Source organism: Lygodium microphyllum, chromosome 26 (genome assembly GCF_053477565.2).
Source record: "Lygodium microphyllum isolate KBCC chromosome 26, Lygodium_microphyllum_v1.1.10, whole genome shotgun sequence".
In the NCBI taxonomy this organism is placed as follows: domain Eukaryota; kingdom Viridiplantae; phylum Streptophyta; class Polypodiopsida; order Schizaeales; family Lygodiaceae; genus Lygodium; species Lygodium microphyllum.
The window spans coordinates 22,253,458-22,325,546 of record NC_141160.1 but is presented as its reverse complement, the minus strand read 5'-3'; the positions used below and the strand labels follow the sequence as shown (position 1 = coordinate 22,325,546).

Genomic DNA, 72,089 nt, shown 5'->3' with positions numbered 1-72,089 from the left:
TCGTCAAAAGGTTTTATTTTTAAAAATATCAAGTTAAATCAAAATAATATCACTTTTCAAAACTCTCATCACTAGTATTAAAAACAAAAAAGATGAGGTGAAAAATATCACATCAAGTATAAAGCCACTAGTTTTGGGAGGAGTGCCTCAAAAGGGCTTATAAGTTTAGAGGCTTTTTGTCACCTTTTGGTATATGTAAATAAAGATTGGAAAAATTAGTAGAGTGTCAAAAGTTACATTTAACCACACATGCATTGTCCTGTTCAGTCTATTCACTAATCTTGTCATTAGGGCAAGTTCATCAAAGGGTCTATTTTGAGTTATTTTTTGCCCTAATGCTATGTTTTTGAGCAAGATTGGCCAAATTAGTAGAGTGTCAAAAGTTACATTTAACCACACATGCATTGTCCTGTTGAGTCTATTCACTAATCTTGTCATTAGGGCAAGTTCATCAAAGGGTCTATTTTGAGTTATTTTTTGCCCTAATGCTATGTTTTTGAGCAAGGGAATGGGACCACATGACATTCATTGCTCACAATAGATCTCATGAGGATCCTATGTGCTTATATCAATGCTAATAACATTTCCTAGAACTGTTTATTAAGACTTCCTGCATTTCTATAAACATCATTGGATGGATGGTTGCATATAAGTTCAAGTGTATGATTTGCATAGCCCATGTGGAAAGTGACCAAGTGATGCAGTCTTGACTAATAAAGCTCTAATAATGTTGTGCATATCAATTTCTCATTATCTTTTCTTTCTTGATCAAGTTGTTGGCAATGATAGTAGATGATTGATCTCCAAGATGTCAATAATAAGGTTGGCATCAATGGTCAATCTAGTGACTTGCATTTGGAGAAGTGGAACTAGTGTCCTATGCAACAATTATATGTGCTTTGACTCCATGTGACATGTCAATTATTGGACTACCATGGTAGCACACATGTATGATCTAAGGTAATCATACGATATTCCTATCACATTCAATGAAGCATACATCATAACATTAGGGATGCTATAATATCTAAGACTTGATGGTTGTGACAATTTTTGAGATTAAGGAAGAAGGCACATGCATAAATCTTATTCTAATAAAACCTTAGCAAGTGATGGAGTATGGGCACCCCAAACTTGATTTTCGAGGGTTTATGGCATACAAGGTAGGGCCGATTGGAGGATTGTCAACATTATAATCGCTAATGGAGTACAGCATGTCATGGAGGGTAGGGAAAGGTCTTCCTTACTTTGTTGGAAGCAAAGCTTACATATAGACACCTCCCAATGTATGCATAGGAACTTCCATGAAGAGCAAAAGTGTGTATGCCAAGTATGGAGGTGCGCATCAATTGAAGATGATGTAATAAATTAGTATAAGTTCATTTGGACATGGTGATGGTGGGCAATAGGAAAGATTATAGATTGTAACATCCTTGCAGTGAATTGCTAGCTTAATTGGTGATATGTTTGATATCCGCTTGTGCAAAAATAATTTTTCGGGGTGATTTCTATTTTATCCCTAATGTGTTTGTGTATCATTTTACTTGTGTCAACCTAAGACATGTTTTCCTTGCTTTTCCATAGGTGATATAAGACATATCCCATATGCCAACTATAAGGTTGATAGAGTGAGTGTATGCTAGTTGGCCAGTACTTGAAGGCTTTAGAGGCATCATTAGTTTATACTAAGCGCTCTGCAGATTCATGGGAGGTTGATATGAGGAACATAATCTAAACTTCAAAAGCTTTGGAAACTTAGACTAATACAATGTTGAATGCACAAAAATGCAATATATAGGGATGTGACACTCACTAATGTATATGGAACGAATGACCAATATTAATGGGATCAAGCCTAAACTATATCTCTAATGAAACCCTATGACATTTCTCAAAGTTTCTTAAAGACAAATACATTTAATAATGATCTCTATTCACATTGAGCCTATCATGGCATGCATATTATCCTCACACACTAAACCAATAACATCACATAATTGTGACATCCATAAACTATATTGATAATTAATTCCTCTTCTTCATGTTTCACACACACACACACACTCTCTCTCTCTCTCTCTCTCTCTCTCTCTCTCTCTCTCTCTCTCTCTCTCTCGCTCTCTCTCTCTCTCTCTCTCTCTCTCTCTCTCTCTCTCTCTCTCTCTCTCTCTCTCTCTCTCTCTCTCTCTCTCTCTCTCTCTCTCTCTCTCTCTCTCATAATTAATAATTAATAATATATGTATATAATTATATATGTATAATATGTTAATTAAAATACATATATACATATTTTCTTGATCATTAATTATTAATATCCAATCAATTACATAAAATTATCAATAATTATAGTACATATATTAATATTTTTACATATTACTTATTACTTAAAAAATAATGATATTTGAAGTCTTATTATAAATTATAATTTTACATTAACATATGTACATAACATATTTATTAATGTATATATACAATAATATTATACATATTTTCTTAATAATTAAGTAATATATCAATACATAAATAAGTAATTATATAAATATAATAAGTATTATAGTTAATACCTATATTATTTAACCAATGCATAATTATATCACATGTATCATTATTATTACTATTTATTATTATACAAATTAAATATAATAATACATATAATCATAATTATATGTACATATATTAATTCTTATATACCTAAATATAATAATAATAATAATAATAATAATATTGATTATATATAAAAATTATTATAATTATACTTAATTTAGAAAATAAAATAATAGTAATTAAACATAATAATTAATTATTAATAAGTAATATAAACATAAATTATACTACATATGCATTGATTCTAAGTTAAGTATAATTTACATAATAATAGCTAATAGTTCATTATTAATATGAAATCAATGTGTGTGTGCATGGATGTGGATGTGTGTATGAATCTCTCTCACACACACACACACACACACATTTCTTTTTACCTATTCTTATTGTTCCTATTCTTTGTATGTGTGCGTGCGTACACACCACATGTGTGTGTGCGTGCGTACACACCACATGTGTGTGTGCGTGTACAAACATATGTATATGTGTGGTCTCATTAATGTGTACACCATTTTTATTTTCTCTCCTTTCTTTTTCTTCCTATTGTATCTCATCTTACTTCACCTCCTATGTGTGCATGTGTACATGTGTATATATGCGTATGTACATGTCTATATATATTGAATGTATATGTATATGTATGTGTATATACAATTGTGTGTGGATGTGTGTGTCTGCATATGTATGTGTGTGAATATTTGTAAGTGTGTTTGTGTATCCATTCTCTCTCCTCTGCATATATGCATATGTGTTTGCATGTGTGCGCATGCCTACATGTGTATGTGTGCATATATTGTTCATATGTTTTTATACTTTGTGTGCATTTTTTGATGTTTTAGAGTATGTACATATTGCATGCACATATTCGACCATTAAAATATCATATTATTTCATATATCTAATTAAGAAAGAAATTGAGAGAGAGAGAGAGAGAGAGAATTCTTCAAAGCCTTATATTTCCCCTTTTCGTGATCATCTCCCCTATATTCACTTTAAAAAAAGAAAGAGTATGCGTGTGTATGTGTGTTCAATTGGGTAGGGAAGATGATAGAAAATAAATGTCACCTTCACTCACCCTTCAAGAAAAAGCAATCTTTATTTCTGTGAGTACCAAACTCCTTGTGCCACATAGGCTTGGGAGCCTTTTGGTTGGTTCGGAATCCGCAAGGCAAAGCTCTCAATAATATATAGAATAGATGAGTCATCATAAACTTGGTAGAGTGAGTGCATGCTAGTTGGCTAATAGTTGGAGGCTTCAAATGCATAATTAGCTTATATGATACATGCATTAGTGATCTAGAAAATGCATTGTCACAAACCACAAAACGATAAGCTTATATTAAAGGAAAGTTCCATGTGTGAGGCTAAGTGCACATGAAATGGGCAGGTGGGGGAAACAAGTAGAACAAGGGTGAAGAGTATGATGAGGATGAGGTGGTGGGGGTGGGGGTGGGTGGTGGCAAAACATTTCCAAAAATAACTCAACATAAAGGCTACTCTAGAATTTCACTCCTCACATTCTCTTCCAAACACTTACGAACTTGACATCTTGATGCATTGGTTGTTTTAAGCTCAAGGCACTTGGTTTTCTTTGCTAGGATGGCATGGCAATATTATAAATTGGTTGATCTTCAACATTGAACATTCATGCATCTCACATTATGCTTGCTTGGCAAAGGTCACCACATAAGACTACATTAACACTACCACATGGTTCTCAACTTATGGATGTAGTATTGGGTTGCAATTATCAAGTTTATAAGAAAACAAGAGCTTAGTGAAGGACACAAATATTTCATTTTTTTGTTTTGTTGGATACGAGGGTTAGTGTCCTTAGACACTCCACAAAGGGCTCCTTGATAACGACTAAATTATAGCTATTCTGACACTCTTTAATGCTTCTAGTAACATGTTACTTTCAAATTTAATAAATTTAATGAAGAGTGATGAATGCACCTAGTTTATTAGTGCTAAGTGGATGGAAGTTGAGAACATGTTACAAGAATTTCTAGGAGAGGGGAAATTTGAAGTGTTGAAGTGATGTACTAGAATGAAAATTAAACAAGAATGATGAAATTTGAAGCATTGATGGTAAAGTGCTAATTTGAAATGTAATAAGGATGGTGAAAATGGATCTGTGTAGGGTTAATGCAAGTGTTTATAGGAAAGTTTTAGGCTTAGATGTGTCAAATTGGGATATTAGAACCTTATTCGAAGTCAAAATTGCTAGCAAGTGTGAAAGGACACTTGTGAAAAGAAGTTTTGCGATGTGAAAGGGATTTATGATTTAGAAGTCACAAGAACCAAGAAGGAAGTGGGCATGGGATTTTTAACAAGAGAATTTAAAGAAAAATGCCAAGATTCATGAGAAAGATGACATTATGCTATCCAAGTTTAATGTTTCAGTCATAGAGACCATCAACAATCAAATCTCCTTCTCATTCTCTTATTGTTGATCTTATTTTCAAACCCATTCATGAAGAATAAAGAGACAATTTACAATAAGATCCAAAAGTGTTGATGATTATTAGTAGTGGTAGTAAATGATGATTGGAAGTCCTAAAGGTTGAGAACAAGCAAGACAGGCGAGGAGCAATCTCTAGCATCAGTGAATCGGTTGGCTTATCAATGTAACCTTTTAATTAAAAGCAATTTCCTTGAGTGAAGATTATGGATTAAATTTTTAACCCTAAATAAAGAAGGCTATGCAAAGATGCAATATTTTTAAAAGAAGTCAAATGTCTAAGGATAGTTAAATCAATCAAAAGATAATCAAATGAGTCAAAGGAGACTAGGCTATAGAAGGAACCATGACTAGTTGTAGTTAAAAAGAGTGCAAAATATGAAGATCAAATATTCTTTAAAAAAGAACAAGAAACAACACAGGCACTCAAAGTCCATAGGTAAGATGTTTAATTTAAACAACTAGTCATTATTTTACCTTGTTGGGATGTATTTTACGAAAAAGTGAAAGCCAACTCACTCTCATGCACATTATAATATCTCCCAAAGTCAATTTATATTTTCAGTTTCTATTCATATGTGCACGTATGAGAGACAAAAAATAATGAAGATCCATATCCATGCTAGTTCCCTTACATACTCATCTTGGTCGGTGAGCTACGGCCCCGTGGTAGTAGTAACCGTTCTTGGTCGCTAAGGCCCCTGTTGAGATTTGGCATCCGCAGCTTCCGGTCCTTTTATTCTTGTCGTTGGAGTTCCTAGACTCGAGTTGGGCATTGGGGTATGTGCCTTATTGACCAGGAATTGCACCCATGCCATGAAGTTACTAGTGTCTATTGTGGTTGGGGTACCTAGCGTTGCTGTGATGGTCGGGGTGTCCAACAAGATGGTAGGTAGGATCGAGTGGAGTGCGGCCTTGCTCTTTTCCTCTAGAATGGGTGGAGGTAGGTCTTCTGATGCTTGGCCAGTAGTTCTCAGCCTCCTACCTTGGCGGGCTCATTGTTGCGAACTCCTCATACCTGCATTGCTGCTCAATGGACATGTGCACGGCTTGTGCCAAGTCCTTGTCTTATTTTCTTCTCAACTCTTCTTCATTCTCTTCCCCCTTCTTTCGGCATTCTTCCTCTGCCCTTTTCAATTCTTCACTTATTTTCTACAGTTCAACCTTCTCCTTGTTTCTTCTCTCTTCTTCAGCTTTCTTGGCTTTTCTTTGCACTTTTATTAGCTCTTCCTTTTCCTTTTTTGTCTTTCTCTCTTCCTGCCTTTCTCGTGTGGTTTGTTTCTTGGGAGTTTTTGGCTTTTTTTTCCTGGGGGCTTGCCTTCTGGCACTCCCTCCTCATCACTAATTGTCCTCTCACTCGATTGTTCTCTGTCATGATGAGGAGGTGACCTATTAGGCGTTTCATCTGCTCCCTCCTCTCCATCTTGTGCCCCCTTTATCTCTTCTCGGGATAAGAGCAGTTAAGATTCCTCCATACCCAATGAATGAGGCTCTGGCTGAAGGCTTCTTCCTCTTGGCTCCTTTTGACACTAAGGGCTCTCCACCCGTCGGTGGTCTGCTTCCAAGGGCTAGTACTTTAGCGGATTGATCAATGGTTTTTCACACATAGCCATTCCAATCCACCTTATCCAACAAGTGGGCTACCATGCTCTCTAGCACAGGCATGCTAATCCTGTGCATAATCGAGTTGTACCTTTGGTTGGAGAAGCGGAAGTGGATCACCTTAGCTTCAATCTGATCTCTGAGTTGGGGCTGTCTTGGATGCTTATGCCATCGTTTGTCAAGACATCCTCCTTTTTCATCTTTAGCATGGCATAAACATCTCTCTTTTGCCTCTTTTCTACCTTTGGTTCCAATCCCAATGCCTTCTGTACCAAGGCCTTACTGAGCGGGCTCCACACTTGCTTGGTTTCTTCTCGACTCCCCACAGTTACTGTCCCACACTCCTCGTCAAGGTCGTATGTCCTTAAGAATTTCATACACAATGTGGTCGAGCTCTAAACTTTTCAATGTATCAGCGAGGTTGCATTGTTCTACAACCCTCCTCATTTTCCACCACCTCTTTGATGTTGTGAATGCTCCTGAATTTGAGCTGGTTGTAGGCTTGGTTTTCAAGAGAAAGGCCATACTTTGCTCTTTCCTCTTCCGTGAAGGGAAGGCGATGGACTCAGTCTTATTGTGGCATCTTTATCTCTTGTCATGAACCATGGTTTATCATTAGTGCTTTCCAAAACAGATACTTGCTAGAAGAAAAGACTTCATGCTTGTTGAATTGAAATGTTTATAGTACAGAATTAGATTTTCCCTTCAAGCTTTATTTCAAGATTTTGTGACATTTTCCTCAATCGCAAGTTAATGTTTTCCTTCCTGTTCTATTCTTAGGTGTGGATTGAGGCTTTAAAGGTATGTTTTTTCTTTTCTTATTTCCTTATGTGTTTGATTTGATTTTGATTCACCTTACCCCCTTCCCCTTGGAATTGAGAATAATTATTCCTAGGATTGAAGGTTAGAGAGTAGAGGGCGTTCAACACATGGGTCTAGTGTTTTACTTTCGCATGAGCCAAGCATAGAAGTTTGGATTATGTTCCATATGAGCATATCGGTCCATGTCGAAGGGTCGGATACCACCTAGGTGATGTAAGTAAGGACATCGAGCAAGAAGTCACCGGAGTCTATGTGACTAGCAATGTGCAGTTCCTCCTTGGTGAGGATGTGATCTAAGTAGGGGTGTCCATGAATATGTTCTTCCATGGGTCGATCATGAATGGTCGTCAATACCCAATAAGAGGTTGGGGCGACATTGTACTCTGATGTTTTGATGGTGCATTGTTTTCCAGCATTTGTCATGATCTGACATCCTTCGAACTCCCATTGAAGGCAAAGAGTGTACCATTTCCTCAAGAAAGGCGAGTTGTTGGTAGCAAGCTATTTCAAGTCTCCTATCTCTTGATCGTGGGCATAAGCTGTGTGCTTGTCATATGAAGTGATGAGGCATTGTTTCTACGCTTGTTCATGGAAAACATTAGTGGCAATCAGCTCCTTAGCTGCCTCAAAAGCCTTGACAAACACAAATTCTGATTCTTCCCAAGAATAAAGGAGTGTTCATGCTTCCGTCACTATAGGCTCGTCCAAGAGTCCCAAGTCTAAGCGGTCATAGCTTTTAGTAGCAAGCGACATGAAGGTGGTATCTAAGCGTCTAAGACACGCAACCAAGTCATCCCCTATATTCTCCGCTAAGTCCAGGGCCATGGTCAAAATCGATCGTTGCTCATAAGAGGGTCTAAGGGCAACATGTGGTCAAGGTTTGACAAAACTAGAGATTTCAGTAAACTGATGGTGGCTGCTTTGGTGGTTTATGAGCTTGCAATTGGGCCTTTTTACAGTAGGTTGGATGTGGCTATGCTGACAAGGTGATGTGGCATTCAGGTGATGCTTCATGAGCTATAGGACTCGTCATGGCATGTGTGTGAGTAGTAGGATGCAGTTTGGGTCGATAGAATCACTTAGTCTTCACTAGTTTGTGTGTTGATGATTCTGAAGGCTTTCAATCTAGAGGTTTTTGCAACCTTGGCCATGGATGTGTCATGTGACCTTGTGTGGTCAAGCTTGAGCGCAGTGTTCAATTAGTGCCTTTGGCTGGTTTGGCCTTAGGAATCCATATCCAGGCATTACCCTCACAATAGCCTTGTGCTTGCAATAGGGTCTTAGGGACCCATTGTGGCTTGACCGCACGTCAATGTCTATAGTTGTGTCTTGGGCTCCTGAGGTGTGAGATGGGGTTCTTAGGCTTACAGGGTTATGGGTGTTTGCCCCTAGGTGGCGATTGTCGTCGTTTAGGCATCCATTGAAGCTTTGGCTCATGGGCTTTAGCTTTGACTTCAGTGATTTTCTAGTCTTGAGGATTGGTGGGTTGTGATGAAGCACTACCCCCCTCCTTAGACTGGGCTGCAGGTTCCTCTACCAGTGGCTTTGCAAACTTGGAAGGAGCCACGTAGCCCTTGCTAAAAGCTGTAACTATGCGGATGTTGCCCATGGCTAGGTGGATACACTACAACTCATAGTTGACATTGCAATGAGCTTGCTTCTTAAAGGTTCATCCTAACAACGACTCCGTAGCTACATCTTTAGTGTTGGGCAACACATAGAAGATTGCTTTCAGACTTGATGGAAACTGTAGTCTTGCACTTTCCCAAGAGTACAAATGTTCAGTCTCCCATACGGTGTCAAGCGTTTTTCTGAAAACTGAAAGCCCTAGACTAACTGTAGTTAGGTTTGATTTCTGCTAACTTAGTTGTTTGCGTGATAGTTTGTTTTGTTGTTTTGTAATTGGATTTCTTGTGTTTGTCTAGCTTAGGATTTGTTTCCGACATTTGTTTGATTTGTTGAGTGTGAAACTTGATAGCCTTGGTCGAGCTTGGTATTTTTTTGGATAGGTTGATGCTGGAGTTTGCTATTAGCTACCGAACATTGTGGAGCAAGGTTTATTTTCTTGTGGAGACTCTTACACATCATGGGGACTATGGGTTCATGAGCACTTCACGTTGCACTTGTTGATGCATTGCACTCGGGGGTCATCTTTTGTTCTTATCAAATACTTCCATGCCATGGATTGGGATTATGCACGTTTTGCACCATCGTTGAGCACTTGCACGGCATGAGGTCCACTACAGCTATATGCAGTAACTTTTAGATGCACACGCACATGAGAGAGCACTTGTCATTGAGCACGCGCATTTCTTGCACGCATGATATTTGGGATGTTCATCATAAAGTTAGGAACCTCTGGTTGAGTGGGTAAGGTGGTTAGGTGAGTTGGAGAGTCGTGAAGGATGCCACCAATTGTGAGATGGGTTGTTCATATCTGGTCAACATCTTGAGGACCATCATTTCTTGAGTGATTGTGAGATTTTGGATGCGTGGAGCGGAGATTGATATTTTATTGATGAGAGTTGAGAGGTGAGGATAAGGATTTAAATTAACAAGGAATTTTGTTTGCATTTTGCATGACGCACAATCACATGTAAATAGACTAGGCACGATTTCTTCAATGCATACATTATTTTTGTGTGTAGCGTCAATTGATTGGTTGCATAGCATGAATTTCAACATTGCATATTTTTCCAAATCATGAACGATTGGGCACAGAGTTCATTTAAAAAACCATATTCTTGCTAGGGTACACTGTATAAAAGAAACAGGTTCATATCCAGAGAATATTTATTTTGAAGACTCAAGGATCAAAGGAAAAGGTCGTAAGTTTTACATCGTCAGCGAGTATTTCTTGAAGAAAAAGAGGACATGTGTACTGAAAGTGTGTGCAATTACAATAACAATAGGCCAAGGAAGGGAATAAGTCGTCCAAGATAAAGATAGAGAACAATGATGCAATTTACAAAAATAAATATTTTTACCCATGTTTGATGGATTTTCATAATTCTTCCCGTATTGACTTGTCGACAGATGTGTTCTGATCATTTTGAGTACCCAAATTACTATATTTGGAGTTCAAATGACGAAGTTATGATCCAAACAAGTTGCAAACAAACATAGGGCAAAAAAAAACAAAAATAGTGAAAAGCAGTTGAAAAGCAAAAGCTGAAAGCTGAAAGCAAAAAGCCTAATGTATGTGAGTGTGGATAGAAAACTATATAAGGAGATGAGAATGAAGAGTTAAGGGCCTTCCCCCTTGATTGCAATTGTATTTTGTGAGAGAGGATAGTGGAGGGTCGCATGCTAGAGTGAGCTCTTGTCATGCCAATTTGGAAGTTGAAGAATTTGGATTTGTAGCGTCGAGTGTCAGCTCAAGGTTGTTAAGGTATGAGAATATGTTTTATTTGGTTTGTTTTCGAATTGTTGGTATTTTTGTTGTGTTGTATTCGTGTAATGCTCTATCCACATTTGGGTTTTTAGTTGTTTTGAGCTACAAGAGGCATTGTGTGTTGTCTTGTTTTCGTATGTGGCCTGTGGTGTATTGTCAAATATTTGAATTTTTCAAGTTGTGTTGTGCATCCAACAAAGTCAATTATCCCAACTGGCACTCCTTAACGTCTCGTTATCAGGTTGTGAGTGAGGCTTGCTCTCGATCACTGCTCATGGAACAACGGGTTGAGTTTAGTGTTAATGGGCCATAACTGTGATTTGCCAATTTGGGTCCAATGATCATGAGTTAAGATATTAAAGTCAGCTCCCTCATCGATCAATGCATTGAAGGTGGATGTGTGCTTGGCAGTGACCATCATGCATAGGTAGGTTGGTTCTACAGCTTCCTCATCCTCATCATCCATCTCAATGATAGTGGCTACTTGTACATTGACAAGGGACGCTAGCATTGGACACTCATACAATGGGTGCATGGGAGGGAAGTAATTCTTTATGCGATTGCCATTGAAAAAGCCTATGTTCTCACCTTCCAGGGTTACGAGTTCCACGTTGCCAGTTTGGCTGATGGCCCGAACTCTGAAAGGTCCTAACCCCCCTAAACTTTATTTTCTATTTATGTCCTTTGACTGAGTACAATAATACTAAGTCGCCTTGTTCAAAGTCTCACGGCTTGACATGCTTGTCAAACCAACTTTTGTGTCTTGCCTTCTCTCATATTAGCGCATGGGTGGTTAGAAGCCGAGTTTTTGATAAGTGTTCGAGCTCAACCAAGTGGTTCATCCATGCCTCATTCCCATCCCATCTGTCTTGAAGGGCTATCCTCAAGCTAGGAATGAAGAATTCTAAGGGTGATAAGGTGAATATTTCTGATGTATGATTAGGAAGGTGGATAGACGATGAGCTATCACTTCATTGATGAAGCGTATGCCTTGGTCACTAACAAGTTCGATGGGGCACTCGAATCATGAGATCACTTGCTCCCATAAGATTTCGGCAATGGTCCTAGCATCATTTTTTCTCATAGTGCATGCTTTTGCCCATTTTGTTAGGTAATCGATGGCGACAATGATGTACTTAGCTTGTGAATACTGTGCCACAGGACTAATGGGTCTGATGAAGTCAATCCCCCGTTTCTCGAAGGGTTGTCATGCAATGATTAGGGTTAGCTCCATGTGATCCTTACGAATAGGGACCTTAGTCTATTGGCACTCATCATAATGCTTTATGAATTGTGTTGCATCTCGAAAAAGAGTGGGCCACCACAACTGGGCTGTAGCACCTTGTGGGCTATCGTGTCTCCACTGAAGTGTCCTCCTAAGATCCCATCTTGTGCCTTTGTGAGTACATCATGCATTTCATGCTCACACACGCATCTGCATAGCAACCCATCTTGCCCCAATCTATAGAGTTGGCCTTTTATCAGCTGATAGGGTTGGATCTTCAAGATGAGTCACCTGAGTCGCCGAGCCTTTTCTATTGGTCATTCAGGTAGTCTGTACTCAAGGTATGTACTCAAGTACTTGGACTATGTTATTTGTCCAATATGGCATCATGTTAATTCTAAACAAATCTCTTTCGCTAGATAAGCAGAATAAATGCACGTCTAGCAATTCATCTAAAATGCCTTGTTTAGCAACTTCTCCTGTGGGGATGCGAGATATATGGTCAACCATGTAGTGTTGCTTCCCTTTACATACCACCACGAAGAAGTCCAATTCTAGAAGCAGAATGAGCCATCGAACAATGCCTCGTGTAGCACAAGGTTTATTAACAAGATATAACAAGGCTTGATGGTCAACAAAGAAGGTAAAAGGTGTAGCCAAAAGATAATGTCAAAATTTCTTTACAGCAAACACCATGGCCAAACCCTCTCTCCGGTGTTGAATAATTCATTTCAGCCTCAGTGAGTTGTCTGCTAGCAAAGCTTATCATTGGGTAATCTAGGTTGTGTTCACCAGGCTGGCACAACAACAGCTCCTACGATGAATTTTGAAGCGTTAATGTGCACATGGAATATGAGCGTCCAATCTAGTGCTCCTAGAATTGGTGCAGTGGCCAGAGCCTTTTTTAGTTCCTCATATGCACATTGGCATTCCTTGGTCCATTCGAATATGATCAGCAGCTTGTATAGAGGTCTAGCAATAAATGCATAGTTCAACACGAATCGCTGATAATACCCAGTATGGCCTAAGAAGCACTGAACACCCTTGTAATCGATTGGGAGTGGAAGATCGACAATGGCCCTAACCTTCGAGATGTCCATGGCAATGCCGTTCTTTGACACTATGTGCCCTAGGATACATCCATGGTGCTTTACCCAAAACTAGCACTTCAAGGGTTTCAACAAGAGACGATATAGTCGACACCATTCATTATCTAAGTGTTCCCTCCAAGTAGAGTGAACACACAAGTCATCGATGAAGATTTCTAACTCCTTCCTAAGCATATCCTTGAATATAGTGCACATAAGTTGTTGAAAGGTAGTTGGCATGTTAGTGAATCCAAAGGGCATGACTATGTAGGCAAAGATGCCCCACTCAATGGAAAATGTGGTCTTATGCCTATCATTAGGATGCACTTGCACTTGATTTTATCCAGAGAAGTCGTCCAAAAACCTATAGGTCTCTTTGCCAGCCACTCGTCAAGCATGTGCTCGATGTACGTCAATGGATAGTTATCTCTCTTCATAGCCATGTTTACCTTCTTGTAATTGACACACACTCTAATCTTTCCATTCTTCTTCAATACGATGACTATGGGTGAAACCCAGTTTGTGTGCTCAATTTTGTAGATGAGTCTTGCTCTCATTAGCTTATCAATTTCTTCCTTGACGGCATGGGTGTGCTTTGGATTCATGGGATATTGTCGCTGCTTGACCGGCGTTGTGTCAGGTGTCATGGGTATATTGTGAGTCACTACACTTGGGTCTACCTCTTTGAGCTCTTCTAGGAACCAAGCAAGGATGTTTATATACTCTCATAAGAGAGCCATGAGACTTGCTTCCTCTTCCTCAGTCAAGTCATTGGCTATAAAGACAAGTCGGAGTGTCTCCCCTTCCTTGGCTAAATTGACCTCCTTGACCTTGGCGGGTCCTTTGATAAGTTCGTTTGCTTGCCCTCGTCGTTTGGCTCCCAAAAAGATCACTACCCTGTCTTTTTTTTTAAATTCAGTGAATTGCTTTATTAGGTCTTGCAGTTTTCGCTACTCTTCTGCCTGCATATCTTTAAGCAACTTCCATCGTTCCTCCCTTAACCGTTGGCATCTTAGGTGGACAGGTAGGTCCCCCTTGGTGCGTCTAGTTTTGGAAGGTTGAGGCACCTTGAGATCACTATTTGAGCTGATTTTTGACTCAGAATCGAACTCTCCGCCTTCACTAAAAGAGGGAGTCTCTCCTCATGGTCGCAACTCGAAAGGTGAGTCCATTCTTAGCAATGGTGGGACACTTGGTAGGGCTAGACCTACTTGCTCATAGTCAATTGCACCTATGTGCTCCAACTTGGTTCGATCACAATCCATGTGCATGACTCCTCTCTCTATCCTAAATGCATTCTACTTGTGTGGTCTAGAGTCAACTCGTATTTGTTCAATTACACGTCCCTCAATGTCGTATTCTATAGTGTCTATTTTCCTTTCACTCTCATCACACTAAAGGAACAACAGTCTTTATTCAACTACTCATCGTCTCCCAATTCTTGATACATCTCTTCTTGTTGGTCGAGGACTAAGGCCCAATTGTACATCAAGTTTAAATCGTGCACCTTGGACCATCGCCACTTAGGCTCATCTAAGAGATCTTGGAGTGGCTTGAGATTCGTTTTACTGGATTGCTAGCCAACTTGTCGATCAGTTATCCTAGGATCTCAAGGAGCTCTCATCTATTGTTCGAGACTTGGAATGTGACAGAGTTGGGTCTTCCGCGTAGGCTTCCAACCATCATGCAAACTAGTACTGAGGGTGTGTCCTTGGGCTTGCCAATCACTTGATGGATTGTTAACACTCCTCATTGTCAGAGAACGGCAGGTCGATGGTAGCAAGAACATGCATCTAGTCTCGTAGGTCCTCGGGACATGAGATATACTTGATTAAGGGCCCATAGGATTTCTTAATTTGGTCGCCGTCACCCTTCAGCATGGTGGAGATGGTATCTAGATCAACTGGAGTGGTCGTCCAGGTGTCCATCTCTACCCTTACAACCTCCGTTCGATTACCTACGAAGATGAGATCGTTGCCCCAGTCTTATATGATTCTCGCATTGCACATCCAGGGTCGACCTAGCAAGATGTCATAGTCCACTCCCTTCATGACTATAAAGTCAACAGAGAAGTGGACTCCTACGATCTTCACTAGCCAATTCTTTAACACACCGAATGGTTTCACCTTTATTCCGTTAGCTACTGTGACGTTGAACCTAGCAGTCTTGACCAGCGGGTCACCCCAAGTTTGGAGTACCACATGGCTTATCACACTAACCCCCCATGTGTCTACGATTTTCTTTTGAAAGGGAGTGACAGATCGAAGGTTGGACTCGAGAGCTATGGCAGGAGAGCAAGAGCAAGAAAGGGAGAGACTAGAAATGGAAACTCCAACCGTTCAGAATGTGTGACCGGGCCTTCTTTTATTCAAACTGTCACTAAAAGAATAAATAATAAAGTGACGGTGACGGGTGCCCGCCACCTGCAGTGTGCAGTGGCGGTGACTATCAGTGTAGTAATACACGGGCGGCTAGGCAGAGGCGCCTTTACCCCCAACAACCTCCCACTTAAAGGCAAATCTGTCCTAATGAGGAGTGAAAAGAAAAAGAAAAAAGACCGTACAACATGTACACATGTACAATAGGATGAGGAAAGACGTCATCTCATCCCACGCCCATCAACCTCTTGAGGAAGGCAAAGTGCTCTATAGAGAGGCTTTTCGTGAGCAAATCTACAGAATTCTGGTCAGTCGCGATCTTGACAAGATCAACAGACTTGTCCTCAACGACCCCACGTATGAAGTGATACCTCACCTCAATGTGTTTCGTCTTCACATGGAAGACCAGATTCTTGGCCGGATTCTTGGCTAACTGAATAACACTCATAGAATCCGAATGCAGTGTAGGGATAGCATCAATACCAAGGTCAACAACTAAACAACCCAACCAAATGGCCTCCTTGCAAGCCTCAGTGGTTGTAACATACTCGACCTCTATAGTAGAAAGGGTCGTGCATTTCTGCACCCTAGACATCCAAGAAATAACACCTCCAGCATAGGTGAATCCATAGCCGGAAGTGGACTTCCTACTATCTGCATGTCCTGCATAATCAGAGTCAGTGTACCCCACGACTCCTGTATCCTGACTGCCATAGCATATGCATATATCTGTAGTGTCCTTCAGGTACCTCATGTTACCCTACACGGCATCCCAATGCTTCTTGCGAGGTGTAGCCATATAGCATGCCACAACACCAACTGCAAAGGCAATATCTGGACAAGTGGCTATCATGGCATACATAAGACTGCCCACTACATATACATAGGGAATCTTGGCCATCTCGGCCTTCTGCTCTTCTGTCTGTGGACAATCAGCCTGTGATACCTTCACACAAGAAGGCAATGGACAGCCAATAGGCTTTACGTCTTGCATGCGGAAGCGCTCAAGGACTTTATGAATGTACTCCCTCTGTGACAAGTAGAGGAGTCCCTGATGCCTGTCGCGTGTAACGCGCATACCAAGCATGTGAGCGGCATGTCCTAGATCATTCATCTCAAAGCTCTTCTTGAGCTAAGCCTTAAGAGCATCTAGCTCATCATGAGCTTTTACTACTATCAACATATCATCCACATAGAGTACCAAAATCAATAAAGAACCATCACGAGCTTTCTTCGTATAAAGACATGGATCCATAGCACTCCGGATGTAATCTTGTGACTACATAAAGGCATCAAACTTATGATACCACTCCCTAGGTGCTTGTTTCAAGCCATAAAGACTTTTCTTCAATTTGCACACTAGGTGCTCCCTGTCAAGTTTTGCAAAGCCCTTAGGCTGCTCCATATAAATCTCATCATGCAAGTCCCCATGTAAGAAAGTCGTCTCGACATCCATCTGGTATAAATCCAAGTCAAGCTGAGCAACCAAAGCCATGACTAAGCGCAGGGTGGTCATCTTAACCACAGGAGAAAAGACCTCATCAAAGTCCACACCATGCTCCTGCTTAAAACCCTTTGCTACCAATCTAGCCTTGTATGCCGGCTTGGGATGTCCAAGGGTACTTTTTAGCTTGTACATCCACTTGCATGGCAAAGCCTTCTTAACCGTAGGCAAGGAAACCAAATCCCAAGTGTCATTCTTATGCAAGGAGTCTATCTCAGACTGCATAGCCCTCTCCCAGGAGTGGCTGTCACCCCTGGGCATAGCCTCATCATAAGTGAAAGGTCTTGTGCATCTGTAACCAAGACATAATGCATCGAGGGCTGAAATCTATCTGGTGGACGTCTGTCTCTATTAGACCATCTCATGGTAGGCTCTGCTACCTGCCCAGCTGCCTGTCCAACGCCCTGACCATGAGCATCTACTGCAGCTATAGGCTGTCCAATTGGTTGTGCCGGAGCTCTCGACTCCTCCTGAAATATGACCCTGCGGATCTCAATAGCTCTCTCAGGCTGCCTATGCATCTTGTCTTCATGGAAGACTACATCATGACGGCGGATGACTTTCCGCGCCTACGGATCCCAGAGACGGTAACCCATCTCGCCTGCATCCCCATAACCAAGAAAAATGCATTTGACACTTTTGGGATCTAGCTTACTTCTCTTGTCCTTGGGCACATGGCAAAATGCCTCACATCCAAAGATATGGAGATGCACATGGGAGGGGGGTTTTCCAGTCCATACCTCCTCTGCAACCTGGAAATCCAAACCACTAGAAGGTGATCTGTTTATGACATGCACAGCTCTACTAGCTGCCTCAGTCCAAAAGCTCTGTGGTAAGCCTGCATGACTAAGCATACTGCATACACACTCCTGGATGGTTCGATTCATCCGCTCATCCAAACCATTCTCGGGGGGTGTAGGGAGCGGTCAACTGACGCTTAATACCCCTCTCATCACATAACTGCTCAAAAGCACGTGAGACATACTCACCCCCATTATCTGTCCTTAGGCATTTTAGCCTATACCCAGACTGGTTCTCAACCAATGCAAGCCATCTCTGAAACACAGCCAAGACATCGGATTTCAGCTTAATGGAATAAGCCCAAACTTTTCGTGAAAAATCATCTATGAACGTAACAAAATACTTTGCACCACCCATAGATTGACAAGGCATGGGACCACAAATATCTGAATGTATCAATGCCAAGGGCTCACTCATGCGTGGCCTACCAGACTTCTTATGCATAGACCTAGTCTGCCTGCCATAAAGACAATGCTCACATGAATCAAAACATGCATAATCAAGGGATGGTAAGTACTGCAAACCAGAAAGCATTTTCATTCCCTTCAAAGACATATGGCCCAAACGGGCATGCCAAAGAGATACATGTGGGATAGAACCCACAGACAAAACATGATCAAGGGAAGAAGCTAATACAATCAAGGGGTAGAGACTGCCAGCCTTGGCACCTCTCGCAATCACAAGTCTGCCACGAGTGATCTTCCATGCAGAGTCTCCAAAAGATACATGATAACCTGCGTCATCAAGCTATCCAACTGACATGAGACTGTGTGTCAAAGCAGGTACATGATGTACATCCTGCATAACAAAACTGCTGCCAAAAGTAAATTGCAGCCTAACATCACCAATGGCCACAATAACAAGAGAGCTGTCATCAGCCAAGTGCACATTACCCGAAACAGTATTGTATGAATGAAACCACTCTCGGCAAGGTGTCACATGAAAGGATGCACATGAGTCCAAGAGCCAACAATATGCATACATAGAGTGTATCTCTGTCATCTCCGAAGCACTAGAAGAAGCTCCAAGGATATAATCATCATCATCAACATCCTCAGGTTGCATAACATTGATCTCTTCAATTTTAACACTCGACTTTGCAGGCACTATGCTACGATCAGAAGACTTATCCTGCACTTTTTCTTTACCCTTATCTTTGCGCCTTTTATTGCGCAATTCATGGCATTGTGGCCTAATATGGCCCTTTTTCCCACAATGGTGACAAGTAACATCTACATTCCTGCCACGGGATTTGCTACATGACTTCCCACGAGACTTGGACCGAGATTTATGAGATTCCCATCCATGGCCACTACCACTGCCATGCTTTCCATATCCATCATTCCTGCCTCTAACTATCATAGCATGAGACACATGAGAGGCATCCAAATTCTTACGGTTAACCTCTTCCTATAGAAGAGCACTCTCAACATCAGATAATTTCAAGGTAGCAGTAAAGGCACATAATGCAATGCGGAATACATCCCATGACTCATTAAGAGTACCAAGCAAGAAAAGAGAAGTGACATCCTCTGCAAAAGTGATGTCCTGCGAAGTCAAGTTCTTGAGTATAGCATGGAGCTGGGTCAAGTGAGCAGACATAGTCACATTCTCCTTCATGCGTAAATCCATAAGCTGCTTCAGCCAATACATCTGACTCGCTGGACTTTTCTTGTCATAGAGATTTTTGATTTTTTTCCACAACTGCCATGCACTCTGTTCTTCCTCAAAGTCATTATAGTGAACATGTTCTGTGAGAGACAATACAATAGTGGACTTGCATAACTCATCAAGCTCAAGCCATTCCTCATCTGGCATAGTTACAGGCGGATGCCCGCTTAACCTCAAAGGTTTGATCTGCGATTTCTACACCAACACGTGCCAAATCTGGCTCTTCCAAATATAGTTATTCGTATCATCAAGCTTAGTGATGTTGAAAATAGCATGATCAATGGACGAACTCACCATAATATATGCTGGAAGACTGTAGACAGTTCAAAACTGCTTGTTGTTCATTATAGAAAATAACCAAAAAATCACCAAAATCGAGAAAAAATGGCGAGAAAAGTGAAACCAAAGCTATTGCCCACCAAGTACTAGCAAAATTACATCATTTCAGAGTGTTTCAGTATGAAAAATTCATGTCAGTCCATACCTATATGCTTGCTGTAATAAATTTCAAATTTCAGTAAAAGAGAGCTAACAGTGCCAAAATCGAATCCCAAGGCAATCAGATATTGTCAAGACCAAAGCCAGCATCATGCGGGTATAGCATAAGCATATGACAGTCGATAAGCATGAATCCAACACCCAAGTATGTCATACAAACATCTGTGAGTGAGTAGGCACACCCCCCAGTCAACAGGGCAAAGTGTTCCTACCACTACCAAAACTTGACACAAGTAGGTGTCAGTTCACAAAGATACGAATCCAAAACTGAGACTTAGCTCATAAGTATACAATGAACCAAGACATATGATGTATCATCCCAAAAGGTAAGAAATCCCAAAGTCTCAAGTGTCTGTAAACTGCTCAATGGCATGTAATGGCTCAATGCATAAAAGTACCTCTTACTCATTGTCTGATAAGCATTCAAGAATGCTCCCACTGGCACAAAAGTCGTATGTACAAGCTCAAGAGCTCAAGCCAAGGCAAGACACAGTGCCAATGACATAAGTCCAAGATAATACATCAATAGTACATCTCGAACATATAGGCAGTAGAGCATCCGTATGTAGCATCCATAAGCATGTAAGACATCAAATACATCCCAATCCAAACTCTGACAAGCCAAGTAACATCCAAGACTACTCCAGATAATCCAAAATGCATCCAAGGTGGAGCTTCAATGAGCACTCAAGCTCAACGTATGCATAGGATAATCAACCGTGACATGAGCATCAAGCCATAGGCAACGGGTATGCATAAACCCAAGAAGCATCACTGTCAAAGCATATACCAATGTCAATATGTGTGGGCTGAAATAAGCTCAAGCTTCCAAAAGCATCTAGATTCAATGACAAGCTCAAAGTCATCCCTCGATGATCAATACATCATAGCATAACCCAAGACATACATCCAAAACCAATAGGCGTATGTCAAACCATGAAAGATAGCTTCAGTCCAAGAGTATTCAGCATGCATTTACTATTATTAACTGTGTATTTCCAGCCCCAAAATCAAGCCAAAATCATAGCATTACATGTAGCTTCAATCCCCCAATCAATCAAGATGCAATAGGCATTAAACTGGTTATGTAGTCATGCCCAAACAAGCATAGGCATACAAATACATGTTGTCTCAAACCTAAAATCTGTTGCAAAAGATTCTGTCATCAGAATTTGGCAAATCCGACATCACCATCACGTCTAGAGTGTGCCAAAACCCCAACTTAGACTCTTACCTTGCCTGAATCGGGTTCCGAATGCCCGAGATATGACGAAAAGAGTGATTTTTGGGCCAGATTTTGAAAAGGTGCAAAAAAAACGTGAGCTAGCTGGGGGGGTCTGCTGTCCGACATGTCAACAATGGGGCACAAATGAGGGCCAAAGAAGGCTTACACCAAGCCTTAGCAAGCCGCCTTGATAGGCTGGAAGCAAGATCCAAGTGAAGGAAGCTCCAAGAGATGTGAGCTATGGCTGCCCACAACTTGTTTACAACTTATGAGACCTGAAAACTGAAGTATACCCTGAAGAAAAAGATCAAATACCTCTGATCTAATTCCCTGAAGGTACCCAACAATGCCGGGAAGATGCTCTAGAAGCCGAGGAGGGATGGGAGCTCGAAGGAGTCGGATATGGCTGCTGGGAAGGAGACCCAATGCAAGTAGGGAGTCGATGAGATGCTGAGAATGCCATGAACCAAGCTTAGGAAAGCAAAGCTCTAATACCTGTTGAAAGGGAGCGACGGATTGAAGGTTGGACTCGAGAGCTATGGCATGAGAGTAAGAGCAAGAAAGGGAGAGACTAGAAATGGGAACTCCAACAGTCACAATGTGTAACCGGGCCTTTCTTTATTCAAACTGTCACTAAAAGAATAAAGAATAAAGTGACGGTGATGGGCGCCCACCACCTATAGTGTGCAGTGGCAGTGATTATCAGTGTAGTAATACACGGGCAGCTAGGTAGAGGGGCCTTTATCCCCAACACCTTTCTTATGACATCTCTAAGAGCCAAGACCGGTATGATTGTATACATCTCTATGCCTTCCCAGAACGCATCGATATGCAAGGACTTAGGCATGAAGTGCAGCATCAGTCTCGGTATTTGCATTTCTGTGTTATGCTCGTGTAAGTCTACCGTAGCTTGCTCATTTGATTCTTCGACCCATTGTTTTAGCTCTTACCATAGCGTTGGATGCTGCCTAAGCAGGTCTCCTAAGCTTAGAGTCGCAGGGATGGTCACTAATGTATCAGGGAGGTTGCTAGCTACTTTCCTCTCTCCTGACTAATTTGCTGGCCCTATAGTATTTAGACTTTGTCTAAGCGGCATTGCTTGTGGCGCAGTCACATCCCTCGATTTTGATCGTGGGGGTGAGACTAGCGTGCTTATACTTGAGAGATCATCGACCTCGTCTTTTGGTATGGGCTCAACGTCTTTTAGGTGCTCTTGGGCTTCCTTCACCCACTCTTTCACTTTCTCGATGGCTTTGAGTTGGCACTTCAGGTTGGGATACTCCCTAACCTTAGCACTTCCCTCTTCAACCATCTTTGGAGCTAACATTTCTACCTCTGCGTCAATGACTTTCTTTCCAACAAGCAGTATTGTGGCCCTTTCGATTTCGAGTGTGGCCTTAGCATCTGGTCTCTTCTGCCCTCGTCTCTGACTCTTCTTTCTAATTGAGGTTGTGTCGAGATTGCTAGGCCCTGGCAATGATATGCCAGCCTGCTTTGTCTGTGCATCGATCATGACATGCAATGGGATAGGTGTGGCCTCCCCATCGAGTGTCTTGACACCGAACAACCCCAATAGAATCGATGGCTCATTTGCCAAACTAGAGGATGGCTTTCATCTAAGGCAATTGACAAAGAGATGAGTGACTCCACACTCAGTGCATCTTAGATTAGTCTTCTCTCTATTTGCTTGCTCCCTCTCAGAGCAATGCAAAGAAATGTGGCCTGGGTCACCACAAGTCCAACACACGATTGGCTCTTAGGTCTGTCCTCCTAGGCCTCTACCTCTCCCTCTACCTAACGCCATCACCAGTACTAGCCAGTAGTCCATAAGGACTTTCTTGCCTTCTTCGTCATATGACCCGGGTCGTTCGGCTCTTCCACATAGTGAACTAGAGTGTCACTCGGTGGATGGGTTACGTAGGGTCCGGGTGGTCTATGAATGCTTTTAGGGTTTATCTCCATCCAAGGATGATCGGCTTAGTGTCATCAGGCGCTTGGAGGGCCAATGGGGTTTCCCTTTCAAAGAAGTTCAGTAGCCTATTCGCAAGGTAGGATTGACCGTAAGGCTAGGAGTATGGGAGTCTCCGAGAGTTAATCGACAATGCATGGCATCATGTCCGAACCTATCGTAGTTAGCGCAAGGCCATGACCTAGGGTCCTGACACTTGGCTGGTAGGTGGTTTCCGCCACAATACACGCATTGGACGTGTGGGCACATTGGTCATCTCATCATCTCTTGCAATTTGACTATGTCCATCTTCATTTCTGTTGGCTCTTGTCCTGAATCAATGCTCTTCCCTTTATCCTGAGCACTTGAGCCCGACCTCTCGATTGGCATTGAAGCTCTCTTGGAATTCCTAGCATTGGACTCTTCTCGATTCGAGCTCCTCGAGCTTCTCTCTTTGAGCTGGTCATCCACTCTAATAGCTTCCTCACAAACCCTTGCCAGCGTATCCTGCTGCAAGCTCGAGTTGCTTGCCAAGGCTTTGTAGAGCTCTTCACTTAGTATTTTGTTAAGAACACTGTGGACATTGCTCTTTCGGTTGGTCTCTCGCCCATAGGGATTCACTTGAAGAGGCTTCTCACATGGATCATGTAATCTCAAATGTCCTCTTTCTCTCTCTGCTTGACATTCATGAGTCACACTAGTAGGTTATCAGAGTATCCTAGTTCGAAGAATCTCTTAATGAAGAGATTTTTTAGGCCATTGAAATTGGCTTACTCAGCAACATCTAAACTCGTGTACCAAGTCCTATCCTTATTGCCTAAGCACAGACCAAAAGCTTGTGAGTGTTGAGTGAGATCAGTGAGGCCGTTAGCCTCGCAAACCTACTCGAACTGCTCTACGAAGCTATACAGGTCATCATTCACCTGGTATTTATCTAGCTGCTTTGCTACTACAGGAATTTTCAATTGGCTCTTAGAGCCTTGACTGACTCCTAACCCTTCCAATAGCGATGTTGCTAACACTGCAGCATTTTGCTCCACTGCCATGTTATCTAGCAGTCGCTTGGTTAGAAGCTCACTCAGCATGAGATCTCCTTCTGGCACTCTCGTTCTCTGTTCCATTTCTGCCTGCTAGGGCCAGTGCTCTCTGGATCTCTCACATTTCTGTGCTCTGGCGTAAGCTCCTAGTTTGCTAATCCTGGTTGTAAGTGACTATGACTATGCCTTGCAGAGCTTGGTGCGCTAGTTTCCTCTCCTCCTCAAGGTCCGCTATGATGTCCTCAGCAGGTCTATTGTGATGTTCTAACAGGATTTGAGCATCATACTTGCTCATTAATTGTTGGATTGCCTTAGGAAAGTCTCCTAGGTCAAGTTCTTCGTCGCTTTTACAATCTGAGCTGCCCTCTGCGATGTCTAAGATTTCCTGTTCTGCCAGATTGTTGATCAGATTGATGAGGTCGTGCAGATCCACTTCCTTAATATAGTGTCGGTCCTTGCTACGTCTGGCTTTTCTATTGTGTTCTTCACTGGGTCCTACACTTGGGGATTTGATCACCTATATATATCTCGTGATCTTCTCTTACTAGTGGGTTCTTTCAAGTTATTATGTCTAAGTGAGTTCCTTGTTAATTACAAACAGTCCTCAACTTATCTTCACTCTATGTGGATGTGTGTACTCTTTTCCGTGCACTGTGCGCAATCAGGCTTTAAGCTTTTCTTAAGTGTGTTTCGAGTGTTGGAAATCAGAGTGAGTGAGAAAACAAGGTGTCTAAAGAACTCTTGCACTCTCGTTCTTGGGTTTGGCCTGATAGGCTTATATGTTCGGTTTCTGGCCTGCTTCACCGGTTTATAGGGTTTTCGCTGCGCCTTCCGCTCAGTCAAGATTCGTTTAGGAGTTTATGAGTCCAACTGATGCCGCTCACAGGTTGGATCGCTAGATAATCGACTAGCGTCGCTCCTACATCTACGTCTTGCTGATTCTTCTATTCCTTGCACTAGAAAGGTGTTTCAAGTGTCTGTATGGCCTTCAGAGGTTCGTACGGTCGATGTCTAGGTGGGTCTCGTCCAGAATTTAAAAATTTTGGAAAAATCAAAGTCAGCCCAATAGGTCCAAATTGCAAGGGCCGAGTGTATGACTTGGATGGGCGGAGTGAAACTGGGCCGAGTTGGGAGGGCCGAGTGGCCGAACAGGACAGGACCGAGTTGAGTAGATTGAGGCCGAATGGCCAAGGGCCGAGTCCAGGTGGGCCAAGTGTCTGCATGTCTGAAGAATGAGCAAGGCCGAATCGATCGGGCTGAGGAGGCCAAAAACAAGTGGCCGAGGATCAATTCTGGGACAACTCACCCCAAAATCAAGCCACTTGAACGAGTCAAACATGGTGCGTTTCTTGTCGAATTGATAAAAATTTTGACGAATCGAGAGATTCAAGGCTTTATACTTGTCAAGCACTTCCAGATCGCATCTATGGATGAAGAAGGGTTGGGTGTACCTGTAGTGGGCAACGAACTCGTCTGTAGCAAGATTGAAGCGAATCCACATAATGGAGCTCTCTCTCTCTCTCTCTCTCTCTCTCTCTCTCTCTCTCTCTCTCTCTCTCTCTCTCTCTCTCTCTCTCTCTCTCTCTCTCTCTCTCTCTCTCTCTCTCTCTCAAAACCAGGGTTTCAAATGAGCTCTCCCTTGGCCTCCTAGCTATTAAACCCCTTCCCGGCAAAGGTCTTGTCACTCCTATTTACTCACTTGTCGACCTTAGTCCCCTAGAGCACTCTTTTTTCCCCATTTTTCTTAATTTATGCCTTGTTTGGGCCTGTTTTATAGTAGTAAACCCTACACTTTTCTAATTCGATTTATTAATCCTAACCTACTCTAAATGCAACAAGAATCGAAAGCAAAGTACTTAAATGATTTCTCCTACTCTCCTAATCATCAAAAACTAAAAATACTTATTTGTAGCATGGATTAAAAACCCAAAACCTCTAATCTATCTCAAGCTCCGGTTCGAGGATAAAACCCTTACTTTGATGCTCAATTTGAAGCACGCAAGCACTCAAGCTTGAATCCGCCATTTGTCTCGACAACAGAACCAAAATGTAGGAAGCTCACGCTCAACCGCCAAGACCCACATACCGCTTATTCCTTCAAATGTTTCAAGCGAGCACTAATGGCTACCTCTCACATAGCTGACGTGCTATCCCTCTCTACGAGTGTAGTGAGCTTACCTTGATGCCCAATTGAGTTGCTTCCTCTCTCAAGCACTCCGATAGCTCCACGATTCATGATGCAAGCTTAAGCATCCTCAAGCCTCTTCCTCCACACCTTTCACTTGCTTTTACCTTTAACTTGATTTTAGAGGCCATCCCTGCGCCTTTCCTTGTTCTCCGTTCTGCTTCTCCCATTGCATCCGTATTTTACTTCTTTTTTTTCCATCTCGAGCTAGGGTTAACAACTACACAAGACCACTCAAGATGTTGTTCACCTTCATTAGGTCCAATCACCTTGATCAAGGTGATCTGCACTTAGCTTACATTGCACATAAAACTTAGGATAAATCTACTCAAGTTGATCCTTCACCTTATTTAACACCCATTACCTTAATCGAGCCGCCTTCATCTATGAAAATACAAACTAGAAAAAACACATTCTTAACCATCACTATCAACTTAGCACTACTCAAGTTGATCTTCATCTCAATTGGGTTACATCATAACCACTCTCGAAAAACAACTCAAGGTGATCAAGCTATTAGCTTAACTAGAAATCGACCTTGACTTGACTTCTCCACTTGAGGTAGCAAACTCTTACTACACTTGCATCATATGCAATGTATCCTCATATCGTTGTCACAATACAAACTCTATATGTACCACATTTCATCCTCATCTAAGAAGTATAGACTACTTTTCAAAGGGTTTTCCAAGGTGCCCCAAGGGTTAAAATTCACCTTGACAAGCATATTGAGTTCTCATAATTGTGAACCTTGAGAGAAATCGATCACTCTAATGGATGTAGATTTGAAGAACGAAGAACAGAGACTAAGCCTAGGCCAACCTGTTCCATTCTAAAGTGGTATCCATCAAGAAAGACTCCCTGTAAAGTGCCCATCTAGGCCAACTACTACCTTCAATGGCTACTTTTTGCAAAAAATTAAATTAAATTTCTTGACATTGAGCAACTTTATCACCTCTAATTCATAGAACTAATAACATAGGACCACATTTGATCATTGCCTTGCAAATTGGGTAGGACACTAGAAGCCATGAGCAAAAGCCAAGAAATTACGATACATTTAGCATTTGAGGCATGGGAGCATCATGATTGTAGTAGGAACCACCATGATTGCAACTAGGAGACTAGAGGAGATGAATTTGAAGTATTGAGGGATCATGTGGCATTGCATCTGCATAAAGTCTACCACATAGTATCAATTCATCATGTATTCTCCAAACATGGAACTTTGCTTGAGAAGCTTGAATAGTCAAAAAAGGATTGAGTGAATTGATCATTCTCCTTCTATAAGAATCATTGCATGTACATGTTAATTGCATTCATATCTTGCTTGTCTCATTGTTGCATCATCAAAAACACCTCCTCTTCCTTCTTGAATGATCTCAATGACATCCTGCATCTTAGATTCATTATGCACATTAGTTCAAAATAAAAAAGCACCACCTCAACTGGCTATATGATGTTCATGGTTGATGCACAATGGGAAATTTCGGTTTCAAAGCTAAAGTTATGATCCTGCATTGCCCCCTTCTTACTCATGGCATTCACTATTTGAATGATAAACAATCTAGACCTTGTCAACAATTGCATGAACACTAATTCCTCAGCCAAACCATCACCTTGACAACATCCTAGGGGCTTAGCGGTTTGACAAACCTTTGAAAGCAGTTGAATGTCTTGATTAGATTAAAATAAGACTGACTTGATGTAGGCGAGGCAACCTCCTAAGACTCCACTGTATTAATAAGTTCAGCAATCTCCCTTATATTAGTGCCCCAAGTACCCCAATAATCTCCGTTTCGTAAGTGTTTGTGACACCGGCTATGTTCAACAAAAGAGAGGAGCGATTGATGCTATCGCAGGCAAAGCTTTTATTTACTCTTTCCTATAACCCTCCATAAGTAAGGTTCTGCGTGAATGTGCTGAAATAACTATGAAGCAGGGTCCAGACACAAATGGTGTTACGACGATGCTGCACACATCATTGCAATATCCCAATTCCATTGAGGAGGAGCCTTCAACTTGCAGGCACACGAAATTCAAGACAGAATGGAGCCCACAAACACAAACAGTTAATTTCCAGGTAAAAGCAATCATGACGACAAAAATTTCCTGCGCTTCGCCATGAACATCGTATTTATTGATGAGCTGCACCACGGAACATCTTGTTTATTTGGGTACAGGGGAAAAATAAAGTGGCAATGCAATGTCAGACTTCTCTGATCAGCATGATGATGTGGATCATGAAATTGAATCAGAAGACCTTGGTTTCGACTAGACTACTGCCATAGGATTGAAAGAATGTTACCGATCCCCCTGAGATTACTTGACTCTGTGGATGACATTTGGTTTACCCATAGTAGGAGTATTACAGCAATGTAATGGTACAAAGGCCTCACTAAAAATTGTGACTATATTAGTAGTCTCTTGACTCATAGAACTGCTACTCCTGCATACCCAGTCATCCCGTCTACCTGTAAAAACCCCCTCTTGAAATGCCTCACATAGCTTTGATCAAGCTAACAAAATGTCCTCTGCTTCAGTGGACTGACCTGTGCTAATGTGTTGAGAGGCAGGTAGAGCTGGCCTTTCTCACTCTCCACTCTCAGTGCTGGGAAGATTTCTTGACTATGTGATCTCTGCTAGCTTGAGGAAAGCTGTGCTGGTTGTGGCCGGATATTGAAAGCCCTTTGCAATTGGGCAAATGCCAGCCAATTTCCTCTGAGACTGAGCTGTTTGTGGAAGCTGGGGGAACCTTACCCGGAACCAGCATTCCTTCACCAGTTTTGTTTCAACTCTACTCCAAGTTTGTAACAGCAGTCAACCTACCATGTCTTTTCTAGCGTACACTGACAACTTGCGGTTGTCCAGAAGGTAGGCATTCCCCACTCGGAGTGCTCTCTGTTCTCTGTCCTATGGGCCTATAGGTGCTCTTGAACACTTGTGGGTTGCCACCTGTGCCCTTCTGCCGATAGTATGTCTGGACAGGCTTCACATATCTGTATGGTTGATTTCGAGGCCTTTGCCGCCTCTTCATAACCAATGTAAAGCCATCCCCACCAGTGCTTTGTGAAGGTAGCTTGGAGAGGATTCCATTTTCCCCGGTGCCACTGTCACTGCTGACATCTGAACTTTCGCTCTGCACATTGCCATTTTCAAGGTGAGCATTACCTTTGGGGGTATGTTGATCTACCGGAGCTACATTTGCCTTCCAAGTCCTCACAGTACCATCGGGGTGAGGATTTGCTGTAGTTTTTTTGAGAAGAATTGTGATGCCCCCATCCTTGGCAACCTTACCCTCTTCATTCCCCCTAGCTCCTTCGATTGGCATTTCAGTGATATGTCTGACTGCAATATCTGTGTCCGTCTCACTTTCACTAACAATATCCGCCCATAACTTAGAAGAATTAGACTTTTCCACAATTTGTGCACAAGACTGCAACTCTGGCTTTTCAGCACATTCACTACTGGGAACACTTTTAATCACTACACTCTTACTTGCTAATTGAGTTTCCTGTACAGATGTGTCCAGCTGTGTGGGCATACCAAGGTTTCCAGGAGAGCCATCAGCGCTTCTTCCTGTTTCATTGTGGCTGGAACCAACACTTGGCACCTGATTTGAGTTACCGTCATCACAGGAAGTGTTCATCTGTTCTGCTTTGGTACAGCCTGCAGACTTGTCAGGCATTCTACTGTCAGCCTGTGGAGTACTTTGTTGAGTAGGCTGCCAAGCTTTTCCAGGAACAAATTCAGCTGCATTTGGATTCATGGACTTGCCTGGGATGTACACTATAGCATGGGGATTCATGGAGACAGGAGCCCTTGCATACACACCATTTCCAGCCCTAAATTCATACTTTCCGGATCCACCTCGACTCAAATGAGAGGCAGAAAAAGAGCTTGAATACCATGGGTTATACCTCAAACGTGGTGGTTTACGTATAGGTGTAAGGGCCATGGTGGTGGCCTGAGATGGTGGCATGCTGTAGGATCGAGTGTAATTGCCACCTGAATGTAAAGCTCTCCCATTTTTCATAGGCGTAACTACCACAGTCTCCAAGTCATTCTCTCTTCCGGCTGGGTTGTATGGAGTTGCTTCAGCTGATAGTTTAGTATAAATATCAGCTGAATTGCAAGCTGCATCAACAAGCTTGGCCTCCGGAGAAGAGTCTCCACCCATTTGGACTTCAACTGCATCAAATTTGATCCCTCCTGTATCTTCAACTGCATTCAGATCACTTTGTTCTGAATTACATCCAGAAGAGTCTTGCTTGGCAACAGGGACTGTATCAGGTTCTGTGAGCTTATCTGTACAAGAAACTGGCTCTGTTTCAGGACCCTCTGCAGTGCTGGCTGTTGCACCAGAGTCTGCAGCGCTACCTGTTGCACCAGAAAGAGTACATGTATCCTCACTAAACTGCTGCTTTTGCTCTTCCTTCGGCAAGAGTAACTCCATGCTTCTGGCTACTTCTTTGTTGGCACTTTGATCTGTGCTCTGATTCATGCCTGTCTCTGTTGGGTTTGAAAGCACCATTTCAGATGATTCTGTTTGGCATGGTAGCTTCTCTTCTTGCTCCACTGTTTCAGGAGGCAGTTTTGCAAGACTCGGTCTGACAAGCGAGCATTTGCCTGGCGGAGCTAAAGCTACCTCTTTGTAAGATAGAACTGATTTTGATGGTACCATCGCTGTCCCAGCAGATAACTTTGGTACCTCTGCACTCTCTTTGGCTTGATTGAGAGCTTTAGATGGAGCTGAATGCTGCATTCTCATGGTCTCAGACTCTGCAGATAATGTATTCTCAGGGGCTTTTACAGAAGTCTGCACAGCTATCTGTACTGTATTATTTCCAGAAGGCTGCTTCACTAATTGGGTATCTTCTGAACCAGTCTTGATGGAAGCTAATGGAGAAGCAGGCCTACCCTCGACAGGCAGAGGTTTCATTGGCTTCCTGGAGAGGCTTGTATTAGTTGCAGATGAACTTCTGGGAGACACAAATGAGTTGCCAGGTTGTGACGGCATAAGCTTTCGTTTATTTGGTGCAGCAGCTATGTTTGGGCTGTTTCCCCTGTGTCTCACAGGCTCTTGTGTATACCTTCCTCCATTGTTGACAGTATTGGTAGTCAATCTGGCAAGAGCAGGTCGACGATTAGGGAATCGTCTGGAAGCTCCAGCCGAGTTCCTCCCCCTGGGACCTGCTTCTTGCCACCCTTCCTCCTCATCAAATGCATTTTCTGTTCTGTCCGTATTTGCCAATACTCTTGAATTCAGACTGTTAGTAGCTGCACCACCTGATACAGCATCTGCATTTTCTTCCTCTAGAATCGCACTTGTTGGCTTATTCAAAAGCTCCTCAGAGTTAGAGGACCTTTTTTCTTGCTCTGGTACAAAGTCTTCAACATCATCTTTTGTCATGTTTATGGGGTCAGCTGGAGAGGGGTTTTCCAATGTACTTTGTACAGTTTTTCCCTTGGACTGTGATAATCACAAAATGGTGAACAGTTGCATCATTGAACAAGTACATCATAAAATGCACCAGAGCCATGCAAAACACAGTTTCTAGATATGCATGATGCAAATTGAATGAGTAAAGTACCTTTGTTCGGCTAGATTTTTTCTTGGAGTCTGGATCCTTTCCATTCCCATCCACATCAGCATTTATAAACTCCAGCAAGTCTGAGACACTGCCCATCATAGGAATAGCATATAAGATTACCAGATTAACAACTTGCAAAAGGAAAAAGATTGTATATTGGAATTTCTAGCTGCTTGCAACCATCACAATAAAGAAAACAGGAGCAATATGCTGTTACCTTAGATGCCCCTTGCTGGCAATTGAAGCATCTGGCTTTGGAGTGCCATTTCGTGCAGCCTCTTGCTGCTCCACTGCCTTTGATTCAAAATACTCTAGCCATGCAGCAGCATCCTAAAACATGACGAATGTGAGCCAGGATTCATAGCAAGTTCTCCTTGAGGCTCAGATATTTAAAAAGATAGAAAAAACATCCTTCCATTAAGCACGGAAGGAAGGTCACATGGGCATTGAAGCCTTTGAATTTACTGCAGCAAACGTGATAACAATTCTCATCATCTTTAATCACAAATTTTGCTCACTCTACCTGTGTACGAAGGTCTTCTGGACCAAGCTTGGCTTGCAGAATATGAAGAGTTGTTTGCTCATGTTGAACACTTAGTGAATAGGCTTCCATCAAGGAAAGTGCAATTGCTATTGCATGGTAGCTAGCAGCAGTCTACTTCAAAACACAATATACAGTTAGAGACACGTTTAAGAACATCTACACAACCAGTTTTGGTGACTACCAGAGCTCTGTCAAAATAAAACCACGGACTGAATAAATTCCTAGACTTGCACCTGTATATGGTCTGCACCAAGCAATCGCTGGTTGCATTTCAAGGCTTCATGTAAGTAGCGGAGAGCAACATGAATATTGCCTAGACCTTCTTCCATCATGGCAACATTAATGTATGTTGCAGCAGTGTTTGGGTGAGCTGGACCACAAGTTAAGTGTAGTAAATACAGAGCCCGATTGACGTATCTGAAAACAGAACAAAGATTATCTCTGAGTCAAGGCTTGAAATTATAGATCTATGGATGTAGAATGGATAAGCAGCAAGACAAAAATTTTCATACTTGAGAGCAAGTTCTGTGTGCTGAAGCCTGTAGTAGAAGACAGCTAGATCTCCGTAACTTTTCATGGTATCTGGATGGTCCAATCCAAGCTCTCTTTCATTGATGTCCAAAGCCTTTTGTTGGTAAATGGTGGCCTGTAATAACTAAACTTTTATCAGCACTGGCTGACTTTGAGAAGTCTATGCTCATTTATTAACTAACCTTCTGGCCTGTAACATCGACCACTATCTAGGCCACATGACCAAAGATCACATATGACAAGCACCACACATAACACGTTGAGATTATTCTGTAAAAAAAAAACCTGATTAAAGTCACCGGTGTGGTAGAGAACAACAGCTAAAAGGCTGTAAGCTCCAGCAGTCATACGGTGATAGGGTCCACAGACAGCCACCAGCTTGGCAAGGGCCTGTGCAAATTTATAAAGCAAATAGAAATCTTTGATTCAGCATATTTTGAATCTCAATACCAGATTGTAAGCATGAGAATCTTTTGACATTTACCTTGGTACCATAGTTGACTGCATCCTCAAGTTTACCCTTGTCAAGTGCGGTCTTTGAAGACTCCAATAATGTCCGACCATCAGCAGAAGAGCATGCCACTTGCTGAAAGAGCAACCAGATAAGCCATGTTTCAGTTATGTGATAACCACGGTGTACTCTGTAGTTTGAATCGTATAGATATCAATTGCACCTTGTATACAGGTACCATGCTGATAACGTCAATTTTTGAGAAAGGGTTAGGGCTATCCATATCATAATCACGAGGAGCCAGCTCTACTCCTACCTGCAAAAGTCAAATATAGTAAGGAGCAGAAGCAAGCACAATCGGTATTAGGATAGATTATGGTACATCTATCAGGGATGCACTATAGAGCTGTGAACTGACACAAAAGGCCACATCTAGAATCATGTTCTGAACAGGCTTAGTGGCAGGAGACTTAAGTTTGTAGCAGTGTCTTTAAACCTCCTAAAACAATAAATAATATATGTAAGGTAGCATACAATTGATCCTTGTATTTCTAATACAAAACTGCACTGACCTTGTGACATAGTCCTCGAAGGACAGCAAGCTTTCTAAGCTCAGGCCTGGAATCCTTTTCAATCTTCCATCCAAACCTTTTCTCTAAAAAGAGTTCAAGCCATCTCCAAATGCTCTTTGAGGGACTGGACCCTTCTTGATACGTGCCCAGCATGAAATTCAGTGCTGCGGCAATCACAGATGCCAAATCGGCAGTTTCTGTCACAGCTGCAACTACAGCCCGCAGGAGATGCTTATATGCACGAATGACCATCTCATGAATGCAAAGTGACTGCACATGTGGGAGTTTATCAGCAAGTTTCACCTGGAACATTTGACAGGTTAAGCATCATTAGTTTCCAGGTTATCACATAGCTATTAGAAAGTTAGTAAAGGTGAAGAAATAAGGCCACCAAAGATGAATTTGATTGGAAGCAAGACTTTCTATATTATTATGTTAAGTCCTAGTATTAAGCTTCATGCACAAGCTTATACAATGACTCACCAATCTACTAGATATGAAGTGCAGTACTCTAAATTTTATGCTGTCAATGACATTCGATAAACAAAGTACCATGTTTTCATATGCATTTAACAATCCAGATAACATGAGCAGACTTTGGTATTTCAATACTGAAATCAATCCTTCAGTGCTTATGTGCAGACAACAAAAGGTTTTCATACTATTGTTCAATATTCAATTTCTTAGTTCAGCCTCACATTGTACAAAAGTAACAGAGGAAAGATTTAAACAACGAAATCTGCGAACATCTGCAGCACAATCCCTGCACATCAAGGGTTCACCCTCCTCCTCCCTCTTCTACCTCTCCCCTTTCTTTCCCTTTCGGCCCTTTCCCTTTTCTTCCCTCCACCCTCCCCTTATCTCCCTCCCCCTCCCCCCCTATTGCTTCTCTAATCTTTGACTTTTTATAGGGTTTATGCATTCATGTAATGGAACCAACCTGGTTCTTTCACCTTGCTCCTTGAAAGACAAATTCAGCCAATCTAATGTTGGCCAATTGGCCTCTTGAAACTCCCTCAAATTCCTCAATTTCAACTATTGAAATTCAAGTTCTACGCTCTCAATTTTGAGCATGCATTCCGAGGTGGCTGTCAAACCCTAATTTTTGTTGTAAAATTAGAGTTTACGATAGAGATTGACTGAAATCTCTTCCTTTGATAGCTCAAATTGCTGGAAAATACTAAGATAACTTAAGAGATAATTAGGGGATGAGAGAGAATGCAGTAGAGAGAAATTATAGAGTGAATCACAAGAAATGTTGCAAAACTATTGCAGTTGTCTTCAAGGTTGGTCCCCACCCCCATAATCAAATCTAAATTTGACAGCCATGGAAGCTCATCTACAGCTTAGGACCACCAAAAAGACTGCTGCCCCCTCTTGTATGTCGTCATCTACCCCAAAAGAAACTTGGGCTGCTCTCACTTGCTTCTAGAGGGCTGAAAATTGCTATCACATGCTATAGAACTTATCCCTAGTAGTTGCAAATCACATCAACAGCCTCTCCTTGCTCTCTAACAGCCTTATTCTCTTTCATGATGGCTAGAATAGATTTTCACCAGCTCCCAAAAACGTTTTTTCCACTTGCATGGGCAAGTTTTGCCAAGTGGCAACCTTCTAATCGGATTTTTTAGCATTATTCAACTTATTAAATTAATTTTTAAATATTTAGTAATTATTATAGTGCTTAGAAAATTAATTCCACCTGCCACTAATTAAACTGGCTAAGTCAATTTGTTTGTCAAGTATTCCTAAGCAATTATTGATCCTTAACTAACATTAATTAATTAATTAATGCCTAGTCTCTAATGTTATCACTGACATTTGTAGCCAATAAATTGATCTAGGTCCAAATCTAACACCGAGTACCAGCTAGTAGCTGTCAAGCATAATTTATTACAACTTTTGCCTTTGGCATCAACTAATATCTCAAGGTCTTGGATTCCACATTGTGAAATAATTAACTTGCACCTCAAACGTGCAGGTCACATTATCATATTTGATTAACTTTTGATCAAATACTAAGCAATGCACTAAAATTTCATGTACTCCTGACATTCCTAGTTCTTCAATTCTTCTGTAGAATCGAGCGTGGGATGCTAGCAGAGGCCAATATAAAAGCACCCAAAACACACCACTTCTTGTAGTAAAACTTTTCAAGAGACCATTTTGCAAGTACTCTAATCTAATTATAATTTTCAGATCACTCTCAAATGCCCTCATTGCTGGATGTTTCATACCTTCAATTAGTTGTATATTCAAAAGTTGTTCATAGGGTCATTGCTCATCTTTCAAAGGGATTGTCTAAAGGTTAGACATATTTATAAAGAGAGAACGGAGACTCATTCAAGCAACTCCACAAATGTATCCTAAGAGGCCATACAACAAATATTGTTAATACATGCCATGATTTTGGTTGCTCTACACCCCCTCTTAGGCCCAAAAAGGTGCCTTAAGAGGAGAGAGACATGCTCTACCTCCTAAATGTTGTACAACAAATACACACAGTAGGATTCATAATCAAAGACAATCATGTGCCATGGGAGTTTGTGAAGCAACATTCGAGAGAGGAAGATTGAAAGATAAAACTTGTAAGGTAGCTAACAGCTTGAAGTAGACAAGGTGATGGTTGAGGGTGCCCAAGGCTCAACCTTCGAAGAGATGCCACTAGTTCTATCTCTATGCTGGTAAGAATAAGAAGGCATGTTTAATTTTGGACCTCGAGAGAGGAGATTGTCCTTGTGTCCATGTTGGACAAGATGTGAAGGTGCAACCACCAAGTCATGCCTCAAACATCCAAGGCTCCAATGGAGGTAAATCCTATAGATCCTTGGTAACTATTAGGTGAGATGATAGCTCAAGGCTGACCACCCAATCTAGGGGTAGATGAAGAATGTCAAAGCTCTTTGCCGAGGTGTGTAAATGATTGCATGGGGATACGACAAAGAGTCACCATCTCTGAGGCCCTCTTTAAACGTGAGGAGAAGGAATTTAGAAACTCAAGAGTCATGGCCTCTAGAGTGTCTAATGGAGAAGGAACGATTCCCATGAGTGCTAAAGAAGGTATATGAGGTTGTGATGGAACAGAGGCATGACTAGTGATAGGTTTGAGTCGTGTCCTCCCGCATCTAGGTGGAAGAGGGAAGGGAGGGAGGGCTACTGTAGCTGATCTCCTTGATGGCCTCATCAGAGTCAATACCACAGAGTCAAATGAGGGAGGAGTAAAAATGGGCAGCTCTTGTGGAGCCATGGGTAACATTAGAGTCAATGCCATGGAGTCATATGAGGGAGGAGTAAAAATGGGCAGCTCTTGTGGAGCCATGGGTAATGAGCAACATCTCAAGCAATTTGTGGAGCCAAAGGTGATGGCAAACACCCACTACCTCTCGATGGAGCTAACTTTGAAGCCAGGGGTCATGGAAGCCACCGATCACGAAAGTAGTCGAGGGAAACCTATGTAGTAGATTGCAAGGATCTCTAGGAGGGCTTTTCATCTAATAGGTCTAAGAGCCACCTTGTGCTCAAAAGAGCCTAGTATAGATTGCATATTAGCCATTACTTTGAGCATAGAAATCTAATACTATTTACAAAACAATCTCTATTAGTTACAAGGGCAAGGTAGCATTAGAAGAGCTTGGGGTGGATGCATATACTCTAGTGGTATAGAGAGCAAAGATTGATCACGATGTCGCACGTGATACGCACAGGGGTTAGTGAAGGTCGCTTGCCGCATGGACGCTTTGTGAGATGGGAGCAAAGAATGACGAAAAGTACTCAACTCAAGATATTTACTCTGAAAAATAGGTTTAGATATACAAGGCAAATGTGAAAACATACTTATTGATTAAAGATACATGTTCAAAAATCTCTTGATCAAGGGAATTGGGAGCCATGCCTCTCTTTTATGTCATAGGAATCCAAAGATATTCACATGTTAGGCTTCATCTTTGCGTTGATGCTAGTTTCAATAGAGAGGTTATTATTGACGACAGTCGGTGGCTGCCATAATGACAATCAATCACACGAGCATAGAGGATTCTTCACGTGCAACCTTTTCTTCACTACTTATCCACCTATTTGTAGTGAGGTACACTACCACATATGTAGAGACGTAGATGACGGCACGGTGCAAATTTCTCCTCTCAAGGCGATATGAAGCTACCTTTCGCTGCATTCAAGGAGGTCATAATGATGTCAATGCTAACAAAGGCAAGTTACTCATATTGACGCTCTTGTCAGTGATCCACAAGATCCACACGAAGGATGGTCGCCTCCACCACCAATTGCAAATTTCAAAGTGGCCTTTAATGTTGGGTAATCAAAGTAACATCATCACTACATGATCCTCAGTATTGCAGAGGGAGAGCCTCTAGAAGTTGAAGAGAGACTTACTTGTCATGCTTTTTTTTAAAGCTTTGTCTATGTAATCTTCATAAGTTTAATGTTTTGAATCTCGAGTGAAAAGGAGCCAAGAGATAGTTGTAACAGCGGCGACAAGAAGCATGTGTTAGGAGTAAACGGATTTTAGATCACTGATATATGTCGGTCACTATAACTGTCGTTGTATACATGGCCTTGGAGAGTCACCATGGGAAGCCGTGTCACAAGAGTCGGCGTCTTAGTCGTCTACTCTCCCCTTTTCTACGTCTACATGACTGTCGACTGATTGCTTGATTGGCTCCTTTTGCGGAAGGCTCTTCGAAAAAACCAAAGGCCTCTTCGATGCGCACGGCTGCGTGGCCATTGTGAGTTTGTGAGTGACGAGTGCATCCTCAAGCTCATCACGTCATCCACAAGTTACACCCGCACATTCCCACACGAGCCTCGTCTTCTTCGATATCGCTGCTGCCTACCTCCACATCCGATCAACTTCTCCTCCATGCCGGTGAAGATGATGCGCCAATAGTCATAACGTATTACTGCAACACAACACTAGCAAGGGAGTGAGTTCCACCATGAATGCTCACGGGTCAGCGTCATAAAAAGTTAAAGAAGTTGACTTGTTACCTGCGATTCATCATTAAGCATCAGCTTCATCTGTTGAAGACTCCTCTCAATGTTGCACTGAACATTGGAGAATAATTCAGTCATGTAGATCAACGCTTGGCGGCAGCCTAGGTTGGCAATCACGGCTGGGAGCTCAACCATGTCTTCTTCTCCATCGTCCTTCCCCTCCCTCGTGATCGAAGTCTTGCTTTTATATAGTTTCTTTTCTACCTCCATCTTTCGGCAACTCCCAAGCCATAGCTTTTCCTCTAGAAAGCTTGAAAAAAACTTTAGATTTTATCGTTATCATGATGACAGTGAATACGTCAATTATGTCACTTTTTAGGTCACTATGAGCTTTTGACATCAAGGATTATGTTAATGAGTTGCTGTCTTCTTTTCTTGAAACCTAAATAAATCGAGTCTCCACTCGTCAACTCTACGATTCAAATTTCTATCCGTCGTCTACCTTCTTTAATAGCTCTATTTGCATGCGAGCCGTCCAATAGGCCACTTCAGAATAATTGCTACCAATCAAGATCAACAATGATACTAATGATATTTGGCATGGCAATTATCACATTGCTCATGACTCCTCCCTTCATTCATACTCCGAATTTGATCACAAGCAACCCTGTGTCCTATCTTTCACACTAGCTTTCTTAAGATCTCGTATATAGAAAAGATCTAATAAGCCACTCCAAAATTCAGTCATACACATGGAGCTTCTCTTGACTCATTCATTCATCCTGAAATCATCACTCTTGTTTCCCCTCTCGACTACTGCATGGCAGTGTCGATCTTCTCTTGTGATTCTTTAAATTTGTCAATGTTTCCCTTCGTAATTAAGCCTTTGACTAAATACGCACTTAGCTTTCCTGTGAAAGGTTCACTATTGACCCTTAGAAGTAGTCCAGCAGCATACTATTGCCAAAGGTGAGACCCCTCTAGTTCATAGTCCTCCAAAAGACACAAGCTTTGTGATCCTCAAATAAAGATATTTGTAGCCCTTCATTTTTTACATTTTGGTACTCTCACGTGTAATACAAGACTCTCGCTTCATCTTTGGTATATCCATTAAAAACAGCCTCTGCTCCTTCCATCAGCTTAAGATCATCTTAACATCAAAAATTCGCCTGAAGCTACCTCCTCCCTTGGTTTCTTAAAGCCTGAGACTTCCATATGTACCTCATTTTCTTTTGGCAAAGTACTCTAGTAGAAAAATGCTTTGAAATAGAACTTCGTACTCATCCACTCATCATTCGGGAAAATATGCAATGATGGATCCATGTGATGCAATCAATCGAACAATGCTTTACACAAAAATTTATGAATGCACTGAAAAAAAAAAAATTGTGCCTAGCCTAACTACATGTACTCGTGCATCATACACAATGCAAACAAAAAGACACACACAACGAAAAATAAATTCCTAATGACGTTGACTAATGAGTTCAAAATCTTGGCAAAAATTTCCGCCCTCAGGTTCGCAGTAGTGGACACGCAACGTCATGACGACGCTGTCGTGCCGCTACACAGACATAGTGAAAAAAAACTCTCGAGTACATTGTCATTCGGATTTCTTATTGATCTAGAGAGTCAATGCCAGATTAGTCATTAGTTTTAGTGTCCATAGTATGGATGGTTCAAAAATACTAGATTTCTGGATAAGTTTAGCATATTTTTGATATTTTGGATATTATTTCTTGTAGATATACAAAAGTTGTAGACAACTTTTAGAAAAGGATGACATGTAAAAAAAGAAAGTGGCTTTTAACCATTTTGAGGGATTTTATGCAAAAATAAGGATCGGCGAAATCAGGCGACGCGCAATGGCATTTTACATGCAGCAAACAACACTCCAAACTGGGGGAAGAATGAGTAATCTGAGAGTATTCTGATTAGGTAACCTACTATTTTCCTCCCCTTTCTGAACCAACAAAAGCATCAGATTGGCAGTCTGAGCAACAGAGAGGAAGCTATTGTTTTATGTACGTTTTTGGTTTACAAGATATTTATCTTCTCAGGATGCAAAAAATAAATTGACAGGCTTCACCTCTATGAGCATTCTTCTACATCTTCTATTTCTTTAAACCCCTTCTTTTCTGTCTACTCCTCTCCCTGAATTTCCCTTCACCCTACTGTCTCTTATCCCCATGGTAGACTTTCAACCCCAAACACTCCGACAACGCAGTCTTCAATGGAGTGATTGTTCTTGTTGTAGTAGGTGCACGAAATGGTTGGTTTTGTGAGAGATCATGAGGACAATAGGGCAGCACTTAGCATGTCCTTGACTCTAGCTTGCACATCTTGCCCTCGACATGGATTACTTCATGGTGCATCCTCTTTTGCTTTCCCTCAACATGAATTACTTCTATAGGGATGATATACTAGTTGAAAAGCACTCTTTTTAAGCAAGTCAAATTTTTCTGCCACTATCCCCCAACATTCCCGAATTTTTCTTGACACTGTCCCTCGACATTCCCGAATTTTTCTGCCACATCAGCAGCAAATCTGGACCATTTATGCAGGTTGGCCAGTCTGGCAGTAGGCAGCTATTTATAGCTAGCTGGGCTGAGGCAGACTCACTCATTCTTCTACAGGTTGCTGATTCACATACTCTGTCACCGACATACTCCTTTGTCTTTGGTTCTGCTGGTGTCATCATCATTCTCAGCCTGATCTAGTGCCCTCATTGGTGCCTCAGGTTGCATACAGGCACCGATACAGTCCGCACTCTTCTATTCAGCATTCAATCAGGTTTCTTCCGTCTTCTTCCTGCTGTCTATTTCTTATTTTCTCTCTGTGTTTGTATCCTTCTTCCATTGCGCACTCTCACAAGATCATGCATGTGTGAGACATCTATAAGCATTTGCATCCCATGTTACATGTGTTTATTAAGACCACCTTATCATCATATCATCCCGAATCCATGGTCTATGTCTTGGAGCATGCACCTATAGGGCACCCTAAGTATTATGTGTTTAAGGGGTATTTTAAAACCCCCTCTATGGGCATGTTATGACGTGATAAAATGACCCCTTTTCTTAACAAACTTGTTCTTTTATGAAGTGCAATGAGAAACCCCTCAAGTGTAATCTTGTTTATTTAGCCAAATTATATCAAATAAAATATCCCTCTTGGTGAATTCACATGATATTCTTACAATTTTGGAGGGGCACCCCCAAGCCGTATATACTTAATTCTATGAATGTAATCCTTGACTTCAAGTGCAAAACGGTCTTACTAACTTGAGTATAACATTTGCATATTACAGCTCAGATTGCATAAATGAGGCAGATTTGAAACCTTCCTTGTGATGAGCTGACCACAAAAGAAGCTAGACATGATGTTGGATCATGATCGAAATATTTGACAAAGCGATCATTGATCCCTTGTGTGAGGTAGATAAAATTTATACCTATTGCTACATGTGACAAGTCACATAATAGGCTTCAAGGTTATTTTCAACTACTTCTGTTTTGCTGAGGTATGTAGAAACAACATATACATGCCAAGGCCCTTCAGAAATAGGAACATTAGCGTGAATATACAATACAATCAAGAATTTCGTCACCTTGATTTTCACAAAGTTGGAGACCAATCTTATAACCAATAGATGCTAGAGACTAAACTCTACTAAGAAAAAAGAGACCTTCAAATTTAATCATTGAACATAAAGTCTAAGTCCTTCTAGATCAGTCTCGTACCCTATAAAATAGGAGTACGGTCATTAGCTGGCTCTAATCCTTAACATCTCTTATGCAATGCCCAATCATTGCTAGAGTCTCCTAATGCTAGGTCCAGTCATTAACATGGCTGTCATGTTCCTTAGCTCAAAATTTTGGTCCATCATATCCCACACAAGAATGTGCCCATCACAACCTCTCTAGATTTTTCTACATCACACCAATGTCTTGAACAATCCTTGCCAACAACTTTTACCAATCGAAATATCCAAAATTCAAGATAGATTGGCTCATACATGGGTTGAAATTCATGCATTTTGTACTTTCAGTGGTGGAGGAAATGAACCAGACCTTGATTACCCAAAAAATTAGTCCATCGTACTCATAAAGGAAGTGTCCAACACAAGCTTGCCAAATTGTTTCCGTCACAGCCTTTCCAAACACCTAGAATATGAACAATCCTTGCCAACGACCATTATTAATCTGAGTATCCAAAATCCAAGATTGAGTGGCTCATACAAGGATTGTAGCTTGTGCATTTCATGCTTGATTGGTGGAGGACATCAACAAAACTTGACTTCCTGAAAACATCATAACCACTCTACATTGTCTCCATCATAGTCTTTCCAAACGCACATGAATTAGAATGGTATGGTTTGAAATACGAATTTTTCATACTTCAATGATGAAGGAAATATTTAATGAACTAATCTTTGACTTCCCATTGAGTGAAGTCTAATAGAGTAATCACATTGATATTGGTAGAGTGTTCAATGCCTTCGTCGGATGGAGTCATATGGGAGAAAGCATGAGGTCCGTGATCCGCTCTTGAGGTATATGTACTGTCAGCACATCCTTTGAATAAGATGTCTCCAACACCTCCAAGTGAAGAAACACTGAAAAGGTTGGAGCAACTGCTGGCATAGCTACAAGTGACACAAAATGGAATGGGGGACCAATAGGAATTCTTGTCGCTTGTGACTATCTAGTGATGTGGAACGGGACATGAGAAGGAAAGAAGCTACCGTCCCCGCAAACCTCAAGTCCAAAAATGATAATCACTTCTGACCCCTCTATGAAGTCTTCTTGTTCTTACCCGGACAATTTTTCTTCCAATGGGCTGTCTTGCCACACTTGTGGTAGGTGGAGTCCTTGGAATTGTCAATTCTCCTTGCATCCTTCTTAGTGCTTGACTTTGAATTCTAGTCAATCAAAGCCTTCATATTTACCTTTTTTGGAGAGTGTAGCTTCAAATTTCAAAAGGTCCTCGAATGCAAAACTATAGACACCAATTCTTCCCATGTGATGATATTAACTAGTCCAAAAGCAATTAAAGAAGAATAAAACCTGATGTTCTGAGCAAATAGCTATGCAAGTAAAGTGACAACCATATCTTTGGAGGGGATCACCTTCCCCACAATGAGGATCTATTGTTGTAGTTCTTGCAGCTTGTTAATGAGATCCTTCATGGGTGCAACCGTGCGACCACATCTGACATGCACTCATCCTATACTTCACATGGGCAATGACTACCATTGTGCATGAGAGAAAAATGAAAGAATGGGTGTGAGCAGTCACATTGTTTTAATGCACTTGAGCCTTCTACAAAAATCAGCATTCTTGAAAGTAGAAAGGGTTTTGGATCCTTGTCATTTGGAAGGTCAATCTTGTTGATCACCAACTCCACAAGATTGTATGACTCCAGAGTGGACTCCATCATCACCTTCCAAATGAAGTTGTCTTTATCTAGCTTCTAATCATGAAGATGTGCGAGTAGAATGAGGAGCTTGTGATCTATCAGGGTGTGGATATCCATGTGCGAGTCACAAGACAATCTTCTCCTACCTCGAATTTGTGGCAATTATTGAGTAGTCCCCCTTTGACTCCAAAATGCAGCCAGTTGGACTTCCTCTGCTCGGTCCCTTTTTTCCTTCATCGTCAAAGGCAACGAAAGCGCAAAACACAGCCTTCTCAGCACTTCTCCTGCTGATCCCTACACAAAATCAAGTCTGCACACCTTACCTGATGCCACAAGTCCAAGCAGTCCTACCAATCTTCCGATCAGCAGATGGCTCCTCAGACCACTCCATCTGTAGCCTGATGTGCAGCCCTCCTACTCACACTCATACAGTGGAAGTGCAGCTCCTTTGACATTGACAACTCCTCTCCAGATTTGTCAACCTTGCTACAACCCTTCGTGGCCTTGATACCACATCAAAGTGCAATGTTGCAGAACAGAGACAGGAGCCGAGACGAAGAATGGAGCACAGAAAAGAGAGAGAGAAAGAAAGTAGTATTTACATCTACAAAAGGCCAAATCAGCCTATGGGATAAATAAAGTGCATTTGAAGTTCAAGGAACTATCATGTTTTCCAAGTACAATAAAGAAACCATAATCTAAAAGGAAACATCTAGCTGACCAACAGGCTGTGCCCAGCATGCTCTGCATCTCTTATTGGTTATGTCTAAGGTGACTCCTTGAGGTGGAGCCATGAGTCGGTTTGGAATATTCTTCAAAGTATTAGGTGTAGCTGCAACTCTGAAAAAGTTAATAAGGGTGCACTACCATGAATCCCCAAGCTGGCTTGGGAAGGTAAGAGATGATCTCTATGTTAGTGCAACTCCAAAAGAAAGAGTCCAAGGCAATACCAATTTGGGAAGTCCATCACCCTAGATTTGGTCCCAATCCCTCTTGGAACAGACAGCGGAAGTGCCCTCTAAACTCATAATACAGTAGGCGACACGCGCTTGCATATGCAATGCTGTCTCCCTCTCAAGCTGGCAAAGCTGGCAGATCCGGTCCTTTAGGGGAAGAAAAATTTGCTCCATAGTAATCCCTGTCTCTATCTGTAACTTGTGCGAGGATGTGTGGGGCTGACCAATGGCACACCGTAGTCTATGGGACAGGTGTCTCCATGTACCTCGGCTGTTTCACAAAACCAACGAGGCATACATGGAGAGAGAGAGAGAGAGAGTGTGTGTGTGAGTGTGTGTGTGTGTGTGCGTGTGTGTGCGTACATGGGTGAGTGTTGAAAGTATGGCACATTGATAGACCTCACAATAACTAACAACAATGTACATGACAATGTAGCTTTCAGCCTATAAATATTCAGGGAAATAAGTAAAAGTCAACCAACTGAATATGGTCCTGCAGCCAAATATGCACCAACCTCCAGCAGCCTGGTCTGAGAGCTGCTGCCCAACCTGCCCACGCTGCTCGAATCTACTGCCCTGCTGACCATCCATCCTCATGCCTGTCTGACTGCCCGACCTGCCAGCCACCTGCCCACCAGGCTGTCTGTCTGTCAGCCACCCAAACAGGAGATGACACTCTAGCAGGTGCCCCATTCCATATGTCCAAGTCTAAATTGTCTAAACATGATTGTATTGGAAGACCTTGCTAATGATTATAAGCACCCCTTGCTAATTATTTGCGTGCTTATTATAAAAGTGCATTCATGATTGCTCTTGGCACACAGAGCGCCCAAATTTTAGAAAACAGGAAACTGAACTCAAGAAGAGTACAACTTCTTGTTTGAACTCCAGGACCATCAACATATTGCCTGTGGACACTTCCATATTAAGAGTTGACAAGGAACGTATGTTTGATCTTAACTAATCTGCAGATTTAAGAATATTCTGCAGATTTTCATTCTTTGCAAAGGCACTCCATGTTTCTCAATGCATACAAACTGACCTACGGTTAAGAAAGCAAGTGATAGATCTTCAAAGCTTTTGGACTTACCACTCCACCTAGAGAACACATACGTAAACCACGAGTATGCATGAAATCAGTCAGAGTACGACCATCTACAGGGGAAAGCTCTAATGATCCAAAATCGGCAACCTGCAGAGCGATTTTGGTTATCAAAGATAAACTGTCAGCACCAATAATTTCAATAACTTGCAAAATTGTTATAGGAAATTACCGTCTTTCAACTTACCAACTTAGGCAATGCAACATCTTCATAGTATTTCTGAACGTCTTCAGCAAGGTCACACAAAGACTGTTCCAGTACATAAAACCGTTTAGCATGTGAGGTAACAGTATTGGTGATAGAAGTTTCCACAGAGCTGACATGAAAATAATGTGCTCAGAAGCATGCAACCTTAGAATGGAGTCCCGTCTCTGACTCTTTCAAACGTTTGTATGCTGCCTCAGACAAGATGCCTTTGAGTTCAGAGTGATCATTTGCATCTGCTGTTGAGTCATCAATCCTCTGGTCTACAATCTCTGCAACAGCTTCCTGTTGGTGATCAGCTGAATCTTTCTTAGTATGGCCATTCTCTTCAACAGCCGAAGGCCGATGAGCCTCTTTGCTACATTTGTGGTCACCATGTTTGGCACACTTGCCTAGCTGATTTGATACTCCATTTGTGGCAGAATCACCATTGTTTGTCTCTGCAGACTTCTTTTCTGCTTTTTCTGCTGCAGCTTGGGATTGCAAATGTTGGACCCAGCAAGCACCAAGCTCCCACCTCAAAAAGGAATCCCTGTCCTTGCTTTCTGTTTCTAAGTCTGACAGACTCTCCTCCAACACATTCTCTACCAATGCCCTTGCCAATGCCTCACCAGTTTCTGCTGAAGGTCCCAAATTCGCTTGATGAGCGGCTCCATGCATTAGAGATCCCGAGTGAAGTAAAGTTCGAAGACTGCAGTTTGAAGTCAAGCATGCATTATAAGTGAAAGGCGTACTCAGATTTGGACCTAATGCCATAAAAAGCAGAACCATTCAGCATTACTCAAGTACCTATTCACATTAAGAGCATTGGCACCTCCTTCAGGTTGATCTTCAATCGTTATATCATCTGGTAGAGACTCTTTATCAATGCTGTCAGCTCCTGCTGCACTGACAACAACAATGAACCCTTGATGCCTTACTATCACTACGCCCAATGTGGTTGTATCCTGACAAAGATTAAAATAGATATCCTGATTAGAACCAGCATTGGCCTCTAGCTATAACACGTAAGAGCGATTTTGGAGGAGAATCAGTTCTAGACTGTATACCACATCACTAATGGGGGACCTCCATGATATAAAAAGCAGAAAGATTTGTAATGTCATCTCATAAATCAGCATGCTTGCAACTTACATGGACAGTTGTACTTTCATCTGCTGTTATTCCCTTCAGCAGATTCTTTTCCCCCAGATCCTTGGAGGACAATCCAGGGAATTGGATTCCATCAATCTTGGCAGACATCTTCCTGCTTGCATTGGGATTGTCCCTGGTGACAACTATTCTGAAGTTGTCCTGGTTCTCCTCATAGGATGTACTGTCTGGAGAAAAGCCACTCAGCTTAGCTTTTGATAATGTTTGCACCACAGAGGAAGCCTTCATAACTGCAACATCTACAAACAAACTGTGAAGCAGAAAAGCTTTTCTGTCGCGGATTTGCCGCTGTTCTGCTGTTTGACAAGGCATTGCTGCAAGAACAGCAAACTCTTTGGCCCAACATCTCGAATCACTGCTACCATCTCTTCCTTGACCACCACCATTGCCGCCCCAAATTTCATCCTCTACAGGCAGTGGAGGAAAGACAGATGGCGCATCTGCTGCTAGGGGTGGAACTACCCATGTGTTGGCTCGGAAACCAAAGGGAAGATTGCCAAACTGTGTAGTTAAGAAAAAATGTTAGTGATCATCATAGTGAACAAGTACAACCCTCAAATAATTCCATGTCTAGCTAACCTTGTTTCTGTCTGCAAAGGTTTTCATGAGGTCCCCGTATGCCTGTAATGGAAACAACCAAGTTCCAAACGGTCAAGAAACAGCACTTGCACAATATGAAGTGGTTACAACATTAGGATTCCTCTACCCTCTTAAAAAATGCACAGGAAAAGTTAAAAAGGGAAACAAGAGAGTGAAGAGGTGAGAACAAACATTTGCAAATGCCTTGCTTAGTCTCTCAAATAGTGCCACCAGATTATAACTCTGCATTGATGATTTCCCTATGTTGTAAAATCCCTTTCGACAAGCTATGATGGTCAATGTCTTTCCATTACATAGTTTCACCTGAATATCAACATTCGATATATTGTGTGAGATTCAGAATGAAACCTCAGAATGCACGATTCAATATTCTGATTCTCAAAGCAGTTGCGAATAAAAACAACTATTACATCAATAGCGAAGTAGTCACCATCACTTCTTTTTTCTTCCAAGTGGTGCCTGCTTGACCTCCTCAAATCTGGCAATACCAAATTCCATTGAGTATGGCAGTAAGAATGATTTTAGTGACCTAGCAAGCTTGGGGTGGTGTAGAGCTTACACTGAACTGGGGCTGTTAGATGGGAAAGTGAAAAAAACTCATAGAACAGACCGAGCCTTGATGGTGGGCACATCCCTGTCATGTCACCCCTCTCTGTAGCTTCTTTCGCAGCTGCCATAGCAGCTGCCGCTTCTGGTTTTTCTCGAAGTGTAGGCTTCTCTTTCTTGGTTTTTTCAACTGTGGGTGCACGTTGTGTTTTCTTCCCATTCTCAGCCTTCTTTCCAGAGCTGCAGTCTACACCTGTTTCAGCCTCTGACAAACGCGTCACATCACCCTCTGTATCACCATCAGGTTCACCAGCGGACTTCTTATGGTTGTGAGATAGGCAATTTGCATTCTCTGTTGTTGCATCATTCCCTTGTCCCTGATTAGAATCTTTACTAACCGGGGAAGAATCAGATGATTTTCCTGATGGCCCAAAGGAGGTTGTGCAAGCAACAATGTCAAGTAGCCTTCTTATATGTGAGATGCATTGATCTTCGGTGTACTCATCTGAAAGTAATAAACACAGGGCAAGTTACGGCCCAAATATCCCTATATCCAAATATATCATTCGTAAAAGCATGTCCTTCAATACATTAAACCCAAAAGGAACATGATGATAGCATTTGTTAGAGAACATATTAATAATACTAAACTCCTGAGACAAACCATACCTTCAATAAGTTCAAGCACACACGGCTTCAATAATACAATCTCAAGAGAATCTCGGAGCTTGTCACCTCGGACCTGAGAAAAGAGAGAAAGCTTCAAAATCAATTCCCCAGCTCTCTAGAGGCAGAGCACCGTTCAGAAAGACATGGAGTATCATGCCATTGTCAATGACAATCAAAGCAGACTTCATTACCTCATGAGAGAGAGAATAATTAGTGAGATGGCAAGTCTCTACATGAACACGTAAAAGTCTCCTAACATCAAGTATTCTGTCGGTTGAAATTCCCTGAAACATGCACACAAGACAATGAATACAAGGGTTTGGAAGTTTTGTCACATGTTCAGAACAAAAAAAACTCAGGCTACAATCAGTCAATTACCTTTAACACAATTTGCTTTCCTTCTGGAATCTTGACAGTTATATCCAATACTACTGGGAGAACTGCAAAACGCATAGTCCCAGAGTGTGTGTTATAACTCGAATATAAGCAATCAGAGAAACAGAGCTGACATGCAATCACTGTTTGGGAAATTTTATGCAATACGGATCTGCAAATATGTCACAACATCTACAGGCACACACAAGAGTTAATAAGGCATTGGAAGTTGACTCCACTTACTCTTTTCTTCCTTCTTTTTTTTCTCCCCCTTGGACTTGTGAGGTTTTGCCTTTCCGGTGCGGGGAGCCATTATGATAGTAAGAAGTGCTTGATACTTCTCAAGTAATTCCTTCTGTTAACCAGCTATGAGTTCAAAAGTCCTTGCTTATGCTGAACCCAAAAGGACCTGTCTATCAACTTGTTCAATATGAACCCTTTGGCTCCCTGCGCACCGCAACCTTATCTAGATGGCACTGAGCTATACTCCCTTCATATATCTCTCACTGACTGTATGAAAATTAGAGGAGCGCCCTCAGGTCTTGCTCCGGTATGCAAATCTCTCACTGACTGTATGAAAATTAGAGGAGCACCCTCAGGTTTTGCTCCGATATGCAAATTTGTAACAACCTTTTAAGAAACCAAGCTGATGCTTTTCCAAAAAATAGCAATCCGGAATTCAAATTCTGGGTATTCTGGCTCTCAAAGGAAGCGTGGCTATCGACGAGTTTGCGTTGCTTAACTATAGGCGATGGAGCGAGCTAATTGGGACGAAGATTGAGTTCTTAGTTCAAAAGAAAGTAGGGGGATAGATGAGGAGGAATTGGATGGCTAACAGGTGGAGGGAGGGATGAAGGACAAGCAATGAAGGGTGGAGAGAAGGATGAGAGAGACAACTGTAGGGAGGGGAGGAAAAGAGTGTTTGAGGGAGAAGAAGGAGAGAGAGAGAGAGAGAGAGAGAGAGAAGTGGGGTTGGAGGGCAGGGTAAAGGGCCTAAATAAAAATGAATGGCAGCAGATATAAGATGGAGGGATAGGATATGGGCCGGGTGTCAGACATAAAGGGTGTTTCTGCCTGTGGGCTCTAAAACGTATTACTTGTATTACTGGTGCTGTGGGAGTCTCTCTCTCTCTCTCTCTCTCTCTCTCTCTCTCTCTCTCTCTCCGTGGCTCTCTCTGGTGCCTTGATGGGAAAACGGTGGAGGCAGCTCGATATCCTCACGTTCAGACTTCTTTTGTGTGTGTAGAAACATTTGCAGATTGATGGCAGGTTTTTACTCTGCTTCCACTCGCAGTCCTCCCTCCTCTGTTCTTTACCTTTTCATTTGTGGTCTCTCTTCTGTCGATGATGATGATGATGATGGGAAGGGAGAAATTAAAATGTGAAGATATTTCTTTGCGGGCGTGTGTGTGTTGGTTGGGTCCTCCCATCGCTGCATGCAAAAATAGACCCTTGTTGTTGGCGACTCGTGAGTGAAAAACAAAAAAGAAAAGGGAAAAGAAAAGGGCACCCTTCCTTTTGCAATGACATTGCATGCAGGCGTAGTTAGGGAATTGGACGATGGGCAATCAATCCCTCTCACAGACCCCAACTCTCTCTCACCCCCAGTGACAAAGAAAAGCTCTAGAGGTTTTTACCATCTCTGAACATAAGGCCTGCATACGACAGATAAGTGATGGATAAAGTGATGAGCTTCTCTCTCTACCTGTGCTGTTCAGCTACTCTGTGTATAGATAGGGCCACCATTACTCTTATTGCTCTCCTCCCTCTCTTTCTTTGTCTTTCCCATTATTACACAACAATTTGCACTCCCAAAAAAACAAATTCCCAGTGTCGAGAAAGGGGAAAATGATTCCATGAATGTGTAAATGCAGTTGAGATACATATGCGCCAAACGGGAGAGAGAGAGAGAGAGATGCCTGTGCAGAAAGAGACAAGAGTGGGCTTCATTACTGTCTATCACATTGGGGAAGGGGAGGAAACAAAGAAGTGAAAATCTCCTTACTACTTCGTAGTTTGCTCTTGTTTTATCCTGCGCCTCCCACCCTGCTCCCCCCCACCACTGGAAGGGGATCTCATGGGCTGAAATACTCTAGATTGCCGCTACAGCTAAACGATAGACGGAACCGGTTGGCGGGATTGGTGGGATCATGGATGCCCATGAAGAAGCGCATCAGATTGGTGGGTACCCCAGACAAAAAGCTTTCAAAAATTATGACATTTTGTAAGATTTCTTCATAGAAAGGCATTTACCTGGAAATATGATTTAAAATGGCTATTTTTTTTTTCCTAATTTTAGAGCCTTTCCTTTGAGACTTCAGGCTTTCCTTAAAGAAATTTCTAGATTGGAACTTGTGGTTTAGTAGGGCTGCACGATGTCTAAGTTTTTGGACTGAGATGAGTAAAAATAGGAGTGAAAGCACCAGGGCCACCCTTGATTTGAGTAGGCTAGGACCCCCACCTATGCCAACCAAGGAGAGACAATGTTTGAGTTGAGAGAGACTCTAGTGTTGTAGAGAGAGAGAGAAAGAGAGAGAAGGGTTTTGACTCGCGAGAAGAGAGAACATGATTTCTACCAATCAATGATTGCCGAGGCTTTGGACTTCCGCAAATTCATAGATTTTCGCTATTTTTTAAGGACACTCCATAAACTCCCTAAAGTCTTGACTCGAAGTTAAGAGTGGTCAAACAAACCAACCAAATGCTATATGAACTTGACTATACGAATTTGTAAAACTTAAATTTACTTAGGCATAGCTTCATGTTTAGAGTTTGATAAACTTGGACTTCAACAATTGTTGGATGGATGAGTGTGTAACAAGCCTTGCTTAAACTAAGAAAATTTAGATTAGGCTAGCATGTAACGAGTTTTAGACTAATACAATAAGTTTTAGAAAAATTGTAAGTATAATCCCCACATTGTGAACTACGAAAACATCATGACCTTTTGTAAGGGAGGAATTGCATATCTAACTAGGTGGGGTTGGGAGTAAGAGGTATGTGGTGCCTCCCAAGGAGAAACTTGTGATGCTAAGCACCATATGGAGAGGTAAGGGGGGGGAAAACCGTTTTCCCATGTGGGAAAATATTAGAAACTTCTAGTATAAGATAATTATAAGGGGTTTCACACATAGATTGTGTCCATACCCTTGCACGTCATTGCTTTGTCATTTTGACCTTCGTAAAGAAAACTATATCCTTGCTTATTGAACTTATGGTAAAGTTCTATGTCCCACAACACAATTTCTAGATTCTTGGGATATTGGTAAGCTATGGCATATGCAAAAGGTCCTTATTATTGGTAAGGTTGGTTACACACCAAATGAGAGAAACCCAATCGTTGCCCAAGGTGTAGGCATGCAGTTTTTTAAACTCGGTGTGGACATGGCACATAACTTTTAGACACCAAAGATACACATTTTGTAATTAAAAAAAGAGGAAAAATAATAAATATTGTTTCAAAATGCAAAAAGTGCACCCTTGTCTATCCCTTTACAAACTTGGGTAGGGAGGCTCTTTGTCCAAAAGTGAATTGAGAGTTTAGCAAGTAAATACATATTCTCTATGTTGTGTAAAGAAGGTGGACAGCCAACCCATAAATAAGTTCTTTGATTAGTTAACACTTACAAGGTGGATGTGTGCCATTTGGTGTTTAACCAGCCCAAGGACGAACGATAACCCTTGCTTGCCCTCAGAACAATCCAAGTATACATTTACATACTAAGGGTGGTTACACACAACCTCGGGCAACTTGGGGTTATGTGCAAGTTGTCCATTGCTATGGTTACACACTAAACTGAGCCCAAATGTTTCACCAAAAGAGGCTTGGCCCATTGGTAATGAGATTTAGGCGTGTGGGGATTGGTGGGGGTTCAATTCTTATCAGTCTTGCAGTACCCTTTTTGAATAAATGTGTTGTTGTCTTGTGCATTGGGGGCGCCCGAATTTCAGGATAGGGGAAATCCCCCGCCCAGAAGTGTTCGCTAACCGCGAATATCGAGTCCAACGACCTTTTGACACAGTGTGCAGCGGACGTCTCTTTTTTCACCTCTTGTCCATCCATAGCCTGGTGTGTAACTAGCCTAAAAGGTGCCCCAATCATCAGAAAGTGAAGCTTGACCTGGTGTATAACCTTTTGACGCAGTGCAGCGGACGTCTCTTTTTCCACCTCTTGTCCATCCAAAGCCCGGTGTGTAACCCACCTAAATGGTGCCCCAATCATCAGAAAGTGAAGCTTGATCTCATGGTTTAAATACTCCAATGCACATTTATAATATTTAATAAAAAATGTCTTGTTGTTTGATATCAATATAGGGGAAATTGCCCGCCCGAAAGCGTCTAACCTTCGCAAAATGCGCGACCTACGTCATTACGACACATGGTTGTTGGGCGCTTTTATTTTAAAAGAGGGCAAGGGAGATTGCCCACCCGAAAGCGTCCAACGTCCTCAAAATGCACGACCTATGTCATTGAGACACCTGGCCGATGGACACCTTTTTTTTCTTCAAACTTGTCCGTCCGCGCTGGTGTGTAAAGAGCCTAAGATCCAATCTAAACCTTTTGCTATTGGCTCACCGGCCTTTAAAGAAGGAAGAAAATTTATCTTAGGTAGGCAAGTGGGTAGGTAACCCGCGGTTAGAATCAGGGCGGGGGAAGGGGCCTTACGGACTGGGCGGGCGGGCCCAGCGGCGGCGGACGCGATTGGCCTAGCAACAAGATACCGACGGGCCCTGACGGAACCTTGACCCAACGGGCAGGATCTGACGGACCGGCGGGATCTTCCCCACCCCACCCGGATTCCGTCGTCCCTTCCCCGCCCTCACTTTCCACTTTTCTGACGCTTGCGCTTTTTGAGAGTCCACGTGGCAGCCCCTTCGCCACTGGCTCCTTACCATATCCGTCTTCCAACCAATCGTCGCATAAACCATTCGAAGTTAATTTTTTTAAAAAAAATATTGTGGTAACCCTGGTTAACTGTTGTGGTTAAAGATGTAACTGAGTGGAAGAAACAATAAGAAGGAAAGTAATCAAGGGAAGCAAGCAGTTAGATGGACGCCCTATTGTTCACACGTCTCTCTCTCTCTCTCTCTCTCTCTCTCTCTCTCTCTCTCACACACACACACACACACATTTGGATTGTCACACCTGTTGGAGACGACGACGCCAAGATCACCACTCAACCCTAATAGCCTAAGATCTGTCCACTAGGACGAACCCATGTATCAACAACAAGAACAACCAGCCTACCTAGATCAAATGATGAATGTTGTTAGTTCAATGCTACACCAAATGAGTGCCACAAATCATACCTTATTGGCCTTTATGGAACATCAACAACAACGACCAATAACCACTTCAGATCCCAGAGTCCGCCCGTGCTCTTTTGCTGCATTGCCCACAAAAGATATACTATCGTGGCTGGACCATTTTGATAATGTTGCGAGTTATCATGCCTAGTCAGATGAACAAAATACAAAGGAAATCTTGACACTTTTAGAGGGCATTGCTACTACCTGGTATGTACAGCAACTAGAACATATCAAACTCAATTGGTCACAACTTAAAAAATCTTTAATAAGGCACTTTGCCAACCAAAACATCACACAATCAGCCTTGAAGCAGTTAAGAAAGTGCGAACAACAACCAGGTGAAACCGTTGCTCAGTTTGCAATCAAATTCAATCAAATCATCATAGGGGCAGATCATGCAATATCTGAATCCATGAAACTCTTCTTTTTGTGGCCCTAATTAAGACCGGATGTGGCACAACGAGTGCAAGATCAAGTACCATAGACTCTACATGATGCCATACAAATAGCACAATGGATAGAAGGAACTATTGAAGATGTTGAATTCCAAAGAGTAAACTAAAGACAAAAGTCACATTGGATGGACCAATTCCGATGGAAATTGATGTTCAAAATACACAGATAGCTGACAAACGGTCATTACCAAACATGGATTCACAAGGCCGTCCCAAATGTATTTATTGCAATAAGTATGGCCATGTGAAAAAGTATTGCAACCATCTTAAATCCTGACAATAGCAAGTCCAAAATGTTCAACTTACAACCAGCAATGCAGCTACACTAGCAAGTGTCCAAGAAAACCTTTGAGCGAATGGCTGTTGGGAGTTGTAAATTTACAACTTCAAACACAAGAAGCACATCCCATATCGGTGCTTTTTGGTGACACTCAGTATCTCTATCACACACAACAACACGCCATAGTACCATTACCTTTAGCAGGCCAAACATTGTATCATGCAGCATATTTACTCCCACATTAGTTATTTCCCATTACCTTAGGTTGTGACTCGCTTAGGAAGCATCATGCAATATTAAATTTTCAAGATGAGCAGTAAGAACTCCCTAATTCTGCACCTATACCATTCACCACGTTACCAAAAACTAATTATTTTCAGCAGGTACAGCTTGGAGAGGTACCAACACAACAATGACTACACGACATACAAAGAATAGTCCGAAGATATTCTCAGATATTACCAACAACAACAAAACAGACCACCATCAATGCACCCATATCTCATGACATTCCAACATATCCTGGTCCACCAATCAAGATGCCCATGCACAGGAGATCACCTAAGGAATTTCAAATAATCAATGACGCATTTAAAGACATGTTAGCAAAAGATGTGATAGACCCATCAAAAAGTCCATGGGTTACTGTACCACATCTAGTGAAAAAAGAAAATGGCCAATATTGATTATGTGTGGATTACAGACCTTTTAACAAAATAACCATTCGAGATGTCTATCCACTTCCAAGGCTGGATGACTTACTGGATCAGTTAGGAACTCAAAATATTTTACATCTCTTGATTTGGCTGTAGAATACTAGCAAATTCCATTAAAAAGACAATATGCACCCAAAACAACTTTTTGCACCCCAATGGGTCTATTTCAATTCAAGGTTATGCCTTTTGGATTGACAAATCCTCCAACGACATTTCAACGAATGGGAAATGATTTATTTCAAGACCTTGACCTTATTGAAAAGAAAGTACTTGTCATATACTTAGATGATATACTCATCCATACCTATACTCATCAATACCTCAACATGGAGTAAGCACCTCAAAGTCCTTGATGACTGCAACAATACAACTTAAAAATTCAGTATAAGAAATGCAAGTGGGGAGCAACTACAATGAAGTTTCTTGGGCACATCATTTCGGCAACATGCGTAAAAGTGGATTCGACAAAGATACTAGCTATCAAACAATATGCAACACCCAAGAATGTAAAGCAATTGCAGAGATTTCTTGGAATGATGGCAAGTTCTCTAGAATTTATCCCAAATGCAACATCAATTATATATCCCTTAAGGAAGCTGTTGAAAAAATGCAAGAAATATATGTATCAATGGACAGAGAATTGCCAACAAGCATTTGAGAAAATAAAAGATCTCATTGCACAATCATCTCTTTTGCAATATCCAAAATTTACAAAACCCTTTTTATTAAATACTGATGCATCTGATCAAGGTTTAAGAGCTATTTTATTATAGGAGAAAGAAGGCCAAGGCTGGCATCCCATATGTTACATAAGTCGTGGTTTAACAAGTGCCGAAGCAAACTACACTACAATTGAAAAAGCAAGGCATACTTGTCTAGAAAAGATCTTGTCAGATAATGGCAAACAATTTACCTTAGAGGTCTTGCAAGTCATAAGTAAGGCAATGGGTATTCAACAACTATTTACATCCCCATATCATCCACAAACGAATGATCTCATAGAAAGGCTGAACAAGACAATTAAGAGTATGATTGCCATGTATGTAGATCGATCTCACTAGAAAGTTGATTGCATGGAGGATGGAGGAGGTCATTGAGACTCACTCTTGGATTCATTCATCTTTTCTTGGGCCAGAGTGATAGCTAACTGGGCTACAAGAGTGGTGAGCTACTCTAGAGTTTGTTGAGTCCTAGAGTTTGAGAGGGCCATTGTCTCAATTACTACATCAATTTTTGATATCATCCTGTGATGGTTGATAACCATGTCATTATGCCTCTCCATGTAACGAAACTCATGTTGATATAAAGGGTGGTTCATCATGCATATCCCCATGATAGACTTACGCCAAGCTAGGTTCATCATTCATTGAGGTCCTAGAGTCCTTAATCTCTCTATGGACCTCTTCATGGGCCTTACTTTTGCCTTTCTGCCTAGCCATTCAGATGTAGTCCATAGGACCCACTACCAATAAATGGGGTGTAACTTTTGGTGAGAAGCTCCAATTGGTGAGATTTTTGATTTGAATTGAATTAGCCCTCTTTGAGATGAAATATTAATCTTTGTAATAGAAAATTATCATAGAATTCTACAATTGGATTTTTGTACCCATCCTAGAGTGGTGTGCACCCTGTCGGTAGTGACCTCAGTGTACAAAAATGGCCATAACTTTTAGATGGTAGCTCCGATTGGGGAGATATTTTATTCAAACCAGAGGGGACAAATCCCTTTTCAAAAGGAGATATAGGGCTTATTGCTAGGTATAATATAGAATTTCCTGTAATTGAATCTCTATGAGACTGTGACTAAAACACTGTATGTCCCTTTTCACAATTGCATTGTATGAATGGCTCATGGGGGTTGAGGGTCCTGAGCATTATTATAAACAACATCCGAGGCATACTCAGCATAATCCCAAGTACATTTACTTGTGCATTTTCTCTATCATCACTACATAAGTGGATCTTAGTGCCATACATCTCCTTTGATTGCATACATGCCAAATGTCATACATGGGAGCCATTGGGCACTAAAAGGGTGTCCAAATGGGGTATTTTATCAGGAGTGGGGTAGCTATGGAGTGTACATGCACGTGCATACAAGTATTGGGCTCCAAATCACTGAACAGTGGGAAAAGTTCTTCTCGGGCCAGATTGTGCACCCCTTCAGGGTCTTAAGTGGTGAGGGAGGGTTACCTTTCTTTTGGATTACCACCTTGCTTGGCATCGGCCTTTTTCCTCAACCAAAGTATACATGGCAGACATTTTTAATTAAGCAGCTAGCATGAGGTGCATTAGAAAGTAAGCATTGGGTCTTTTCATGAGATGCAAGGACGAAACAAGAGCTTGGGTAGGGCTTACCTTGGCAGTTTAGTGACTCACTAGCTGCTACTTACCCTTTTTACAATGGATTACTATCCAATTGGGTTTGACCAAAGGCATACAAAATCAAGGAAGAGTTAATGTCAATAAAAGAAATTGATTTAGAGTTAATCATGATGCATTGGAAGGCAAATGGGTCATTGATTTCAAGTAGGTAGTAGCATACATACAATGAAGATTGAAACAAGAGAGCATATGGAACTGTAATCTCTCCAACAAAAGGAATTGAGCTCAGCAAGTGGATTAAAATGAGAGATTAATATTAGATTGACATACCTCTCCAGTGTTTGGGGAAGATAGATGAAGCATGATCCAGCATGATGTCAATTTCTCCATCAAGCAAGTCCGGTTGATTAGAGTACTCCAATGGATGAAGCCTTCAAGCATTTGATGCTTCCACTTATGATGGGGGCTCCTGTGCTTGTACTTGAGCTTAATCTTAAGTAAAATGGAAAGCTTAAAAGGGAGCTTTCATGGCTCTCCACCACAAGAAATCCATGTATGTTGAGCTCCATGTCTTCAATCTAGGTAAGAGAGATCAAGAATGGCTGAACGAGCTCTTGAGGGCCGAGATTTCAAAGGCGGGAAGGCTTGAGTTGAGCTTTAATGGTTGAGATAGCTCCAGATGAAGAATCCATGGTGCTGTCCAAATTGTCCCCCAGATGTTGTCCATCTTCACATGGTTTGCTCCAAGGCCAAAAATTCTAGGAGGTGAAAGGAGAGAGTGTTGAAGGAGTGCCCAAAGGTGGCTAGGAGCTCTAGTGAGTAGCAGGAGGGCAACAGGAGGGCTACTACATGTAGGAGTAGCTAACGCAAAATGCATCGAAAATCATGAGTTGCTGTTTGGTGGCTATTGCTAGCCTCACCTAGCCAATGGGGTGCTCTGTGGGTTGTTAGAGATGGCTAGAGTTAAGTGGGAATGGTGGCTAAAGTCCTAGAGGAAACTGAGAAGACATATTGGGGGTGCTCATGGCTGGCAGCCATGGCAGCTTGTAGAAGAAGAGAGAGAGAAGGGGACTGAGACAAAAAGTAACTGAGATTTTTACCCTCTTGTAACTTATGCGTCTCCAACTTTGGTCCTAGAACCCCTATAAATTACATGAAAAAGCGGGATGACCTACCAAATTAGCCATTTTACCTCGTTTGAGCCTCTAGCTATAGCTCTTTCTTACTCCAAAAAATTGAAATTAACTGGGGTCCTTCTTGCTGTACATGTACCTGTGACCTGAGTAACTAAGGTTTCAGATTTGAAAGGGAAACTAGATGTTGGAGAAAGAGGAAAGGAGAAAAAGACCAAAGCTTGATGCTCTAATACCACTTGTAATAAATGATGCTAAGAGGAGAGAGGAGAATAAGTTAAAGAGAGAGAAAGAGAGAAGGGAGAAGAAGAAAGACTAGAAGAGGAGAGAGAAAGATAAGAAAGAGGAGAGAGAGAGGGAGCAAGCCATGGAAGCTAGAGATGAAGGTGAAGAGTATATTCTTGATAATATTTGGATGCCCTAAAATGGTCTCTTACACCTTATATATCCCGGTTAGTGTAATTGGGTGTCTAACCCTTAGTTCCCATGTATCCCGCTCGTTACAATTTTTCCAATGTGAGGTGTAGTTTTGGAGTCTCCATGTCTAAAAGAACCAAGTAAAATAATTTTTGTACTCTTTCTAAAAGAATTGAGTCTTCATCACATCTTAGTCTCAAAAAATAGGCCACTATTGTGTTGACCTTTTTTACCCTAATGATATTGTAATCTTGTTAGTCACACATTGACATGATTTCACCAATGTTTTCTAGTAGTATAGAATTTAAAATATCATGATTAAGGAACAATCTAAGAGTAGTAAAAGAGGATGGCAATAAATTCAAATTGAACCCTCAAGTAGATTACAAACCTAGCAATAAACACCCACTTTGGAATTTGTTTACCAATGAACGTGTTTATTAATGGCTCGGGCGTAAACTCTCCTTGACACACTAAAGAGGGCATGATCAATGGTGTGCCCACTAAATTTGTAAAGTCATTGACCACTTTTGGACGAGGAGTCTTCCCCATCCACTTTACAAAGTGATGCACAAGGGTGCACTTTTTGCATGTGCCACCAATAACAAAATTGTAACATTATTTTTTCCCCCTTTTTTGCAAAGTGTCCTTTTGGTACGTAAAGATGTGCCCATGTCCATGCCTATGCTCAATAAGTGCATGCCCTTGATTTGGACAAGGATTGAGCATTCCTCACTTAGTATGTGTAACCACCCTCATGTTTTTATGAGACTTTGTTGGGCTTCTTTTATCATTCATACTTACAAGTGCTTGAACACCCCTATTAGACTACATACTTGTGGAGGGGGTGGGAGTTCAAAAATGTCATTTCTCCTACATGTTATGCAAATTATTTGGATGTTTTGTCTTACTAAAATTGTTTGTTAAGAATATACGAGATATGGATATGCCAAAACAAAAAAATGGTTGAACATCACTTCATTGATCCTTTTAATTTTATCATTAATGATCAACCATAAGACTAATACTGTCTTACTATGAGATTAGCAAAGGAGGATCTTTCACTAGGAAATGGACAAAAAAATGGCTTTCTAACACAAAATATGCATGTGAGTTTCGAACTTCATTGTGAGAGGAACTTATGTTCATGCAAAGCTCAAGGTCTTTTGTGATGTAGGAAAACTTGCAAGCCCACATATGTTGCTTAAGCAATGCATAACACATTGAAACTTCTACTTCCTATTGTCAAGATCTTGTTGCTAAGTATGGCATGCTATCTTAACCTCTCAACATGTGAGTGTCAACTCTCAGAAAGGAAGTGGGCAAAGACTTCAAAATTGCAGAGATAATAAGACCTCTAATGATGATGCTACACATTAGTCGAAGGTGATACGATGGTACACATTAATCGAAGGTGATACCCAACATTATAAAGCTTTCTTTTGTGGAATTTCTAACATGTGAGAAATTTTGTGTGACATTCATGGTAAGAGAAATGATTATACTTGCATTTCAATAAATCTTGATGGTAACCTCGAAAATGGAATTGGGCCAAGATATCAAAATAGACCTCTAATCAAAAACTTGTAGAGGTGGTGGCATTCCTACATTAAAGCAAGATGACATCTAGGAGAAATTTTTAATGGATAGTTTGACATGATAAATGCATGTGTGGTTATGAGGAATGATTTGAAGCTCTCCATATTAAAGCTTGTACCATTCTTACATTGTTTCACTCATGCATGTTGGTTTATGTTACATTTATGAAATCGTCCTTGCAACCATTGATTTACATTAAATATAAGCATCTTGCCACTTGGGTTGCATGGAAAAGATTAGAGTCAAATTTTCTAGTTTCGAATGAGCTCTAGTGACAAATGTGCCAAGTCATAGTATCTTCTCCCATAAATCATTATAAAAAGATCATTGACAATGCCCCATAGGACTTGATCCACAAAGAGGCAAGGCTCTACCTTTTTGAATTGTAATTGCCATTCATTCCTATGTCATGGTTCAACAATAAGATGTTTCTCAATGTTGGATGGTAAATCGAAAGCAATGGTAAAAAATGGATCTTAGATGGTCTAGTAAGATGAGATTCAATGGTTTTTTACACATTCCACAGTCAACATTTGTCTTTCTCAAATGGATTACTTTTCTACTAGTGAGCCCACAACTTCCCACCGAACACATTGGCATTGAGCTATTTTCACTTTCTCATGAGTCATACTCTTTTTCTTATCAAATAGAAACTAACAATGGAACTATCAAAGTGGTGTGATCAAATAAGGTTTCCAAGGGGTGGGTATAAACTCATCTACATGTCTATTGGCACTTACCTACACATGGAAAAGTATGGAATGTTTCCAATTTCGAGTTCACACATGGAAAAGTCATTCCACACTTAATTTTGACCACAAGGAATAGAATCCCCTATATTTTCATTGCTTTTTCATAGCTCTTTTCAAAATGCTTGTTATGTGCAATATATTTTTCATATATGTTTGTACTTGGGAGAGAGATTTTTGGTCTTTTCGTAAGGGTAGGAATAATAACAAATGCTCCTTATTTTGGATAAATAAGGAAGGCTAATAGAGGTAAGTCTACAACACATGTAATTTTCTAGTTTGTTGTGAGAAAATATTTACATGTTTGGGATCTTTGGGTCCTCTTTTTTGTGGGGTTGTCTTTTAAACTTTTATGTCATTTCACTAAATATCGAATGGATGGTTGCAAACATTAATCTTGCATATGAAGACCATGCAATTTAATGCTTATTTTATCTTGTTCTTCTCCTTTTCCATTTAATATTTTTTAATGAATTTTTCTTATTTTACTTATATTTAGTTCCATAACTTACAATTTTCATATGGTTGTTGTTCTCATGATGCTCATTTTATTTGCTTTCTCTAAAGGTGGTAAGAGCATGACTACTATTTGGCTATTGTCACATTTCCTTTCATAATGAAGTCCTTATTTCTTTTCAAAAAGCATATGCTTATGAATTTTAAGGCCCATGAATGGCTTTAATTAAAAGATAATTTACGTATGGTTGCTCTTTGTTTTTCATTCAAGAAAGCACAAGCTTCAGTTGTTGCTTGGTGCGAGGACATATGGATTTGACTAATGTCATAAGTATTTGATAGAAATCAAAGAAGCCTTTACATATGTATGTTGTTTCACAAAGAACATTTCCATGAAATAATGCCACGATATTTCTACATCAAGGTTTCCATCCTTCTAACTCATGAATATAAGTAAGAGATGCAAGTCTAATGGTGTTGCTAGGCCATGACTTGTCCCACTAAGATACTCTTTGTGGGCCCTTTGACACATGTAGGTTCTTCTTGTTGGATGATTGGCTCCATGAATGCATCTTATTAATAGTCACATCACACCTCAAACTTCAAAGAGTCTCCTCAATCACTAGTGCACTCCATTGATGTTGGAATACACCTTACTTGCATATTGTCTAGAAGTAGGAGAAGTGAGAAGAGGAAAATGAGATTGATAAATGCTTGATTGTTTGATTAGTCCACTGAGCTTTGATGAGAGTACTTTCAAAAACCAATGATTTCACCTAAAAATATGGGCTTCTTATTTATCATAAGCTTGTCATGAAGTTGCACAACTAATCTAATGAGAGCTATAAAGGCATGTCTTAGTATTTGGGGGCTTTCTATTTTGAGGTTCCTTTGCCCAATTCTCACCCAAATTTTCATCTTAATACATGTCCATTGGAGTTTTGGGACAATTAGAAATCATTTTAGTTCTCAACACATGCACATCGGTTCAAATTTTCATAAAAGACTTTAAGGATTCCAATTAAGTGCACATTGGCATAAACAATATTGGGATAGGTGGTCTCCCCAAAAGGGGGCATGTACAAGTCCCCATCTAGTTCCTAACATGGTATCAAAGTTGAGTCACTTCTAAATATAGATGGTTTACATATAGAGAATCCCCTATATCACATGCATTCAAGGGCCATTTGTACTTGTATTTGTGATTTTTTTCTAAATAAAACATGCCCCTTTTCTATTCAATCTATAAATAACCCTTTATATGGCACCCTATTGTATGTAAAAAATGTGTAAAAAAGATAATTGAAAAAATATTATTTTTGAGTCCACATGATATACTCACATATCTAGGAGTAACCCCCATCACCTGCCTCATTGTACGTAGGCTCTAGGGGTTGAAGAGTATGCGAGAGGCAAGAGCTTTAATAGCTAACATGAGCGATATCTATTTAGTAGTTATGGCACATTAGGAAGTGGTTCTACAATAACACGAGGACTTGTCTACCAGCCTATAGGTAAGGCAAGTTAAATGGTACAAACTAGACTTTGTGAAAGTCTAAAATTATAATTGTCCTTGATTCTCATGAGCTCTTAAAGATAGTGCTAAGGACTAATCCAAAATCACAATCTACCCCCGACTCATTAAATTCGAGTGTAATGATTCCTCCAAATGCTAATCTTCTACGAGCTTGGAAATGAATGAACGTAGATACATTGTATGCATGAGTTATAATCACTTTTAATTGTATTTTGACCTTGATTCATTATACAACCAAGGTATTAGAGGCTTGGAATGTATTGAAGGGTCACAACAAAAACATGAAACCAAACAACGATTTAGAATTTGGAAAACTAGTAGCAAATAAGTTTATTGAAAGAGACACATAATAGAAACATTCATAACATGGATCAAGATTTTGCATGACTAGATGGCTATTGTGCTAAGATATGAAAGACCACTAAGGAGCTAGCTTAGTAGTGTCATCAAAGTCTATGGATTGGTTAAAACTCTTAGTATCTAGGTGAGATCACAAGCTTTGAAATTCATGAGATTTTGTACATTACTAATGAGAAAGAGTTGTGGCTTAAAGCTTGAAAATAAAGAAATAGGAAAGATATTGCTTTCTCTACCAATAGAAAAGGTAAAGGTGAAAGGTGGAGCCAAAAGTGGAAGCAAGAAGGGAGTAAGAGCTATGGAGGTTCAAGAAAGAAGGGAAGGAAAATGTAGGCGACTGGTGAGCCTTTAACCCCCAATGACCTCCCACTGAAAAGCAAACGTGTTTGAGTGAGGAGTAAAAGAAAAAAGAGAAAAGTACAACATGTACAGAGAGTAACATGATGAGGAAGAGATATCATCTCATATGATGCCCATCATCTTCCTAAGGAAGGCATAACATGCCACTAGGAGACTTTTAATAAGCAAATATATAGGACTCGTATTCGTAGGAATCTTGACAAGCTCAATAGACTTCTACTCTACCACCTCTTTGATGAAGTGATATCACACCTCAATGTGCTTTGTCTTTGTACGGAAGATCAACAAAATTGAATGGCATTCATTGAAGCCAAAGGAGTCATAGTCATCCTAAAACCTACAACCATATGGCCCCTAACCGTAGGGCCTCCTTGCAAGCCTCAGTATAGTAGCTTCAATATACTCAACCTCAATAGTAGACAAGGTTGTGCATTTTTGAACCTTTGGTATCTAAAAGATAGCAATTCTAACAAAGGTAAAGGATGTTATGGAATTATGTTTATTATGGATTTTATCCAGATTTATTGTGGATTTTTTTAATTTGCCGCATGATCCGTGACTTATCACACGAGGTGCACGTGTGATACTGGTCACATCATGCTTGACATATAAATGGAAGGGTACTAATGTATGTTGTGTTGTGGTGAGCACATAATTAGGAGTTAAGAAAAATTATTATTTTTGGAGTGTGCAATTTTATGCATGGAATTTATGCACTCTACAATGTGAAAAAAATATTACTATAAACATTATATTTTGTATGTGCCTATTAGCATAAGGACTTTGCATATGCACATGCACAATAGATTATTTTTGATGTATTTATTAGAGAATACAAAATACTATTTTTGTAAAGCTATTAAAATAGAGTGTATTTTGATTTATTTGAATAAAAGAAAGTCATACAAAGTGAGAAAAAGAAAGAAATAACAAAAGGATGCTTTCAATGTAGCACAAAAGCTTGATCTAATAATATAAATACATGCATGGGGGAAGGTACTCACCCATGGATGGGGAGAGATTGAACCTAATCTTTTGTCATGGAAGCTTTCGGTGTTTTCTTCTTTCATGCTATTTGTTCACCTTTATTTTATTCTCAATTATTGTTTATCTTATAGTGAAGGTAAGCAACATTGGTATCAAAGTGAGCTGATTGGTCTGTACATCAACATTAAAGAGGAGCCATGCATTTATGCTTAGAAATCATAAGAAAGGCACGTCTTATTATCCATTGGTCAAAGGGCTTTACATAGTGGTTACTCTCCTAAAGTTTGGGGTTTCCAAAGGTATTGCTAATATTAAGAAGCAAAGGTTGAAAAAGACTTGTTAAAGCCTTATCAAAGGTTTCTCTCTCTCTTTTATCTCTTCAAACACCATGATTGTTTTCTCCGAAACCACTCCCAAGAGTGATTTTTCCTTGATAAGTGGTTTTCCTCCAAAAGTGGTGCTAGCTAAATTAGAGGCTACTGATTGGGTCGTGCCACCATGCTAGTTCCAAAATTGCCCTTGCCTTGCTAGCAATCATGCCATTGGAGTTGGTGTACTTGATGGACGACTAACATTTCTTTTGCGCTTCACTGTCAAGTCGACAAATTTCTTTTAAGCTTTAGAGAGCTTAAAGTTTCTAAGCTTTATAAGCTTAAAGCTTTTGAATTGCAGCATGTGGCTGCTTAACATTCAAGAAAGGTGAGGGACCCTTATCTAAGCCCCCTTCACATTGACCTTCATTTATATCTCAAGAACCATAAGTATAAGATTTTTTAGTTGTTTTTAAAGAGCCCCCAACTATGTTTTCAGATCCTTGTTTCCATGTGGAAGGACTCTTGGATATACTTCTATTCACACACAAGTGTTTACTTTGCAGGTTTTATATATTGTATTGTATCTACTTTATGGGATATTTAGAGACCTATTCCTATGCACGTGGTTTCCTTTAAAGATATTTATTGCATACTAAATCATTTCTATAATCTCAAGTCCTTCCAACATTGATGAAGTAAATGTGGAAAATATGGAATCACCACTCCTAGAAATTACCTTGCAATGACAAATCGATCTTCCTTAACAAAATCTAAATGTGGTCATGTTGTTCCTTCAAGAGCATGGATATCAACCAAATCCTATGGCTCAAAATGAAGATGATATAATTGCTCAGATCTTGAAGTGTGTATTTCATGCTCAACAAACAAAAAAGGATCTAAACATAAGATGTAAGTCTTTTTGATTTTCTAAATTTGATGGAAAAAAGGATGAAATTTTTACATTATCTTGGTTGAGCTAGTTTGATAATTTCTTTAATGAAGAAGCTTTTCTCGAGAAGGATAAAATCAAGTGTGCAACCAATTATTTATATAAAGCTTCTCTTTGGTGGAATGTCCTATGCCATAGCACTAATCGTTCAAGGGCATGGGGCTGATTTTCATAACAAAGTTAAATAATCTTTTCTTCCACCCCAGTTTCATCTTCAAGCGAGATGCAAGTGGTCCAATTTATCTTGGCAAGAAGGTGATCATGTTTCCATTGACATGGAAATATTTTGGCAAAGACTTTTGTTGTTGTGGATGCTTGACAAAGTTTCTAAGAGCACGTTGCAACATAAATACGAAGATGGTCTTCAATTTGACATCCAAGCTAAATTGAGTTCTCTTAAACCTACTTCTTTATGAAGCTAATTCTTACACCCATGGTGTGGAGAAGGAATTTCAATCTATTGCTCAAATGCTTCGTAGTTAACAATCCAATACACCTCGTTCTTTCAACAACAACTACAATCTGAAAAGACCATTTGTTCCTTACTGCCATGAATCGACAATGTGCAAAGGTAGCCAAATAACAATCCAAACAACAAGGTAAAACTAAAGCAAAAGGGAGGAAAAGAGAGGGAGGTAGAAGGATACCCCCCTCCTACAAGAGGTTGCGAGAGGAACCTAGAGAGGGGGAGAATTAGAAAGAGAGTGAGAGAGAAAAGAAGATCCCGACAGGCTGTGAGAGAAAATTAGAGAGGGGGTTAGAGAGGAAACAGATTAACTCAACCTCCCCTGTCTTGGTCTTCAACTCAGCAAGCTGCTCTCATGCTCTCCCATCTCAAATTCATTCCACCTTCTCTATCTCTCGAACCCACTTGTGAATGATGGCTCCAAAGCAACAAGGCAGAAAGACCTTGAAATCCATCACAACTGGTCAAAGAACAGGTATTGCCAGAGATACGAGAATGCTCGAGGTTGCCGAAATTGCCACTATCAATGGAACATCGAGTGTGGTGAATGCAAGCACAAGCAAATATGAGATTCCCAATGATGTCGTGCCAACTAGGTTGTTCACAACTCAAAAATAGGCTATTATTTTCATATCACCACATAAAATAATAAGGTTTTTTCTGAAATTAAGTACAAAAAATGTTGGCTTTTGCATTCACATTTACACAAGATATTAGTTTCATCTAGAGGGAGTATTAATACACGCATAAACGGTTAACTTCTACCTATGATTTGTAGATAGATCAATCAAGATTATAATTCATAGAATTATGATGGAAATAGTTGCAGGAAGTTATTGCATGAAATGAGTAAAGGACGTTATGCACACTCGATATTAGTAAAATAACTCAATATATTTATTGCCAAACCCGACAATGGTTAGGAGTTGATTAACACTTAAAAAGTTAAAGTCTATTTAAAGAATCTTGTAAATCATTTTGTTAAATTATTGTCGCAATATTTAACTAAGTACCAACTAAATCAAATTCGCTTATGTTGGGTAAGTTAGCCCTAAATAGGAGAATCGTGTCTTGCGTAACAACGTTGAAAGATTTATACTCAACACTTTTTTATGGGAAGAAGAATCCTCATTAGGATGTAAGGTTACCTTGGGTTAAGGAACTACCTTAGCTATGTGAAGTTGTGAGAATTGCATGATGGTGTGACTATCATTGTTTGAAAGGATTGTTTGTGTTTGCTAGAATCTAGATCTTTGATTAAAAACATTGACAAACAGGATAAAAGGAAAGACTGCGCTAGGCTACCCCCAAGCTGGTTGCGAGACCCTACTCCAAGGGGGTCATGATTATTGCTTTGAGAGGCTTAGATAGGCTCCATAGCGGAAAGGCCTATCCGTAGGGATAATCTTGAGCAATAGGAAATGTGGATGCCAGGGGGGGCTGGCCATAAATTCCACATTACTCCTATAATCTGATGAGCCCGACCCAGATCCTGGAACCCTAATACTAGTTATTACAAGGGAGGAATCTTAGTGGATAGAATACCATAGTGGAATTCTGTATATCTTTTGCAGGATCGAAAAGATGGAAATTGTAATAAACATCCAATATAATAAAAGAATTTGTTTTTTTAATTCAAGGGTTGTTTGAATTGTGTGCGTGTTCGTGAAATAAATTACGTGAAGGAACTTGTGAGGATTAATTAAGGAAGCTGGTTGTACATGTTTCAATAAATGTGATGTAGGTAAGACACTTTTCTTTTTGCTTTGGTAGTAGCAGGAGACTCTCCTTCTGCTGGTCTCCCTCATGTTTCTAGTGCTTTTGCTGAAAACTCAATGGTCTTTCACACAAAGTCATTTAGGTTCACTTCGTCAAGGGATCCTACTACAATGCTCTCTAGCATAGGCACGTTGATTTGGCTCATTATTGAGTTGTACCTATGATTGGAGAATAGTGCATGCAACATCTTAGCCTAGAGCTGGAGTTCGGGGTCGGAGATGTCTGCCAAGCTGATGCCATCATTTGTATGGACCACCATCTTGTCCATCCCTAACATGGCATACACATCTCTCTTTGGCTACCTTTCCACCTTATTGGGTAGGCCCAATGGTTTCTCCACCAACTCTGGGGTTATCTCGATCTCGACTTGGCGGGTTTTTTCTCTTTCCCACACCATCATCGTGCCATGGCTTCTACCAAAGGTTCGGAGAAATTCTACACACTTCTCATAGTCGACGGCTTGGCCGACTGCTTCCATGTACTTTTGCAGATGGCATTGTTCGACAATCTGCTTCACTACTTGTTTCTCCATGGCAACGTCCTCCAGGTTCAAGACGTGCCTGAACTTGAGCTAGTTAAAGGCCCTTGTTTCCACAATAAGGCCATATTTTGCCTGGTGTTTTTTCGAAAACAACAACTTGGTGGCTTTCTCTTGCCCTGCCATGCTAAGTGCCCGTCATGAAGCCATGTTTACCATTAGTGCTTTTCAAAATAATTATTTGTAGAGGACAAAGATCACATGCTTGTGGAATTCAAATGGTTAATTATAGGATTAAACTTGTCCCTCAAGCAGTCCATACATCCCAAATTTTATGTCTCTTTTTTCTTAATGATGAACTGGTTTTGATTTGTTTCCATTTGCTTTTGAGTTTTATTCTTATTTCCACCTTATCCTTCCCCCCTATAGAAAGAAGAAGAATGAGGTCAAGGGCATGCAACGCTTGGTTGCAAGGTTTTACATTTGCATGAGCCAATCATAGAAGTTTGGATTGTATCCGGAAGTCATCGAGCTGGCAATGTGTAGCTCCTCCTTAGTGAGAATTCTATCTAAATAGGGATGCCCTCTAACGTGGTCTTCAAGGGGTCGATTACAAGCGATGGTCAACACCCTATAAGAAGTTGTTGGAGCTACACATGTCAGTCAGGTCATACTCTGCAGTTTTGATCGTGTGTCTCTGTTCAGTATTTGTCATGACTTAGCATTCTTCTAGTATCCACTGAAGGCGAAGGGCATACCATTTGCATAGGAAAGAGGATTTGTTTCCTGTGAGGTTGCTTCAACTTCTCAATTTACTGGTCGGTAGTAAGGACTTTGCTCTTGTTATAAGATGTGATAAGGCATTGTTTGTGTGCTTGTTCAATGGAAAGGTCAATGACCATGAGTTCCTTGACTGCTTGGGTAGGTTTGGCAAACATAAATTCTAATTTCTCCCATGAGAAAGGTAGCATTCGTACTTCCATTGCTAAAGGCTCTTCCAAAAGACCTAGGTTGAGACGATCGTAGCTCTTAGCTGGCATGGTAAACGTGGTATCCAAGCATTTGAGGCAAGCAACCAAGTCGTCACGTATGTTCTCAACTAAGTTGGTGGCTAAGGTTAGAATGGATCTCCATTGGTAAGAGGGTCTAAGGCCGGCATGTGGCTTTGGTTTGGTTGGGCTTGACAATTGTGCAATTGGCGGATGCTGCTCTGGTTGTAGTTTCGGCTGGGGGTGTGACCTTGGTGTACTAATAGGCATGGATGGTGCGGTGGGTGGCACATTACTAGATGCTTGGGTGGTAGTTGGAG

General features: G+C 41.0%; 1 protein-coding gene across 2 annotated transcripts; it reads right to left on the bottom strand.

Moving 5' to 3' along the window:
* Positions 1-28,498: 28,498 nt before the first annotated feature.
* On the bottom strand, positions 28,499-51,164 carry LOC148013045 (protein REDUCED CHLOROPLAST COVERAGE 2-like). 2 transcript variants are annotated; one of them, XM_087667638.1, is made up of 23 exons: positions 50,358-51,164; positions 50,118-50,179; positions 49,931-50,023; positions 49,740-49,812; positions 49,084-49,575; positions 48,935-49,002; positions 48,696-48,827; positions 48,504-48,545; positions 47,907-48,425; positions 47,562-47,719; positions 46,920-47,463; positions 46,755-46,817; positions 46,556-46,657; positions 34,139-34,441; positions 33,790-33,882; positions 33,600-33,701; positions 33,401-33,505; positions 33,097-33,239; positions 32,818-33,001; positions 32,564-32,695; positions 32,258-32,370; positions 32,041-32,128; positions 28,499-31,919 (listed from the first exon to the last, which is right to left on the bottom strand). In XM_087667638.1, exons 1-23 carry the CDS (start codon positions 50,425-50,427, stop codon positions 29,286-29,288), a joined length of 6,315 nt encoding a protein of 2,104 aa, XP_087523764.1. In that variant the 5' UTR covers positions 50,428-51,164; the 3' UTR covers positions 28,499-29,285. The 2 variants fall into 2 exon arrangements, with proteins under 2 accessions (XP_087523764.1, XP_087523765.1); XM_087667639.1 differs by having other exon boundaries at positions 33,097-33,230; positions 50,358-51,161.
* Positions 51,165-72,089: the final 20,925 nt, after the last annotated feature.

What these genes read in the sequence shown, in the direction of transcription:
- LOC148013045 (XM_087667638.1), bottom strand. Translation starts at nt 50,427, where the DNA reads ATGGCTCCCCGCACCGGAAAGGCAAAACCTCACAAGTCCAAGGGGGAG. An exon ending in AATGCTCTTAATGTGAATAG is followed by an intron (nt 47,464 to 47,561) that starts GTACTTGAGTAA and finishes TTCAAACTGCAG; the next exon opens with TCTTCGAACTTTACTTCACT. An exon ending in TGTGTTCTCTAGGTGGAGTG is followed by an intron (nt 34,442 to 46,555) that starts GTAAGTCCAAAA and finishes CAAATGTTCCAG; the next exon opens with GTGAAACTTGCTGATAAACT.